This window comes from Dasypus novemcinctus, chromosome 24 (genome assembly GCF_030445035.2).
Source record: "Dasypus novemcinctus isolate mDasNov1 chromosome 24, mDasNov1.1.hap2, whole genome shotgun sequence".
In the NCBI taxonomy this organism is placed as follows: Eukaryota; Metazoa; Chordata; class Mammalia; order Cingulata; family Dasypodidae; genus Dasypus; species Dasypus novemcinctus.
Window position 1 is genome coordinate 44,212,033 of NC_080696.1, and position 70,850 is coordinate 44,282,882.

The 70,850-nt window shown below is 50.8% G+C and overlaps 1 protein-coding gene across 3 annotated transcripts; it reads right to left on the minus strand.

Annotated features, from left to right (window-relative positions):
• Positions 1–14,453: 14,453 nt before the first annotated feature.
• On the minus strand, positions 14,454–37,315 carry MAFB (MAF bZIP transcription factor B). 3 transcript variants are annotated; one of them, XR_009183226.2, is made up of 4 exons: positions 35,980–37,315; positions 33,773–33,804; positions 16,832–17,061; positions 14,454–15,722 (listed from the first exon to the last, which is right to left on the minus strand). XR_009183226.2 is itself a non-coding variant. In XM_004475097.5 (2 exons), exons 1-2 carry the CDS (start codon positions 36,945–36,947, stop codon positions 33,774–33,776), a joined length of 999 nt encoding a protein of 332 aa, XP_004475154.1. In that variant the 5' UTR covers positions 36,948–37,315; the 3' UTR covers positions 33,704–33,773. The 3 variants fall into 3 exon arrangements, 2 of the variants coding, with proteins under 2 accessions (XP_004475154.1, XP_004475152.1); XM_004475097.5 differs by lacking the exons at positions 14,454–15,722; positions 16,832–17,061 and having other exon boundaries at positions 33,704–33,804; XM_004475095.4 differs by lacking the exons at positions 14,454–15,722; positions 16,832–17,061; positions 33,773–33,804 and adding an exon at positions 33,979–34,411.
• Between the last annotated feature and the right edge of the window lie 33,535 nt (positions 37,316–70,850).

The following is a 70,850-nucleotide window of genomic DNA, read 5'->3' on the forward strand; positions in this document are numbered from 1 at the left end:
AGACAGACCTGGGAAGGCTTTTTAAGTCTCTGAATCAAGTGATGTAAGAAACACCGGCTAGTGGTTGTGGAACCCGTAAAACCCATCCATTAAGTCTGGGCCTCACAGCGACCCTGCAAAGTGCATCGTGTCATCCCCATTTTACAGATGGGGAAACTGAAGCTCAGATGTGCCAGAACATTGTCCGTGAGCCACCAGTGATAAGGGGAGGGATCGGGACCCAAATCCAATCTTTCTTGCTCAGAAGCCTCTGTTTTGTTGTGGTTGTGTTTCTCAATCCATGCTGGTTATTGTTTTTTAAATGAGTGTATTTTAAAAGAAGTTGATCCCTTAAAAGGAATTAAAGCTGTGGTTTGAAGGGAACTCAAGGAGGCCCATTGGGTCTGCCCTGCCTGGGAGGTTTTTCTGCCTCGGGAAGGGAACCGAGGACTCAGGAGCTGGTGGGCTCTGCTTGAAAGGTCTGACGTAGCCAGTGGAGCAAACCCATGGGTCCAACCAATTTCAAAAGATAGCCTTCACTTTACAACAATGTGCCCTGACAACCAGAGACAGGCCCCAAAGAAGGAAAACGGGCTGGGGGAGCCCGGTGATGGCGCACCCCTGCCCAGGTTGCCTGTACAGCAGCCTGTTGGGGGGGGGGCTTCGCGGTGGGGCCTTGGTGTCTGCACGCTCCCTTCCCGGCTGGTGTGAGGGTTCCTGTCTGCCAGCGCCCCACCCACCCCCTCCTCCTCCCAGCCCTGTAATTACCCACAGGACTTCGCTTTATGGGCTCCCAGAGAGTTCCTTGAAAGAGACCTGGGGAGCCTTCCCAGCAGCAGGGTCTCTTCCTCCCTCCCTCCCTCCTTTCCTCTATGCTCCGCCTGGAGAGCAGACAGGCCCAGGCGACTCAGGCTGAAGACCCCAGCCCCATGGGGCCTCCCTCGGCTGGCACTTCCCTGCTCCCAGGGCCTGCAAGGCTGTGTGGTGTGAGAGACGTGCGCCTCCCCTCTCACATTTCCTCTGCCAGCCTGGGTGAGCTTCCCACCATCCCCCAACAGCCCCCCTGAGCCTCTTCAAATGCTACTCCCTCCAGCCTCCTTCTCTCTCTGCTCACTGCCCCTTAGCTGGGTGACTCTCCATTTCCCCTTGACATCTCAATATGGATGTCTCCTTCTTTGGGGATATTTTCTGGGCTTCTGCCGGCCTGGGTGTCTCTCTTCTGGACTCACAGAGTCCCCCAGGTTTGCCCCATGTCTTATCATTTGGGTTCCCCCAGAAGCAGACCCTGTGATAAAGATGCAAGGACAGGTTAGTGAGACACAGAGAGGAAAGCAAACAAGAGAGTGCATTTTCAGGCAGGTGACCACTGGGCAACTGGGGGTTAACCTGGCTGGGAACCTCTGGGAGCCAGTGTAGAGCACAGCCTCTGAGTTACCTCCTAGGGGAGAAGCCTCCAGGGTTTCAATCTGCCCAGCTCTGTCAGTCATTGGTTGGTGGCTATTCCAGACATACATAATTCTCTGGCCTGCCATGAGGACAGCCACTGGGGCTCCAGCAGTCAAAGAAGTCAGGGGTCGAGCTCTACAATGGTGAGGCCCAAGGGGTCCTAAGCCGGGCACCAAAGTCCACTTACCCTCTCGCAGCCCATCACACTGCACTGCAGTGACCTTTTTTGTGCTGTTTCCTCACCAACACCATAAGCTTCATGCAAGCAAAGCAGACCTCTCATGTGTTTTGCTTATGGGCCAGGGTCTACACACATTTGGGGAATCAAAACTGTGTCCTGCTTGGGGTAGTCCCCCAGCCTGCTAGCAGTTCAGGGACCCTGCTAATAGTGTCCCCATCTTCCCACCTGGAAAAGCCAGAGAACCAGAAAAGTACAGCCACAAGAAGAAAGCCAGAGCAACTGCTAAGTGTCAGCCAGCAGACTCCAAGGGCCAGTCTTCCCTGCCAGATCCACTGGCGAGGGCAAGAGTGAGCAGAACCAAGGCCTGAGTACAAATCCAGCTCCGCCAGCTACAGACTGTGTGGCCTTGGACAAGGGGATTAACCTCTCTGTTCCTCCATTTACACAACTGGAATAAGTCCCTAAAGTATACACGATTATTAGTCTATTCCAAGGTTCTAATGAAATACTGTATGTAAGATGCCTGGGAATCATTAAGACCATCCTTACCCCCTCAGCCTAAAAGGAGCTGCCTGAATCTGAGCAAATGGTACTTACAGAGCAGCCAGGAGAGCCCTAACCCTGAACTCTGAGGATTCCCTGGTCCCATACGTCCCCACTAGCGCTGGTGGACACTAGCATGGCCCGTGAACATCTATTCAATGCTAGACATCATATAAAAAACCTTATGCATGTCCAACTGCCTGTCCCCTACAGGCCTGTCTTCAACAACATTTCTAACGCACTGCGGTTGAATACCCCCCAGTGACAGGAAGCTCACTACTTCACAGGGGAACCAGCTCATTTTCAGATCTCTTTACCCCACAACAGCCCCTTGAAGATTAGGAGGGAATGAACCTATGACATCAGCTTTCCTTCTTCCAGAGTAAGGAGAGCGTCCCCACAGAGCATGACATTGAGGTCCTATATCTTCAAGGTCTCTCCCTCCCTCCCCTACCAGACTCCAGTTTCTTTGCCTTAAACTGGGAACCACTCCTGGGGGTGGTCTGACCAGCACGGAACAGTGTGCCTCTCGCCCATGCTTGCGACACTTGCTTCTATTAATGCAGGCACGGGCTGCACTAGCATTTTGGCAGCTCTAGTGCTCCGTGTGGCCCTGGGAAAAACTACTTGGCTTCTCTTTCAGCGTCCTTATTTCTAAATGGTGACAATCCGAGTGTCTATCTCATCAGGCTTTTGGGGTGATTAAATGGACGTATGCCTGAGAGCACTTAGCACAGTACTGAATGAGTGTCAGCTAGCAGTAGGAATCAGATAAAAGCCATAGCTGTGCCTTGTTTGCACAAGTTCTAATTAAACGGGGCTTTTCCTATCTTGGGTTATTTTCAGTGTGACTATGACACAACAAGCCCAAAGCTGGGGAGACATTTGTGAGGTCTTTAGTCTTACTCTTACTTGACCTTGAGTATTAATAACAAAAGGCAGCTGTTACTGAGTTCTTACCATGTGCCAGACCCTCCTCTCTTAACTCTCTGGATCCTCATTACAGCATCAGCCCCATGAGGTATTATCACCTCCAATTTTCAGGTGGGGAAACTGAGGTTCAGGTGAGTTAAGAGAATTGCCTGAGACCTCAAAGATACTAAGTGATAAAATTGGGATCTGAACCTAAATCTGTGTAATTATGAAGACTCTTAATCCTCTACCTGGCAGATTTTAGAATGCTTTTCCAATGAGAAAGGTTGAATGAGAGACACATTTGGCAATCCAGTTCACTGTCTGCTCACAGGTCTGCTCCCAGAGATCCACAACACATAAACCATCCATGGCAGTGTTAAAACATGGCCATAATTCTTTGACCTTCCTCCCCTAGAGGTGAGGAGTCCAGGCTCTCTCCCCTTGAACTTGAGGGGCTTCTGGCTGCTTTGATCAGCAGAGTAAGGCAGAAGTGACACTCTGTGGCTTCCTAGGCTTGGTCATAAAATGCCATGCAGCTTCCTCTGAGGCCCCAGTCATCGTGGAGGAGAATAAACATCCCAGCTATGCCCTCTCCTAATTCCTGACACATGGAAGCTGTGAGCCTGATAAAAAAAAGCTGTTGTTTGACACTGCTAAGTTTTGGGGTGGTTTGTTGTACAGCAATAGACCGTCAGAACCCCATCTAATGAGATATGCCTCATTTCTCAATGGAAATACACACTGATTTTCCAAAGTCAGAAGCTCTAGGTGGACCACTTGGAAAGTCATGTCTGGCCCAGATGTTTTGGCTGAGTCAGAGACCAGGCTTGTGGGAGACCTGGACCTCAGCATCCTGAGGATTTGGGCCACTTGTCCATTTATTCCTCATTAGCTACTGATTTGCCACATTGTGCCTGTGCTGGACTGGAGATGAGGAGCAGTGATGAAGAAGACAAGAACGCACCCTCCTCAGGAGTTCACAGGCCAGTGGGGGAGACAGATGTCAGGTAAGTGCTTTTAAGTTAAAAATGGGGACTCAGGATCTTAACCATGCTTGGCAAAGGGATCAGGAAAGACCAAAGAAGGTGACCATCTGCAGGCTGGATGACAGGAAGCAGTGTCCACCTGAGGCCAGGGAGGGAAGGGAGAGAACTGCAGACAGAGGGAACAGCCTGTGAAGGTACATAGGAGTTCAAGGGCAGAGCAGATGGCCTGTGTGTCCAGAGCAAAACACAGTGGCTGGGTGACAAGAGGAGAGCTGGGGAGGGCTGCAGGGGCCAAATGGTGGCATTAATTCAGCGGGTGGTTTCCTCCAGTCCCAAGTCGCCAACTGCTGGACCGATGAACACCCCTTCCTTCTTGGAGCTTCTTGCTTCTACCTCTCAGACTATTCCTTCTCCATTTCCTTGGTGGCCTCCCCTCTCCACAGTTATTTCCACAACATCAGCCTTCCCTCCTCACAATGCACCAGTAGTTCTCAGCTGCCCATGAGCCCCTTTTGAAAGCCCCAAAATATCAGGCCAGATCATGTGAAAAAATTTCAATAGTTCAAATTAATTTTAAGCCCCTTTCCAAGATGTCTTCTACAAAGTCTTAAACAGCAAAGAAAGTCCTGACGTTCCTTATTTTCTGAGGTTTGTAGTGTAAATAGTGTGTGAGGTTTGTAGTTTTAAAATAATTTTCCAAATATACAATAATGTGATATAACAAATAAAATTGTTATATCCCTCTTTTGAATTTCCTCTTGCCCCTCTACCTGCGCCTCCCAAGAGGTTTTTTTTTTTAAGATTTATTTATTTCTCTTTCCTCCCCCCCCCCCCCCCACCCCGGTTGTCTGTTCTCTGTGCCTGTTTGCTGCGAGCACGGGAATCTGTGTTTCTTTTCATTGTGTCATCTTGTTGTGTCAGCTCTCCGTGTGTGCGGCACCATTCCTGGGCAGGCTGCGCTTTCTTTCGCGCTGGGCGGCTCTCCTTACAGGAGGCACTCCTTGCACATGGGGCTCCCCTACGCGGAGGACACCCCTGCGTGGCAGGGCACTCCTTGCGCACATCAGCACTGCGCATGGGCCAGCTCCACACGGGTCAAGGAGGCCCAGGGTTTGAACTGCAGACCTCCCATGTGGTAGACGGACACCCTAACCACTGGTCCAAGTCTGCCGCCCCTCCCAAGATCTTGATCTCCCACCTCCTTGACATGACACCCATTATTCTGTTTTGACCTGAGGGTTCCCCCCACTCTCATCTCTTCAGACTCTACCTCTTTGGGACAGGGCCAGTACCTCCAGAGTTCCCCCAGCGTGTGGGGAGACCCCTAGAAGGAAGTAAGGAACACGGCAGGTAGAGAAGGTTGAAGCTCAGAGTGAAATGACTTGGGAGGTGATTTCAGGATTCCTGAGGCTGACACATGGCAAGAAATGTGTGGAGAATCTAAATCTGAAAGGCCACATGTTCCCACTCCCAAATCAAGAGCGTGATAGAAAAATAAAGGAGCTTAAAAGGGTCTGTGCTTTGCTTCTCCTACCAGCCAGCCAGGCCCCAGCACAGATAGGGAAACGGAGGCCTGGAGGCAAGAAAACCTGGTCATGCACCAGATTTTGCTTTGAGTTTGGGCTTGGGGCTGGACCCCAGGCCTCCAGGTGCCCCATTTGCCCCTGCAGAATGGTGACAGGAGCTCAGAGCAAGCAGCAGGCCGTGGCCAGGCCTGAGGTCGAACGCTGCCCACGTGCACTGCTGTTTACACAAGGGGGCAGGCCCAGGGCATGGCCGGCGCTGGGCAGGAGCAGCTGGACAGGCACAGGATGGTGATGGCTGGGTAATTCTATCCTCCCCCCTGCGTCACTAGCCCCAGAGATTCTGAGAAACGGGTGAACGTGTGCCGAGTCTCAAGCCTTGGTCACAGGGGTCAGCACCCGGGCATGCCTTGCCCCAGGGCAACCCTTCTGCACCCAGACCTGGGAATCCTGGGCTTTTGTGGCATAAAGCTTGTCCTCAGCACTGGCCTGCTCAGAGATGGAGGGTGGTTCTGGACCTTTGAAGAGCCTGTGAAGCCAGACCAGATCTGATTGTGTGTGTGAGAGAGAGAGAGAGGGAGAGGCGCAAATTACAGCTCAGCCAACCTCTGTACCAGCCTACATTTTTTATTGCCTCCCGAGTCCAAGGGAAGAATAAGCGAACATGAACTGTCCCCTGTCCCCAAGAAGGAGCTCAGAGACTAGTGGGGACTCAGCAAAATCTCCTGAGCAGCCACCCTAGGCCAACATCCTCTGCACCTTCTAATTCAACCTGCCGAACAACCACCTGAGGAGGGTGAGAGATGAGGAAACTGGGGCGCAGTGAGGTTGACAGGCATGCCTGCGACAAGTTTCACGAGAAGCAGGTGCCAATCTGCTTTTGTTCACCATTTAATTCCCAGCCACCTAGCTCGTGAGAGGCAGATACCCATGAAATATGTGTTGAACGAATGAGTACGTGAATGGATGGAGTGTCAGAAGTGGGACTGGAACCCAGGTCCGCCTGTTCCAGAGGTCAGGGTGCCCCCTCGGTTTGCAGACATGCATGCAGTGCTCTAAGAGCAGCCAGCACAAAGCAGTGTGGGAGTCAATGCCAGGGTCAGGGAGGCACAAAGAGCAGAGAACATCTGGTTGAGGTCTTGAAGCTTACGTAGGAGTTTTTTAGGCTGAGCATCATTTCCCAAATATTTAATGAGCACCTATGGTGTACCTGGTACTGGTCTGAGAAGTTGGAATATATCAATACAGGAGATAACGATTTCTGCACTAGTAGGATGCATATTTAAGAGGACCTGAGAGAGCAGGAAATCCAGGCAAAGGAAACAGCATAGAGAAGAGGAAGGAGGCACATCTTAGGTAGGCAGAAGATGGAGTTCACTAGGCAGAGTGGCTGGGAAGGAAGAGTTGGGAAAACGAGCTTGGAGAAGTGGGCCAGGGTCCAGAAGGTTCTAAATGCCTGAGAGCAGAAGGGATTGAACACTTTGGATTGAATCATATGCTTTATTAATACATATCAATAAAATCTATTTGTTTTAAAAAGAAGAAGGAATTGAACAAAAGATTTTAGGTTTCGTTGCAAATTGCACAGGGAAGAGAAAAGTCATGCTTCAACTCATTGACTTAGTATCTTTGATTGCATGAGTGGCTATTTTTTTTTGTTCTTAATTTTTCTGTTTTCCTACTATTTTAACCCAGGGGTTCAACCATCAAAAACTTGGGGATCCGGAAACAAGTTTGTAGTGGCATTTAAGAGAAAAGGAATTGTGCTTGCTCGTTATTTGTCTTTCCATAGTCTATATTGATTTTGTATTGAAAAATATTTATTTCCACATTTAAGCTGGAATCTTTAATGTCAGGTATCCAGGCTCCAGCATGGGTGGTTAAGTTGCTTATAAAATATGTGACATGTTTTAATTTCTTTAAATCAATCAATCAATCATTTGTGATGTCTTTGGCAGGATAAGATAGAAAACAGCCTTTTATTTTATTAGGAAGCTGAGGTTGTCAACATTTCAAATAGAAGGTTGCTTGACCCACATTTTTGCAGATTGTTGGGGAAAAGTTAATGTAGACAACTTCAGCACTGAATTTAGATGTGGCTTTTCTGAGGAGGGGGAAGCAGCAGATCTTTTTCCAAAAGGGACCCACCAGTCTTGGGGATGTGGGAGGAGCAGAGGTTAGAAGGGCTCCTCCAGCATAAAGTAGAGGGTCAGGAGATGACAGCTAACCGCTGTTGTGTGAAGGTAGAAGTGGCCTGGCCAGCTCAGGAAAACAATCCCAAGGATCTAGGAGCAAGTAAGGAAATAGAGGTGCAGGAAGGAAAAGGGGCGTAAGCAGGGAGCCATCTGTCATCCAGAATGGGGATGCAGACAATTGGCTGGGAAGCAGGGCGGGCCAAATCATAAGGGTTCCCAGCACTGAGACTGACTGATTGGAGGCACAGAGTAAATATCTATTAAGTGATTGGACTTGAATACCAAGCTGTGTCTTTAGTCTTTTGATGGCTAATACATTGGATGCTTTTTTTTTCCCTAGCTTTTTTTTTAATTGAAGTGTATCATTCACACATGAACATACATAAACAATAAGTGTATAGTAAAAGTATGAACTTACAAAACAAACATATATAACATCACACAGGGGTCCCATACCTCACCCCCACCACCAACACCTTGCACTGTTGGAAACATTTGTTACAAATTATGTAAGAACATCATCGAAATATTACTACCAGCTATTGTCCATATCTTACATTTGGTATATTTTCCCCCCAATCTACCCCATTATTATTTTTACTATACTCTCATTACTAAAGTTGTGCACTTACAACACAATCATGACATGTGCAGAATTCCCATTCATCACCCCTTCACCAACACACCACACCATGGTGGAACATTTGTCATAGGTTATAAGATAATGTCACCAGACTATTACCACCAACCATGGTCCATTTAGTGTACATTTGGCACACTTTTTCCATACTCCCCCATTATCAACACAGTACATCTTTGACATAGACACATGAATATTACAACATTGCTGTTAATCACAGTCTATAGGTCACACCAACTGTATTTTTCCCATGCTTCTCCACATTCCCACCACCTGCAAAAGTGACGTGCATCTGTTCCAGCTCACAGAAGGACACTCTTGCATCTGTACCAACAACCACAATTCTTATCCACCTCTGGGTTCACTGTGTTATTCACTCCCTAGATTATTCTCTAGCTTTCTCTCATTGACATTTACATCCCTAGACTACTCTTTCCAGCCACATTCCCTTTTATAAACCAGCTGCTACTAACTATAATGTGTTACCATCAACTCTATCCATTTGCACACTTTCACAGTCAAGTTAATCAAAATTTCCACATACATTAAGCATTGCTAGTTTTCCTCAGTCCTCCTTTTATCTCCTAATACCTTATACTCTAGGTTTTAACTCCATGCATTTGTTCCTCATATTTAGTTCATATTAATGAGGCCATGCAATATTTGTCCTTTTGTGTCTGGCTTATTTCACTTAGTATAATGTCTCCAAGACTCATCCATGTTATCACATGTGTCCCAATTTCATTTCTTCTTACTGCAGCATAGTATTCCTTTGTATGTATATACCACATTTTGTTTATCCATTCATTGGTTGATGGACACTTGGGGTGTTTCCATCTTTTGGCAATTGTGAATAATGCCGCTATGAACAATGGTGTGCCGACATCTGTTCATGTCACAGTTTTCAGTTCTTCTGGATATATTCCTAGTAGAGGAATTGCTGGATCATATGGCAGTTCTGTATTTAGCTTCCTGAGGAAATGCCAAACTGTCTTCCACAGAGGTTGCACCATTTTACATTCCCACTATCAGTAAAGGAGTGTTCCTATTTCTCCACGTCCTCTCCAGCACTTATTGTTCTGTTTTTTTAATAATGGCCATTCTATGTGGTGTGAGATATCTCATTGTCATTTCGACATGCATTTCTTTAATAGTTAGTGATATGCAATATTTTTTCATGTGCTTTTTGGTCATTTGTGTTTCCTCTTTGAAGAAATGTCTATTTAAATCTTTTGCCTATTTTTTAATTGGATTGCTTGCTCTTTTGTATGATTTCTTTATATAGAATGGAAATCAAACCTATATCAGATATGTGGTTTCCAAATATTTTCTCCCATTGAGTGGGCTGCCTTTTCACCTTCTTGATGAAGTCCTTTGAATCACAAACGTGTTTAAGTTTGAGGAGGCTCAGGAAAGTTAAGTGACTAAATCAGGGTTACAAATCAGGTAAGAATCGGGTCTCCAATCCAGCTCCATGTGAAATGAGAGCCCAGATCCTCTGTCCCTTTGTCCTTTATCAAGGAAGTGCAAAGGCAAAGTCACACGATGACTTTCCAGGACCCCTTGCTCCATTAAATTTTTAAAAAATCTATTCTATGACTACACTGGATAAAAATGAATATAAACCCAGACTGGATTATATTCTTCTGACTTCAAAGAAATTAAAACATTTGCACGGGCCCTAAGAGTACCCTGGGCCCTAAAGATGGTGCCTAGGGCATCTGATGCCAAAGCTGGCCCTGGACTAAGAAGTGTCAAGGACCTGATCTCCGGACCACATAACCAATCAGTCCCTTACCTATTGGAGGTGCAGCCCTGGGGGTGCTTTCCAGTGGGTCAGGGGGTGCTCCTCTGGCACATTCCAGAGACCCCTCCAGGAGGTTGTCCCCCAGGCCACGACACCCCTCCTTGAGACATTTTCACCACTCCAACCAGGCAATCCGTCAGCGAAAAGGCCAGTTTCCCTGAGACTCCGACCAGGCCAGTGTTGTACAGCAGGAAAACGCAGCCTGCCCCAGCACCACGGGGAGAGATGCTCCGGCTGCGCTGTCTGCTCTAGCGTCCTAAATCTGCTCCCAGAATGGAGCAGAGGCCTATGGATGCCCTCTGGCTTCTCTCTCCTCCCCCTCCCACCCTGGCCACTCAGGAGCTCTTGGGCAAGGAGAGTGGGCTCGGTCGAGGTGACTGCCCAGCCCTGCCTGCCTGAGCCTGTCCGAGCCACTCTCACCTGGGCTATGGGAGTCCCCACCCCAGCCCTCTGAGGCCCCAGCATTCCCCTTCTGGAAACCCAAACCACCCCTCCTGGGGATTTCAGGCAAACCACCACCCCAGCCCACCTCACCACCAAACCCCATTCTTAGCTCTCTGCAAGAGAGTATGCACGTTGTGGCAGGTTTGTGCTAAACACTCTACTTGTGTAATCCTCGTAACAGCTCTACAAAGCGGGTATTATTATCGCCTCACCAGGGATCAATACGAGGTGAGAGACTGGCTCCAGGTCACAAGGTCCCGGTCACGCGGAGATTCCAACCCCCCAGCCTGCCTGGCTCCGGAGCCGTGTTCTAAGCCCCAGGCATCCCCGCCTCTCAGGCCCCTGCAGCTCCCCAAATTACATTTTTCAACGCCTCTCTATGCCTCTTGGATCAAACTCAAACTGCTTAGACTGGCTCCCAAAGCCTGTCATAACCTGACCTTTGCCAAACCCTGCAGCTGCCCCCACCCCCACCCCGCTCCCCACCCCACCCCGCTCCCCCACATGGCGCGACGCGCGCTTCAGCGCACTGTGGTTGTCTCATCCTTCCGCGCCTTCACGCAGCCTCTTCTCCTGCCTCGGACCCCCTTCCCGACAGGGGATGCTCTCCAGCCTGGGCACATGGAGTTTGAGTCAGGCTAGCCTGGATCTGAATCCCACCTGTGCGCCTGGGTCACCTGTGTGGCCTTGGGCAAGGCGCCCCATCTCTGTGAGCAACAAGTTCCTCCCCTGCAAAATAGGCGCCTACTTTGTCTGTCTTCAGAATCCACCGAGAAGGGCTCTGTCAAGTGGCAGGCACAGAGCCGGAACTCGGAACTCGGGAGAGAATATTTCTGCTGCCCCTCCCATCACCACCAGCTACCCCGTTTATCCCTCTTGACTTGACTCAAACAGCACCTCCCCCGGGATTTCTTCCGTGAGCCCCCCCAGGCAGGCAGCGTGCTAGCCCCAGGGCAGGGGCTCCAGGACCCCAGCCCAAAGCTCAGCTGGGGCCAGGCTGTGCTGAGAGGCTTGCTGGGAGGAGGGCGGGAGGAAAGAAGGGAGAGGGGAAAAGGGGGGAGGGGGCAGGAGGAGGGAGAGGGAGGAAAGGAAGAAGGGGGAGGGAGGGGAGAGGAGGAAAGGGAAAGAATTAAATGGGCCAGGAGAAGGCAGTGGAGGGGGGGGGGTGTTAGTCAGTGAGTGGAACTGGACAATGGAGAATAATGGTGGATGAAGACTTGGGTCTTAATGAGGTAATTAGGCCCAAAGTGGCCGGGAGCAGGGCGAAGGGCTGGTGACTGGGCTGTGGACACCAGCCACTGATGGCATGACTGGATCTCATATCCCACTTCCCCCTCCCCGCAAGGCACCTCAGACTCAGAGGGCCCAGCATCCCTCAGTGGGCTGGTGGGCAGCCTCAGGCCTCAGAGTTGTGCTTAGCCCCCCACCAAGGGCCTGGGGGCGGGGGTGAGGGAAGGAGAGGGAGATTCACTACTGGTTTTCCCTCATTGTATGCCAGACTAGAGCAGGGAATCAGACTTGGTCTTTCTGGAGATGAGGAGTGGGGGGGTGGGAGGAGGGAAGCTGCGGGCTAACCCTGGAGCAAGCGGAGGCAAAAGCCCACCGGTCCCCCTCCATTCCCAGGCCATCCCCAGCTGCGCGCCCTCCTCACGCCTGCCTCCTGCCCTTCTCCATCTCAGCCCCGCCCCTCCCCGACTGCTCTCCCTCCCAGCCAAGCCTCCCCCCATCCCAGACTACCTCCTCTCCAAATCCCCACCCACCCCTTCCCCCATCCCCGCCCTCCTCCGGGTCTCCACCCCTCCCAGAGCGCCAAGTAATGACAGCCTCCAAACCAGCCCAGCAGGTTCCCGCAGACTCGGCCCAGCCCCCGCCCCAGGCAGGTGGGGAGGTGGAGCGGGATCCCCACGATGGTGGCTGCCTGCAGACACCAATTATCTCTCCAGTCCTCTGGCTGCCCAGCCAGCCCGCCTCCGGGAAGCAGAGGGGCTGAGGCCGGGGGAGCTGCGGGACCCAGGTCCTCATTTCCAGATCCCCAAGCAAGAATGTCCAGTCTTCTGTGAGCCTGAAGAATTCTGCCAAGCGAGACACATTGACTCACGTGTAATTAGGCATAGAATGAACCCTCTGACTGAAATGAGTGAAGGTTCATAAAAGAAGATGTAAAATTCAGGGAAAAAATCAGCAACTTTGTTCTTGATGAATAAATACATTGTTTGAAGTTTTGACATGAACCATTCCTAAAATTCCCTGTGGAGCCCACTTGCCAGCCAGGGTTTCTGGACTCCGTTTGATTCACCCAGTCCCTTCATGCCCCTTAGCCAGAGACAGGGGCAGGGGAAGGGGGGTCTTGGGGACTGGGGAGGAGAGAGTAGAGTCTGAGGAAGGGAGGCTGATAGGAGCAGTGTGTAGCTGTGAGCTATGTGTGAAGTGTGTGTGTGTAAAATTGAGTGTGAAGGTGGAAGGATGTTTGTGGTCTGTAAGTACAAGTGAATAAATCTGAACCCAATTTGAACAGTCTGGGTTCAAATTTCAGTTCCAACTTTTCCTAGCTGTGTGGCCCTGAGCAAGTGATTTAACCTCTCTGTGTCTTGGGTGCCTCACCTATGAAAATAGGTAAAAGAGAGTAACCTGCTTCACAGGGCTGTTGTGAAGATTAAATGAATTAATCAATGTAAAGTGCTTGGCACAGTGCACACGGGGCTCGAGTCCAGGGTTTGCCAGCATCCCTGGGATCGTTCCATGGAGAGGGCTCAGGTCTGGCCCTGGAAGCACCGGCTGTTCACTGGGAGCATTGACTATATATGTGATATGACTGGGGAAGCGTCCTGGGATGAACAAATGGAGCCTCCTGGGTGGAGGCTGAATTCGTTTCCTCTGCTGCCCTAAAAGTTACTATAAGCTTAGTGGCTTAAAAGAACCAAAATGCATTATACGAGTCTGCAGGTTAGAAGTCCGACATGGATCTGACTGGGCTGAAACCAAACTGTCGGCAGGACTGTGTATTCCCTCTGAAGGCTCTAAAAGAGAATCCGTTTCCTCATCCTTTCCCGCTTCCAGAGGCCACCTGCATTCCTTGCCTTGTGGCCCCTTCCTCCACCTTCAAAGCCAGTAAAGCTGACCTCTGACCCCACCGCAATAGTCACCTCTCCCTCTAACCACTGCCGGGAAAGTTTCGCTGCTTTGAAGGCCCTATTGCTTATGTTGGACCCACCCGGATAATCCCAGCTAATCTCCCAGCTCAGCACCTTTTCTTTTAATTGCATCTTCAGAGTCTCTTGCCAGGTAAGATAGCATACTCACAGGTTTTGGAGTGAGGACATGGACATCTCCAATGGGGATGATTCTGCCTGCCACAAATGGCCCAAGGAGAGGACGGGAAAAGACCCTCCTGGCTCTATATTTGTTGCAGTTGTGTCACATCAGTAAACCCCTATCTTCTGCATCCCTCCTGGGACCCTGGGCAACTGGAAGAGGCCAGAGGAAGCCGGACTGAGCTGGACGAGCTACAGTCTCCATGTTTGAGCAGCCCAGCTTCAGGCCCAAGCCCATATCTAGCCAGGCTTTGGGTCACTCCTCCCATATCCCAAAAGGAACACACATGTGACTCAGGCTCTGCCACTGACCCACAGCATCTCTGTGGGGGAGAACTCTCCCTTGCCAAGCCTCAGTTTCCTCATCTGTGAAAGGTTCTGAGGACCACAGGCAAAAATGTGATGCTCTGATGACATAGTTAGGCAAAGAGTAAGGGCACAATACATGCTTCAACATGCTCATCCCAGTGGATCAGGGTTGTTCTGGTCAGGTTTGCATTTATGACAGCACTGGGGTGTATGGCAGGGCAGGCTGTTCCAGCATCAAGAGCTGCATGTGTGTGTGTGTGCGTGCGCGCACAAGGGCGTACATGTGTGCATATGTGAGAGTGAGAATCAGTGGGGGGAGAATGCTTTCCAGCATGGAGAACCCAGCCATATTCTGGACCAGAGCCTCCCACCAAGAGCCTCTGAAGGCTGAGGCCGGCCCCGGGAGACGCCCACACACCTGCGAGGCTGACCACAGCGAGCCGCCCCAAGCAGGACAATTCTTTGAAGTCTCCTGTTTTACCCACTCTACTCCAGAGGGTGCCCACTGATGTTTTATTGTAAAGGTCAGCGCTTCACATTGTAAATCCCTGGAACACCATGCAGCTGTTAAAAAACATGAGGTCAGACTTTGCACAGACAAGATGTGCAAAACATAGTGCTAAGCAATAGGGGGGGGAAAGGGTACATTTCAAACCTCCGGGTATAGGTTGGAGCCATTTTCACTTTTTTAAAAAAGTGTCGCTCTTGCCAAGTTTCCGAATTCAAGGTATAGGTGGCAATTGGATGGATATAAGCCCATATGGAGGAGTTGGACCTGTGTCAAACTAGATAGTATTAGCTACCTGTGAAGACACCTGAATTCCAGTTTTTTACGTGCGAGGTCTCCCTTTGGCCTTTGAAAGGAAGGTAGAAGGATAGATGCATATACAATTCACGTTGGTTTGGAGGCGGGAAAGTAAGGGCCTCTGACCCCTTTATTCTGTGGATATTATACATTTGTTTGGGGTTTTTTCAAACAGCTAGCTTATATGGGGTGTGCCAAAACTCTTGGTGCAGTTTTAAGCTCAAAAACTATTATTTCCCTAATCTTAAAAAATAAAGACAAAAAAAGTACAAGTATTACCTATTTGGACAGAAAGGGTGACGTTTGTCTCAGAGTTTCAAGTACTACCAGGTACACCTGATACTGACTGTGGTCAAGGCCGGCCAGGGACTCCTGCTCTCCCAGCCCCAGGACTCAGCAGGGCTGCAGAGAAGGTCAGCAGCGTCTGCAGCCAAGACATGGGTGTTACCCAACGTCCTGCAACACACGCACACACTCACAGAAGGTTCTGCACACAAATCGCCTTGGGATGTGCATTTCTCTTCTCAGCAGGCATCAGTCTCAGAGGTGACAGGTCTGGCTTCCGTGGCTGACTCTTTCCCCTATCAGCTGAGCAACCTTGGACGTGCCATTTTTACTCTGATCCTTGACATCTCCATCTGCAAAATGAGGGTAAAATTAAAAAGATAAGCATAAAGTACCTAAGCCAGTACTGGATGCAAAGTAGGTGCTCAATAAATAAGGTTTAGAGGAAGGGGAGGCCCACTGCCTCTCCCCAGGCCCTGGGTACCACCCAAGTAGGACTACGATATCAGAGATGTGCTGAGGAGAACAGAGTCCATGGCCATACCAGCCTGCCTCTCTCTGCCCCAGGTAGGGCTGGGCACTGTCCTGTGACCACCTGAACCTGACTTGTTCCAGGACATGTGCCATGGCCTCAGGGCTCAGAGGGACCTTACAGCCCACCTGGGAAGGAAGCAAGATATGCCTACTTTACAGATGGAGAAAATGAGGCTCAGTGAGGTTGTAAAGCTTCTATTCACATATGTTCATTCATTTATTCATTTGTTCACTCGTTCATTTAATATTTAAATGAGAAGCCAATGAGGACCAGGCTCTGCGTTAGGTTGGGGCAAGAGGAAGCAGCAGTAAACCTGACCTAGAAGGGATCAGGACCGGCTCCATGGGCGTGCCACCCGGGCACTGCCACAGGGCCCTATAGCCGGTTTAAGGCTCTGCTGTCACCTTCTTGGAAGTCTTAATAATATTTGTAAAAAGAGGCTCTGTATGTTCATTGTATGTCAGGCCCCATTAATTAACTGATCCTTCCTGAAGCCAAGAGGATCATGAAACCCAGTGAACAGTTACCAGTGAGATGAATGGTGGGAAAGGGAATCCAAGTGAGCGCAGGAGAGGTGGGGGTCAGTGATGTGGGGTGGAGCTGCCTGGCCCAGTCTAGAGTGGCAGACCTGGTCTCCCGAAGGGACTGACCCTTCAGCTGAGGCCTGAAGATTGATTAGAAATTGACCCGGTAAAGAGATCAAAAGATGAGGCGAAACCTCAGCTTCCTTATCTGTGAAATGGGAGTAGTGATTCTGACCCCCTGGGGCTGGTACAAGATTCCATTCAAGTCATTCCTCCATTCCACCAATATATTTCAAGCTCCTGCTATGTAGGAGGCACGCAGAAGGCGTTCCAGACCCACATGCACCCCGTGCCCTCCTGGTGCGTGAGTTCCAGAGAGGAGGTGGAGGCTAAAACGACTTACTGCACAGACAAGGATCCATCTATTCCTGGGATCTGTGTACAGAAGATCTAGAGGGTGCTGAGAGTCTACAGATGGGGCCTGGGCTGGGCCGGCCTGGGCTGGGGCCAGGAGCAGAGGCGCCTGCGGGCACGCGGGTTGGCAGTGGGGTCCGGCGCTGCAGTGCGCTTCAGCCGCTGCTTTCAGGAGGCGACATGGGCTGTGCCCAGCTCCCAAAGGAACCCTAGGAGGACCTGGCTCACGGCAAGGAGAGGGCAAGAGAGTAATAAAAAGCTTAATTAATGGGAATGCAAAATGGTACGGCCACTTTGGAAGACAGTCTGGCTGTTTCTTACAAAGTTAAACATAGGCTTACCACACGATCCAGCAATCGTACTCTCGTACTCCTCGGTGTTTTCCCAAATGAGATGAAAACGGATGTTGACGCAAAATCCTGCCCACAGATAGTTTATACCAGTTTTCTTCATAATTGCCAAAAATTGGAAGCCACCAAGATGCCCTTCCATAGGTGAATGGATAAACAAACTGTGGCACATCCAAATTATGGAGTTTCATTCCATGATAAAAAGAATGAGTTATCAAGCCACAAAATAAAACCATGGAGAAACCTTAAATGCATATTGCTAAGTTAAAGACGCCAGTCTGGAAAGGCTATATACTGTAGGATTCCAACTACATGTCATTATGAAGGAGGCAAAGCTATAGAGACAGTAAAAAGATCAATGGTTCTAGAGGTTTGGGGGGTAGGGGATGAACAAGAAGAGCATAGGGCATTTTTAGGGCATTTTTTACCTGTGTGATAATGTAATCGTGAATTCATGACATTTTGCATTTGTCAAAACCCATAGACCACAGCACAGTGAATCCTAATGTAAACTACAGACTTTAGTTAATAACAATGTGTCAATATTGGTTCATCAATTGTAAAAAACGTGCCACGCTAATAAAAGATGTTGATAATAGAGAAAACTTCGGTGGAGGTGGGGGGACAGGGAGAGGGGGTATGTGGGCACTCTCTGTACTTTCTGCATAAATTTCAGTGAACATGAAGTGGCTCAAAAAATAAAGTCTATTAAAAATTTAAAAAATAAGTTAAGCTTAATTAAAGGGAAGGCTTTCAGAGGGAAGGACGCCAGGAGGTCCTACTGACCAGCCACTGATGCTGTGTCTGATGCGTCCATCAGTTATGTCACCTTCCTAACCCTCAAAGTGCTGTTGTGGTGTAGCACAGGAAACTTGGGCAGGTTGAGCAACTACCCAAGACCACAGAGGAAGTCAGGACCAGAATCCAGTCTCCTAAGTCCCAGAGCAGACTCTGCAGCTTCCACTCACCTCCTCACTAAGCAAAAATCTGCCCAGGTACTTCACAATCCACCAGAAAAATGCCTCTCCAGTCCCAGAACCCTCAGTGCTTGTTCTTCTCCTGAGCAGTGGGTTTGCTTTGCCTTGAGAAGCACTGTGGATCTTAGAGGTGACCTTATGTCCCTCTTCCTGTAGGCCACTAGGAAGCCCAGATTCAAATCGATGGCCCATCTCAGCATGGACTTTATGTCATCATTTCAGTTCTGGCTCCATCTTACTCATCTACCCTGTTTTTATTTTCTGCCTTCTATCTTTCATTCATTTCTGTATGGTTTGGCTCACTCAGTTATAGCCAGTTCATTAAGCATCTTAAACCTCCTCTGCCTTCTCGATTGGCTTCATTCTTCCCACTCTGCCAAGAACCTTTCTCTGGTTCTTCATGCAAAAGGCCCAGCGAGGCTGCCTCAGCTCTCCCTTCTCAGCTCTTCCCCATTTAACCTCCTGCCCCACTCCAACTACACTCCAGAATCCAGAGGCCTATTTCCCAGGCAACATCTTCATTAGTCTGGCTTGGGTCAGGTTGTCCATCCCTGCGTCAGGCAGCTGTGGCCAGGGGCTGGGTCCCACAGCAGAAAGATGGCAGCAGGATTCCATCCCCACAGAGTTATCCCCAAACTCCTGATCCCAGCATTCAAGGCCCCCTAGGACCTGAGTGCCACCACCTTTTTCCAGTCCTAGCTTCCCCAGAGCCTAGTTTCCAGCTAAACAGGACCCCTCACTGTTCTGGGAACTTTCTGCCTTCAGCTCAATCTGCCCAGTTGTCCTCCGATCCTGGTGCTGCCTCCTCCCCCGTGCTTGCTCCCACCACCCCGCCGTGTCTCTTCCTCCTCATGGCTCCTGTTCCAAGCTCTTTACCCACCTGGTCCGTCTTCCTGATCCTGCCCCTCAGAGTCCATAAGGCTTGGTCACCCCCCACAAACTGCCGGGCTCCCAGAAGGCCAGGACCTTGGGGTATGGACCCCTTAGGCCACGGGGTCAGACATCCTAGTTTAAATCCTAGCTGCCAGGTAGCAAGGCTTAGGCGGATCTCCCTACCTTTTCCTTAGCTGTCCCCAGGAGCACTCGCTCACAGCATGTCAGGTCCCTATGCGGAAGGCACAGGAGCCAGTGAGGAGGATGCAAAAGCACTGAGCACAGAGTAGGTGCAGCTGAGTGAATGAGCAGATTCGTGCCTGAAATGAGCACACTCTCCCTGACATACGCACCCACTCCCCACTGCGAGACAGTGGCCTGCTACCTGCTCACGGCCCTCCAGGTTCCTGGGGACTCTGGGAAGTGGGCAGTGGAGCAGCCCCAGACCTCTGGTGCTAAAAACCCATCTCCAGTCGTTAGAGGTAGAGAGTTCGATGGGCCTTGCAGGTGCAAGCAGGTGTGCTCACACCTGAGAGGGGGCAGGCTCACCTGAGCCTGGGCTTAGACCCAGCCCACCTCTGCCCCCTCTCCGTGCTTCCAGAAGGCCCTGCATGGGGAGCCCCCTTGCCCCCTTCATGCCTCTGACCATCTCCTGCCCCTAGGACTCCCATGAGACCAGGAGGGTGCTGGAGGGGAAGGTAGAAAGGGGGCATATTGGGTGGCGAGTGCCCGCTCTGGGCAGGCACTGCACTTGCTGCTTTCTGTGTGTTTTCTCACTCCCTCCTCATCTCTCTTTTACCACCCTGCCAGGTTAATATGATTATAGCAAGTTGCAAGTGAGGAAAGTGAGGCCCAGAAAGATTACAAGGCCTCCCCAGGCCAGCCGGGTCATGGAGCCAGAGTTTCAGCCCAGGACCGTCAGTCTGTAGAGGCCGGGTCTTGCCAATGTGGCAGGATGAGGACCCGGCCCCGCCCCCACCAGGAGCCCCTGCCTCTGTCAGACGAGCAAGGTTGGCCCTGCTCTCCTGAGCGCTGGACTGGAGCCCCTTTCCAGGGAGGCAAGAGTGGACAGCAGCCTGCTGCTCAGGGCCCAGGAGGCTGAGCCAGGCAGGCTCTTGGGTCCTTCCTGGCTGGGGAAGGAGCCCAGTGTCATTACCAGCAGGCAGACTGTGGGGTGGGGGGCTGGTTCCCCACCAACCCCTCAGAGTGCCCAGGGAGGGATAAGTGGTAACTAACCACACTTGGTGAACAGAGAGGCCAAGGCAGGAGGCAACTGGGCAGGATTCAAACTAGGGCCCTATGCTATCTTGAATGACACATGGGACTTCATCAAGTTCTGTCTCAGTTCTGAACTGGACCAAGTGACTTGGAGCCCTCCTCACCAGCAGATTTTCCACTGGAGGAGAAACTGGACCCTAACAATGGCTAGCAAAGTGATGATGTTCGTAGTGAAGATGTCGATGAGGAAGGTGATGATGGTGGTGGTGGTGATGATGATGACAACGATCATGATGCTAATAAGAGCAATTAGCTAACACACAAAGGACTAAGCATCTGCCATGGTTGTAAGCACTTTGTGACATCATTTCCTTTAGTCCCCACACCAACGCAGAGTGGCAGATACAGGTATTATCGTCCCTACTTTACAAATGAAACACTATGTCATGGAGAGATTTAGTAACTTGTCCAAGACCACAGAATTAGAAAATATTGGAGCTGATGGTCTGGTTGCAGAGTCTACTCTCCCATCCATGTGCTTACCTGTGTTATATCTATAATACAGTGAAAACAGCAGTCATTTCTGTTGAGCACTTACTACATATCAGGGCTGGTGCTAAATACTGCATGCATTTTCTCACTTGATTTTCACGATACCTTTAGCATCTTGACATTACTATAGTTCTATTTGGCAGAGGTGAAATCTGAAGCCCTGAGAGGTGAAAACATTTGTCTGAGAGCACAGAGTCAGCACGGGACAGAGGCGGCTGTCTGACCCAGGCACACGCTCCTATGTACATTTGCAAATGTGTGTACCAGGGCACACCCATCCCACACAAACTCACAGAAACATGGCCACAGCCAACAGGCTGAGTTGTCACTAAGTCGGGGACCCAAGTGCTTGGTCTAAACACTCAAGATATTCTCTCCCTGTAGCATTCCAGGGTGGGGGAAAAGTTTACATTGCAGTCATGCAAAGGTTTCTTCCCCGGAAAATACTGGAAAGCCCTGCCAGTCAAGATTCCCTGGGCTCTGAGCATGTGGGGGAAAAGCCTATGGGAGCAAGAATATTCTCACGCAGGGCTGCAACCTCAGACTCTTCCCACGGCAGCAGCAGCAGTACATTCATAACTGCAAATCCCATTTCCTAGGGGTTCCTGCTGAGTTTTGCACAGAACACCTTCCAGGGCCTTCCCTGCCAATCGATTCCAGGGCAAATTGAGTCAGTGATCCCCGAAAGAACCAGTTAGACCTGTTTGAAAGTCTCCCTAGCTGCAGTGCCTAAACTTGGGCTTTCAGCTAAGTCTAAAGTTTAATCCCTCCTGGGTTGCTTCTAGGAGCATTCCCTGGCTCCTTCCTGTTGAGACCTGGCCCTGGGCACTGCAGGGAACCAGTGATGGCTCAGACCTGCCACCAACCAGCCCAGCCATGTCCGGCGGTCATCACAGCAGCCACCACCCATTGCATCTCACCACACACCAGGCATCATTTATCTCAAATGATCCCTCCTGAAACCAGGAGACGTGTTTTAGCAAAGAGGAAATGGAGGCTCAGAGAGGTGAAGTGACTTGCCTAAGTCCCCACAGCCAGTAAGAGGAGGGGCTGGGCTTGAGCCCAGGGCTCTCTTCTCCACAACCTGAGCACGTCCCCACTTCAGCTCCAGAGATTTCAGAGCAAGGAAAGGTATTCAGCTGCTGTGGCCTGGAATGATGGCTGGAGGAGGGGTCCCAAAGAGGGGTGGCACATGGGTGACAGAGAGCCTCACAGGAAAGCACAGGTGAAGGCATAGAGCTGGAGAAACTTAATTGGGCTTGGGTTGAACTGGGACCAGAGCTGAGGGTGCAGGGCCTTGAAAGCCAAGCTAAAGAATTCAGAAGATTCCCTGGAGGCGATGGGGAGCCATCCATGGTTTTTGAGCAGAACTAATTGCCAATATCTCTAAAAAGTTTATTTAAAAGCAATATTCCCAACTGGGCACAAATGGTTTGAAGGTAAGAAAGAAGGGGGCCTTTTTCCCAGAGTCAAGTCACTACCAAGTAAAATCCCAGAAGCATTTTTCAGCACTTAAAAATTCACGTACTCAGAAGAGTATAAAAGTTGAAAACATAGACTCAGTTCAGACTACCTGGGTTTAAAATCCAGCATTGCCATTTAAAAGCTGTGTGTCCTTGGGCAAGTTGCTTTCCCTCTCTGAGATTCTGTTTCCTCAACCAGAAAATGGGGATAATACTATCCCCTACCGAATCATAGACTTGGAATTAAAGGGTTTGGAGGACAGCAAGTTTGGGATATTTATTTCCAGTGGAATTCTATGTGCCTAAGTTAGTGTGGGATGGTTGCATCCCTTCCTGAAATGGTATTTGTGATATTATGACTGGATTTAAGTAATAAAGACTTTTACTTCTAAATAATAATAATAATGTCCCCTACCTCAAAGTGTTAATGCTAGGTGAGGTAATATTTATAAAACACTTAACAGTGCCCGGCACATGGAAAGGATTTGTCAAAGAGGAATCTTCAGTCCACAATCTTCCTGGAAAAGAGGAAAATAGTGGGGTGCGCTTAGTGACCCCATTCTGGGTCCCGAATCACCAAGTGCTTTGCTAACTACAAACTATACCTTTAATAATATGCCCTGGAAGATTCATAAGAACCAACTTCAATCTCAGAGGTCTATAATCTGCAGAAAGAATCTACTACATATATGCAATTTCCTAAGGTCTAAGCTAATATTTGTTCTTTTTGGAAGCAGGACTCTTTGACTCTTTAGTTTTCTGGTGCACTCTCCTTCTTCGTACAAGCCGAGAGAGGAATGCCGGGCACGCATGAGAAGACGGAACCATCCTTTTTAGAGACCTCAAGCCAAAGGAAGCAGGTCTTTTAAATATATGGTGCCCACATCCTGATGATACGTAACTTTCCTACGATGTGAAAGTCTAAAACCCAGGGCAAGGTCACTCCCTGAGGACCTTGAAGGAGACAAAAGCTGGGCAGGCCATCAAACATGGGTGCCCTCGGGAAGTCAGCCAAGGGGCAGGCGTGCTCTTGCCAGGGGCCTCTGCACTTTGCTTCTGCCCTTCCATCTTCCCCAAATTGCCTGAGAGTCTGAACCAGCATCTGGGACTGCCAACGCCACAGTTTAGGCGGAACTGAAATTTGGCACATTGTTCTCTTCTGGGGCAAAGATGGACCAATGACTTTTTTGATTTTGCAAGCAAAGCAGTGACGTGATCAGAGGTGAGTTTTAAATGACAGTCCTGGAGGAGTGGGGGGATGGAGGTCCCGGAAGATGATTTATAAGACCCTGGGGATTGACAAGGAAAGAAGCGGGGACATTCCACACTAAGGTGCGGAGGTGGAGACAGACAGGAGGGGACCACTGAGAGAAGAAAAGGAAGCAAAATCAGACCCAAATCACCTTGTTTCTCCTGAACTGGAACGACTTGGCCTGGTGGTGTTTGCAGAAGTACCGCCCCCCCCCCCCAAGCTCTACTTGGGGACAAGATTCCCTGGATCTATTTCCATAGCTGTTCAATGGATCTAGTGACATTCATGCTGATTCCTTCCTGTAAGCCCCCCCCATGTCTGCAGAAAAGGGTGACGCAAGGGGTGGGGGCGGGGCACAGCTCAAGCCCGAGTTTTGATTTCCCAGCCCTAAATGCCCAGAGAAATGTCCTACTGGAAGGATGTCGGTCTCTCCTCTTATGGGTTCCACTTTTAGAGAGCCTCTTCCTGAGGCAATGAAACAGAAAATAGAAGCTGGGGTGGGGTGGGGGGGTGATTTTGACTTGAGGACACTGAATACAATCTTTTCTGGATGTTTACAAAAGTGTGTTTACCACACAGCCTGCTCTCCGAATCCCAGCAATTGCTTAAAACAAGAGAGCTGTTGATTTGGGAGGTTTTCTTGAAAAAATATATCATTACATATGTTGGATTTAGAGATAGTATTTCTTTTTAAAAATAACTTGTCAACAGGACAAAAGTATTTAAGAGGCTTTCTTCTCACTCAGAAAGCAACAGGGAGGAAGAGGCTTTTTTATTTGTTAGTTTTTTCATATAATCTTAGAAGCTAGAAGAAGGAAAGAAGGGTACATTGGGAGAGGGGAGGGAGGCGGGAAAGCAGATGGATGCTGGAGAGCGCCATGTCCTCAGAATCCCCAGGAGACCTTCTCTAACGCCCCTGGCCCCAGGCCTCACCCCCAGCCTACTTCTCCTCAAAGACCCACTAATTCTTTCTAGGGGAAGACAGTAGGATTGAGCTCTGCTCTCCCTTCCCCCAACTTCACCCCTTCCCCACCCAGTACTCATCTCCTTGCCTCTTACATCAGATGTCAGCCTCTCACTCCCCACAGACACCAAAATACATCCTGAAGTACAGTGCCTGTACCACTGATGGCACACAGGAGTTTCCCGGATGGTACACAGACCATCTCTTTTTTCATTTTAGTGGTTATGTAATTTTATGGATGCTCAAAAAATATAGGCAAGTAGATAATAGAAGATAGATGAGATTTATATCAACCTAGATCATAGACAAGATTAATTTTGATAGTGACAGGTAATATTAATATGTAGATAGGTGATTACTAGATAAGGTTAATATATAGATAGATGCTATAGATAGATAAATATAAAAGAAGGGGAAAAGAGAAAGCGAGGGGGAGGGAGGGAAGGAGGGAAGGAGGGAGGAAGAAAGGAGGGAGAGAGGGGGAGGGAGGAAGCAAGAGAGGGCGAGCCAGGAGCTCAAACCCATAATTTCACTGATATTGCTGCTTTCCTCTTTACATTTTGCTCCACACACATTCATTCAACAAAATCGTGGCTGACTGAGGACTTACTAGAGCCAGGCACCACACATAGTGCTTAGGGACACGCGTGAACAAAGCAGTCCTTGGATACTGACCTCACAGAGCTTGTGTGCTGATGGGAAGGGGAAGTAAATGAGAAATACTTGAAATAAATAATCCAAAGTTCTAAGGTGATAGGTACTATGGAGAAAAAGGAGCCAGGAGAACAAGGTGAGCCAGCCATGCCAGGGAAGAAAAGGGACAGGCCGCCACCTTAACTAGGTGGTCAGGATAAACCCCATCTGGGAGGTAAGATTTCAGCAAAGATTTGAAGGAGATGAGGGGTAAACAGGGAGATACGTGGGCCAAGCAGAAGAAAAAGTTCCAGCAAATGACCCCAGCAAGGACAATATGCTGGAAAGCAAGGTGGCCAGTGTAGCCAGAAGAGAGTGGGACAGGAGAGAAAATAGAGAGAAAATCAAAGCAGTGACACTCTTAGAGGCTAGGGGGTGGCGAGAGAGGAAGAAGTGGCCTTCCAAGCCACTGCCACCTGCCCCTACATAGTGCATAGCTCTGCTTTCATCTACTTTGTATATCAGGCTTCTGCATAAAATTTCATGTAGAGATCTGCCACTGAATGAAGGGTTTACAAGCTACTGCTCTTGCCAAACGGAGGCTCACTTTTTCCCAACCCAGGCCCCTTCCATTTACTTCACCTGAAGGACCTTTGCCCCTCCTCTGCCTGTCCAAATCCCCTTTCAAGCCCAGCTAAGATGATATCTCTTCCGGGAAGCCTCTCCTAACCTCTGGATGGAAGCCTTATGTGCATCTCCTGGCCTCTCATGGCCCAGGATCTGACATTGCAAATCACTTTTCTCTTGCCTGGTCTCTAGTAGAGGATGACTGGCCAAGTACACTGTGGTTTGTGGTGATGGCACAGGCTAGGATGTAATGACAAACAACCCTAGAATTTCAGTGGTTTAACATAACAAATTTCTTGCTTCTGCTGCATATCCAACTTGGGTCAGTGGGTGAGAGCTCTGCTCCTCACAGTCACTCAGGGACCCAGGCAGAGGGAGGTCAAACCGTCTTAGAGATGAACCTTCTGGAACATATGGTTTCTGTGGTCGCCATGGCAGGGAAGGGAGTGCTTGAAGGTCTCGCAAGAGCAATTAAATATCTCAACCTGGAAGTGAACCAAGTTACTTCCACCCACAGCCCACTGGAAAGAACGAGTCACATGGCCTCACCTAACTGCAAGGGGGCAGGAGAGTGTAATCTTTGCCTTTGCCCAGAAACAAAGGACAACCAGATGCCAGTGTGCTCTAGAAGTGCCTACAGAAGGCTCCACCACATCCACCCTTTACCCAAACTACCGTGGAGCTCTGGTGGGAGGGAGGGCAGGAGGAGGTTAGCCCAACCAGTTCTCTCTCCTCTCTCCTCTCTCGCTCTCGCTCTGTAAGTCCCAAGTATTCTAGGGAGACACCCAAAACTGTGGGGCCAAATTCCAATATCAGCAAAGAAGGATCCAAGCCAAGAAACCATTTGATCTGACCTAAGGTTTATAATTTTTGAATCGTAAATCTCATTATGCCACGTGCAATCTCAGCTGGAAACCTTTCAAAGTTTTCCTATAGCTCTGTAGGGCAGTCTCCAGGCTCTACACCATCCAACTCCTGCTCATGGCTCCAGTCTCACTTGGGCCCCTTCTCCCCTCACTCACTGCCTTCCGGCTTCCCTCTCAGTTCCTGCAGTGTGCCAGACTTCCTCCTGCCACAGGCCTTCGTACATGCTGATCCTTCAGCCTAGACTTGCACTATAGCAGCCACTAGCCATATGTGGCTATTCAAATTTTCATTAATTAAACTAAAGGATACTTAAAATCTGCTTTCTTTGCTGCATGAACCATGTTTCAAGGGCTCAGTGGTCACATGTGGCTAGTGGTTACCTTTTTGAATAGTGCAGATAGGCATGTTTCTATCGTTATATAAAGTTTTATTCAACAATGCTGGTCTCATATTTTTCCTTACCTGATTGAGTTAGATAACTCATATTCAGGCTTCAAATCTCAGCTCAAACATCAGTCCAACTGGGAAGCCCTTGCTGACTCCTCACCCTCCAGTCTAGGTCAGTTTTGTTGTCACATGCTCTTAGAGGGCCATGTAACTTTCCTCCATGACAGTTATCTCTTTTCAAGACTGTATGCCCATTAGTACAATATTTAGCTGATACCACCCTCTCTTGTTAGGTTATAAACTCGATCAGGGCAGGGATTATTTCTAGTTTTGCTCATTGTATTGCTAGCACCTTGCACAGCATTTGACACATAGGAAAAGACACAACAAACATTCATTCAATGAGCGGATGAATGGTTTTAGGATGGCCCAGCTGCTGGAAGCAAAATATTCACAAGCCTGGGGTTAGAGCTACTGTGGAGAGCTGCCACTCAGCAGGCTCCTGGGTGAGCAGTAGCAGCTTCAGAGGCAACAAACCCGACCTCAACCCAGGACCCCCAGCCGACTCCTGCATCCAACTCCTCACCAAGGCCCCCACATGCTCTCCCTCCAGGGTAAGTTCTGTCTTCACTGCATAAGCCAAGCCCCAGGTATTCAAAAACGGCCTCTCCTCCACTTCCAGCCCTGCTTTTGCTCGCAGAAGAGCCCTAGGAATTGGACTGACCTTGGCACATTTGCTGGGAAGCCTGGCTAGGCATGGAGGAGAGTGCCGTGGGCTCTAGCACACATGTGGCCAACCTCGTGGACAAAGTCGTGAATTGCTCGGTGCTGAATCTGACAGGTAACATGCAGCAACTGCATGATTTACCGGGGTTTGTGGGGAGAGGTTTCCTCTCCCACTTTGAGAGCTTGAGTGCTTCCTATAAATATTTATGGCAGTCTGGGCCTCCATTAACCCCATCAGTGCCACACATCACTTGTTGCATGGTGCTTGTATGTCAATGAATGGGCAGGTCAGTGAGCAATACACGTATGTATGTGAATGTGAGTATGTGGAGATGTACACGGGTATGCCTGCGTTTTACAAGAATGTGTATGTGTCATCAGGTGTGTTTCAGTGTGAGGATAAATCGATACAGGTACGTGCACCACTGTGAACACTGTATTTTACTGTGTGAGTGCATGTGCATAGGCACTGGGACACACATATGTGCTTTTAGGCATGGATATATGCATGTGAGTACACTTCTCTGCCCATACATATAATATATGTGGCATATATATATCCAGGAGCATGAGTGTGTATATAGCAAATAAGCACATGTGAGTTCTGTGTTTGAACATGAGTGTCCACACGGGCTTGCCTCTGCATATGTGAGCGTGGGTGTGTGCATATGTATATCTATGCTTGAACCTGCCCTGAGTGTGTCCAAAGCTTCAGAATCACCCAAAAAATAGCTTCCATTAAGCTGTGTTTGATTACATCAAATTGCCTCACCTAGAAGCAGCTTCTCCTCTAAACACTTGCTCTGGTAATTATGATACATGAACTGAAAAGTTCAATTGAGAACAGATGAAGGTGAGAGGACTGTTGATTAACTGCAAGCAACATGAACATCTTGGGCCAATGATGCCCAAACTGGACACACACACACACACACACACACACACACACACACACACTGCCCCATGATAGCCTGCTTGTTATTCTGTCAGTGACTGAAATGAGTGGCAGGGCTGTATTTTCCCCTTGACACCTTCTGTTTGTCCTGCTGTACCTCCAAGTCCCCACCACCCATCTCCCTGGCGAACAGGGGTCTTGTGGCTCCAGAGCAGAAAGTGCACCCCCCAAGAAAGTGACCTCTCTGCAAAGGAAATTAGAAGGAAACTGTCCCCAAACTGCCCTTTGAAACTCTCTAAGCTCCCAAGGGTTTAGAAATGAGACAAAGAACTTGTAGTAGAGTTTGGGGGCAAAAATGGAAATTTTGGCATCAGATGGTTGGGATCTCAATTTCTGGATCCTCCACTGGGTGACCTGGGCCAAGAGATGGCCTTGTTGACCCACCTCTGGCATGTGGTCAGTGGTAAGCCACACTGCACAGAGCCAAGCCAAGTGCTACAGTGCAAGTAGCCCCGTGGCTTGGCCTCGCCTCTTCTGTGGCCTGCCGTGTCCACGGAAAGGGACACGAGCACCAGTCTCAGGTTCCTGGGACACAAAGCAGGGCAGATGCCAAGCCCTGCATAGGGCAGTGCAGCTCTTCTCTGCCCACTCCAGCCAGGCAGAGCTGAGTCACCAGGGCAGTCCAGGCCCACGGCCCCTCCCCCGTGGAGTCTCAGGGCACCGTAACCATGGCGGGCTCAGGGGAGGAAGGAGGCAGATCAGGAAAAGAAGCACTTGAGAGTGATCTCTGCCAGCCTGCACTCTCGGTTCCCTGGGATCCTGATTCCCAATGGACAAGGGCACACTCCAGCTTCCTACTCAGCTTCCTACTCAACTCCTGGAAGGAGTCCAAGCCCTGGTAAGATGCATAGAGCTCCCGAAAGGAAAACACAAAAATATAAATATTGGATTTGTGAAGTCCACCACCCTCTCACTCTGAAACTGGCTCCTTCCAGAAGTACCAGGTCTCTTTCCACTGCCTCTGTGGCAGCCCCTCCAGCCCAAGGGCAGCTTCTATTTTACATGAAAATAACTTCACATTCAAAGAATGCAGATAGGCACCTAAAACTGAGCTTCCCTTCAGAAGGAACTCTTATTAATTTAGGCACTTTTCCGTACAGGAGCAGCAACTTATTCATATATTTCATTTCTTCCAAGTGAGGACAGTGAGTTCCAATTTTCTTATCTAGCTGTGTCTTTTAAGATAACACGTGTTAAAACATGGAGAAGACACATAGGGCTTTAAGAATGGGTGTTGAGCCCTGGAAAACCTGAGTAGGGCATGGGGGAGGCATGGAGGGCATGGAGAAGATGTCGGGGCTTGAAGCGTATGTGCGCTCCGGCTAAAAGGGATGCCTGCCAGAGTCTGGACACCTGCTCCCAGAGGCAGGGACTGTAGAATGAATGAGATTCCAGCAGCAGTTGCTGCTTCTTCAAAGGGAGCCTAGGCCTCTGAGCCAGGAAAGTCCCACTCCGGGAGCCACGTGGTGGCTGCTTCCGCAGGCCAGTTACACCTGGGACACAGGACTCTCCCTTCACGGGAGCTAGCATGGCTCCTGAGAGTGCTACACTGGATTCAGGGCTGGCGGTGCTGCTTCGAATCAAATCAGAGGGACTTCTTTGAGGAGGGCAGCTGCTGGAAAAGATGCTGCCTATAGGATGTGCCATTCAAGGACTTTTATTTTGGTGGGGGGAGGAGGGGCAAAGCAAACCTCTAATCTTCCCTTTCTTACATAACAAATCCAAACACAACTATCTCTGGGATGAGGGGCCAGGCTGCGATCAGACTGCCGCCTGCAGAGGAGAGGGTTACGCAAGAAGCCAGTTCAGGGTTTTCCGTTCTGAAAACAGAAAGACCCAGAATGCAAGTTTTACATCTAAAAGCCTGAAAGGGAATAACTAGAATCTCTAAATCCAGCTGTTTCCAGGATCCTGAGAGAAAGAGCTTGGAAGTGCAAGTGCAGATGGGGGAGGGGGATGGAGAGAAGGGGACAGGCCTGCTGTGGCAGAAGCCAGAGCTCCGGGCCACAAAGAAAAGCCAAGCAACTGGCCTGGTGTCTTTGGGAGGGCTACGTGCAGCTCCCACTATGAACGCGTGTCCAGCGACCCTGGGCAGGCACAGGCTGGAGTGGGTGGGTGGGAGTTCGGGGCCTCTGGCAGAATGGGGGGTTGCCCCACCACAAAAGTGTCCAAAGACCGCTGGCTGAGGGAGGCCCCTCTGTGCCTGAAAGAGGACCCCCTGAGTCTCAGGGCCCTGCCACAGCCTTCCCAGAGGACCCTTTCCACGAAAGCTGAGATTCGGCCCCTCTCCAGCCAGCAGGACCTTGCAGGCAGGCGGTCCCCAGCCAGCCCCTGCCCCGGACGGAAGGCTGGAAGGGAAAGGCTGGGAAGCTGCAGCGGCCACGGCCCCTCGCCTGCTTCTGCAGGCTCTGTGCCCTGGCAGTAGCCAGACCTCCACGTCCATCCCTCCACTCCTCCGGAAGGCACACGGGACACCGCAGGATGGCTCCCGCAGCCCTTCCCTCCAGCCAGCACCGGGACAAAAGGCAGGAAAGAAAAGGGAGCAAGTTTTCTGAAATGACACAGGCTATGGAAGGGCTGAAGGAATTGGAAAGGGCAAAAAAAAAAAGAATGTGAGGGCCCCGGGGCGCCCAGAAAGGGACCCGCATGGCTCCAGAGGCCAAGGGGCCCACCCCTGCGGGGCGTCTGGAGACCCGAGGCTCCGGGGAAGCGCCCTCCACGACTCTCCTCGCTAAGGGTGGCGGCGGCAGATCCCGCCCGCACAGCCCCCGCAGACCCGAGACATCCGAGGATCGCGAGAAGGGGGGCTTCGCACGGGACCCAGCCCCAGCGACCCCGGCCAGGGACGCGGCTTCTACCGGAGCCACCGTCCCGGGGCCTGCGGGTGCCGCCGGCGCTCGTTCCAGTGTCCGCGTGAGTCTGTCTCCGCGTGCGGCGCGAGTGCCAGCCAGCGCCGGCCTGTCTACACGGGAACCAGGGCCGGGTCGGAGAACTCCTGGCGCAGGGACGGTTTTCCCCGGGGGCTGGGAGGACCACCAGGAACCCGCGAGCCTAGGGGGAAAAGTGGGGTTAGAAAATGGGGTGAGGGTTGCGGGGCGCCGCCGGGGTGGCTCTCTGACTCGCCTCGGAAGTTGGTTCGCTTTTCCGGAGCTTGTGGGCTCGGATCCGCGGCACCTCGGCGGGTCGGACCGCAGGGTGCGGGCAGGGACGCGGCCGGGCCGGGGGCTGCGAGGGCCGGCGCGCTCCCTCGACCCCGCTTTTCTGCGTGCCGCCGGGGCCTGTTGGTGCTCAAAGGGTGGGCTGGCGCAGGCACTGGCAGTGCCTGTGTGGGCACCAATGAGGACGCAGAGTGTGCGGGTCTGTGCACCAGTTTGCAGGTCAGTGTGTGACTGGGGCCGGCGGGGGACTGTCAGCTTCTGCGCTCTGAACCCGCCTGGGCCACTGTGTCTTTCTGGATGAGGCGTGATGGTGTCACTCCCTGGGAAGGTGTCTACATCTCTGTGCCACGGGTAAGAAAGACCCCTGCTTCGGAGTTTGCCTCCCTTCCCAGCTTGCAGGTTTTGCCTACATGGGTTGACGTGGTTCGGAGAGGCAAGAGGAGGCCAGTCGGTCTCAGATGATTCCAAAGGGAGTCTGGCCACCTTGTTTAGGGCCTCAGCCCTCCCACCCCTCGGCCTCTGGAGCCACGCAGCAAGGTTTCTCCCAGCCATGGGGACAGCCGGGCCACCTGGATGAGGCCCCTTTTGCCCCAAAGGGGATACTCTTGTACATGCAGATATGCTCCTGTCACATTCTGTGCACTCACACTTGCACGTGCAAGTACCCAGCAAATCATATTCTTTGGTCCTTCACCTAGTCACACATAAACACAGTTTACCCCCTGCCGGACTCAGGGGCCCTCCTCCTTTCGGATCACAAAGAAACCCTTTCGCACCAGACACCACTTTGGTTTGGGGAAAGGAACTGGGACTTGGAATTAAATTTGAGCTAGAACCCCAGACTTCCACTAAACAACACCAAAGCACTCGATAAATGTAAATTACTGCTAAAAATTTGCATGCTTCGTTTTTGTTTTTGATGCTTTTCTCCTGGTCTTCTCAGCCTGCCCACCCCCAGCCCTCCATGGATCCCAGTGAGTTTCAACTTCCCCTTCTTCTCCCAGACTCTTCTCCCAGACGGAGGCTCTACTCCAGGGTTTTCACTACACCTCCCCATTGGAATCCTGAAACTCCATGCTAAGAATGCCCAGCCAGAGACCCCCAGGGCTGGAAGGCTGTGCCTGCCTTCCACGGATATGAGGTCTGAGGACCCTGGAGACCTCTCGGGGACTGAAGTAGCCAAAGGAACACAGAGGTTTTTCTGGGTTTTGACGGGGGAGGGGGATCTGAGGAGGACTCTGACCAGGACTCCAATGAGGACAGGAGGGGTTTGGGGACACCTAGGCAGGTACAACTCTTTGAAGCATCCGCTAAGGGCTCAGAAAAGGAAAGTTTCTGCTGCCACCTTCCCAGTGGGGATATTCAGAATGTGACACAGGTATTGGCTGAGCCAAAACGATGCCCCAAACTCCCTCCCCAAACCAGAAGCAGCGAGTCACTGAAATCCACGGCCAGCAACCCAGTACCCTACTGCGGGGCTCGGAGGATCCAGGCCTGAGCTGCCCACGTGCCCTGGGCACACCGCCCCAGGAAATAGGTCCAGGGAGGGACCTCCTGACTAAAGAGTTCTGGGGCCCCAGGACCTGGCCGCTGGGCTCCACCTGCTCCCACAAGCCCTTGGGGAAGGGGGACAGGCCTCCTGTGAGAGCAGGACTTCTGTTTCTGGGCAGAACAGGAGAAACAAGCGGGAACAGGAGAAAGGAGAGGCGGGGGAGCAGAGGCTGGGGGCTGGCTGGGACTGGACGCCGGAAGGACCCTGCTTCCCCATCAGGGCTGCAGCTCCTAGAGGCTTCCCTGGCTCTGCCGGCCTCGACCTTGAAGCCAGCAGACTAGCCGGCTGGTCCCGATGCCCAGCCTGAGAGCCCCACAAAGGTGTTGTCTGCCTCACGGCCAGAGTCTCCAAGGCCTTTGGACCAGCGCCCTCTCACCTCACAAGCCAGCTCCCGACCAGCATCTGTACCTAGGGTGAGAAGCAGAGAACACGGTTGAGGCGCACATACACACATGCTCACTCACTCAAGGGACAGATTTGTCCGGACATCTTTTCCATTGGCCAAGATGACGAGAAGACCCCAGAGTTGGTGCGACTCTTGAAGGTGCCAGACGACAAAGTCAAAGTCATGCAAACGCAGAGTCCTCTAAATAAACACCATTTCCATGGTTTTAATAAGCAAAATAGGAAACCATTTTAATAACCAAAAAACAGAAACCAGTCTGAATAAAACTACAATAGACTAGGTTTTAATATTTTCATATCATAAGCAGGGTTTGAAATTGATCCCTTATTTTACATGAAATAAAAACAATTTCCATTGCGGCAACTTTGATTTCAACACAGTTGAATCCGTAAAAACCGAAGCTCGTTTCTGATGCAGGACGAATATCCACAATATTTAAAACTGCAAGCACCATGCGGTTCATACAATCTTGTTATTACTGTTAATTTATCAACTAATACAAACTCAAAAATGCATCTGGCCAGCAGCGCCAGCAATTTCAAATGGGAACTAAAAAATATGCTTTCATTTTGGTATTTTTGTCAGTGCAACTTAAATCCTTTTACTGACCTGCAGGAAAAAAAAAATAAAAGAAAAAATAAACACCCAGATCTTCCCTATAACTACTATACAATCAAAGGAAGGGGGTGGGGGGATACCACCAATAACTCATCCGCTATCTCAAAAGCAAGTAAAGAAACACATAATGTGTTGGTCTAAAGAACGCACTTGAAAGTTGCAAAATTACTTGCCAATGTTTAGGTACATCCTGAGTGAGGCGGGTGGTTCAACACAAGCTCAAGACATGATCCGCAAGGGTCTCGAGAGAAGGCTCACCCTAGGATCCTGCAGTCCCTGCAGTTAGTGCGGGGCCAGGGGGGGGATTGCAAAGGGCCCGGGGATGGTTCTGGATACATGGAAAAGCTAACAAGAAGACAGTTTGCTTTCCTTTTTTGTTCGGGGTGTCAATTTGGCTTGCAGACAGGGTGGGAAGCAAGCACACCCTGAGGTCTCTAGGGTGGGGAACTTCGCAGCTGCCGTGCCCCAGTCCTGAGAGGTTGGGACCCCCATCCTCTCTTCTCTTTCAACACCAACAAAATAGAAAACTAAAGCAGTAGGGAAAAGAGGACTGACTGGGGGCAGTGAAGGTGGCGAGAAAATGCAACTTTCAAGGATGGCCCAAGACAAGGTTGTTTTCTGGTGCCGATGCAAAATGCCCAAAACTTTTAATTCTCTACGTACAAAAAAAAAATGTCATAATGATAAGCCCAAACAAAGACACTCAGCTTGCGGCCACTTTCTTTATGCAGTTTGCCGGGCGGGTATTTACAAGCCGACAGCCGGGACTGAAACTTGCACGGGCGCCCTTAGCCGCCGGAGTTTCGGAACTGTTATCCCTTCTCACCCAAAGAAACAAGGGGATTATGATCCATGATCAACAACATGCTAAAGTTAAACAAGAAAATGGTACAAAATAGAAATTATTACCATACATGTCCAGCATGCAGGATTAATATTTTTAATGCAGATTTTCGTATTTTTTTCTATATAATCGAGCAGGCAATAAAACTGATGAGATCTGCGCGCCGAACGTCCTAACTGAGGCCAGCATCTCGAGACTTAGGGCCAGTGTTCTCTGGACCCTGGAAAGACAGGTCCATTTGTCCTTCCTCCGCTTAGCCTCGCCTCGCACCTGCCGGGACGCCCGGGGCCCCTCCTCTCTCCTCGCTGCTCTCTTCCTGGGGCGGACTGCGCACCGGGCAGTAAAGCGGAGGCCCGGGTTTAACGCGCAAAGTTCAGAAAGCCCGGAGTCTCCGGAGGGCCTTGGCAACTCCTCAGGACTGGACTTCACCGCCCTCCAGCCTGGGAGAAAAGTTGCTCCGAGACCTCCCACCCCCTCGTCTCTCTCTGTCTCTGCTCGAGTCTAGAAGACGGCGCTGGCGCGCGCTGCTTTTCGCCTTGGCCAAAGTCCCCTGCCTGCCCGCCCGCCCGCGCGCCCTTCCTCCCTCTCCCACAAGTCAAACAGGTCAAGGCTGGGGCCGTGGCAGGGACAGGGGCCGGGAAGGTCCGGGGCTGGGGACACGGGACAGGGAGTCCGGGCTGGGGCAAGGGCGGGGGCGGGACCCGCCACGACTCACAGAAAGAACTCGGGAGAGGAGGGGCTGTCGCTGGTGGAGCCCGCCTCCCTGAAGCCGGAGTTGGCGAGTTTCTCACACTTGACCTTGTAGGCGTCTCTCTCGCGGGCCAGCCGGGACACCTCCTGCTTAAGCTGCTCCACCTGCTGAATGAGCTGCGTCTTCTCATTCTCCAGGTGGTGTTTCTGCTGGACGCGTTTATACCTGCACGACTGGGCGTAGCCCCGGTTCTTCAGGGTCCGCCGCTTCTGCTTCAGGCGGATCACCTCGTCCTTGGTGAAGCCCCGGAGGTGGCGGTTCAGCTCACGCACCGACATAGACACGAGCTGATCGTCGGAGAAGCGGTCCTCCACGCTGCCGCTGCCTCCTGCCGCCGTCGCTGCGGCCACCGCGTGCGGCCCCGGCCCGGGGTGGCTGGTGGGCAGCTGCTGCGTGGGGCTGGCCGCGCTGGACGGCGGCGGCGACGCTTGGTGATGGTGGTGATGGTGCGGGTGTGCATGCGGGCCCAGTTCGTCGTGGGCCACGCCGGCTGCCGGGTACGCGTGGTGCGGGTGTGGGTGGTGGTGATGGTGGTGGTGGTGCGCGCCGCGGAAGCCGTCAAAGCTCTGCAGCGGTTGTGGCACTGGGTGCGAGCCGATGAGCGCCTCCACGGCGTCCTCCGGCGTCAGGTTGAGCGCCTCGGGGTTCATCTGCTGGTAGTTGCTCGCCATCCAGTACAGGTCCTCGAGGTGGGTCTTCTGCTCGGTCGGGCTGAAGCTGGGCGACGAGGGCACAGAGCTACACGGCGTGCTGAGCGGCGTGGACGACACCGAGCCGGTCGGCTGCAGGCGCGTGCAGGGCCGGCCTGGGCGCTCTGCGCGCCCCAGCGGCTCTTTCTTCACGTCGAACTTGAGCAGGTCGAAGTCGTTGACGTACTCCATGGCCAGCGGGCTGGTGGGCAGTTCGGGCCCCATGCTCAGCTCCGCGGCCATCGCTGATGCGGGGCGCAGTCGCCGCCGCCGCCCGGGAAACTTTGCAGCGGGCCGGGGCGCGCCGAGCCGAGCGCGCGGGCGAAGAGCGGCGAGCCGGGGAGGCGGGGAGCCGAGGGCGCAGCGGGCCGGGGCCGCCGGCCAAGCCTTTGTCTGGGGACGCAGCGGCGCGCCAGAGAATCCCGAGGCTGCCCGCTCTACCCGAGAGCTTGGGGCTGTGGCCGGGTCGGGCCGGGCGGAGCCGGGCGGGTGGAGAGGCGAGCGGGGCGCGCTGCTAGGAGGAGGGGAGGTGCTGGGCGAGCGCCCGCCGCTCGCTCTCTAGCTCTTTTGCTCTTGGGCTCTCTGGCTCACAGCCGCTCGCAGCCCGGCGGTGCAGCTGTGCTGGATCCGGAGCCGCCGCCGCCTTTTATCGCCTTCCTGATGTCACAGGGGCGCGGGGGCCCAGGCGGCCGGGAGCGCTGGCCAATGGCTGCACGGCCCCCGCGGCCCGGCGGCGCAGGGCGGGGCGCGCCTGACAGCTCCTCCGCCCCCCGCGTCAGCTGACTCGCGGCCGGAGCTGCCCCGGAGCTGCTGAGGCCTGGCGGAGGGCTGGAGAGGAGGAGTAGGACGGCCCGCCGGGGCCCAGCCCCCCGCACCCTCCCGGTCCCAGCCCCCGTGCGCTCGTCTCCGGTGCGCCCCTCTCCCCACCCCGGGGCGCCACTTCCACCTCCTCACGCGCTTTCCTCCCTCTTGGCCCTTTGAGCATTCCCACCCCACCCCCAGCTCGTGTCACCCCCAAGGAGGTTCACAAGGAGCGCCAGAACAGCGCCTCCCGGGCCCTTTGTTCCCAAGCGTCCCCCACCCGGTGGGGATCGCTCCGTGTGTCCGCGCTGCCGCGGGCCGTGTGCAGTACAAGCTTATGTTTCTGGAGGTCTGCGCGTATTGAGGGGTGTATGCGTGCGTGCGCGCGCGCGCGCGCCAAGGTTGGGACTCAACTCTTGGACTCAGGAGACCCTACTCGGGCCTAGGGTGTCCGTTCCCTTCCCGGTGGGTGCGGGGCCCTAGCCCTGAGATGCGACTTCGTTGGCTCAGCCGCTCCCCTCCGCTCACCCCACCCCCAAATGCACACGAGGAAAGGAATGAGTACTGAATCGGCCAAAAGGCTCTGAACCCCTTTCCTTCGTCGGACACGCAGGGCCCTAAGCGCTCTGAGGCTCCTGGCCAAGGCCAACCCCGGACGGTGCTCCCGGAGGCTCTCGGCATCCGGGGAGCGAGCCCTGTTTTTGTTTGAACGTTTTGTAACGATTAAGCAGATCCCAGCATCAGCCCGCCGCGGAGAGGCTCAAACAGGCATAAAGTGCGACCCCAAGTGGCCACTATGCGCAAAGGCGCGAAGAACCGCCCGGCCCGCCGCGGGAGGCTCGGAACGCGCTTCGGACCCGGGGGGGGGGGGGGGGGGGGGTCTCCCGACCTGACCCAACTCAAGCAGCCCAGAACGCAGGCTCTATGCGCACCGAGGACCAGGACAGGTTCCCCTCTGGCTACGTACAGATGTTTCTGTCCCGTCCCTGGTCTCCGCTGCAAGCCCCGCGCTGGCGTTTCCCTCCCACCCACCAAGAAATTCTGTGCCCCAACCCTCGGGGGATGCTGTTTCTCGCGCGCGAAGGTCCTGGGCTGAGCAGGGCCGGTGGCCGAAAGCGAAAACGCTAAGGCGAGGGAGCCCAGGGTTGTCCAGCCAATTCTCCGGAGGGCAGACGGAGAGCCCGGAGCGCTCCGCACTGGGCACCCAGAAAAGGCTCGTGCGCCGAGCACCCTCCCTACCCCGGTCGGGGATGGCCAGAAATAAGGGGTTCTTTCCGATACCCCGGCCCAGGCGCCGAAACCGGATAAATCGCGAATTCGCCGAATCGGGAGACCCGACCCGCTTCACGCGTCGCCTTTCGGTTCTCCAGCTTGGGGCGCGCGCAGCGAGAGGCCGGAGGAGGTGCCAGGTAAGTGCGTCCCGGCCGCGGCCTGCGCGGGACCAGCACCACCGACGCCCGCGTAGGGGGCAAAGGGGTCACACCACCGCGGACTCGGCCACGTTGTGTGTGTGTGTGTTAGAAGGTAAGATATTTGCCTCCAACTAATCTGAAAACCCGCTCTATTCTCTTGCGCCCTTGGGGAGACTGGGGTGGGGCATGGACTTAGGCCGCCTATTTTTAGTAAAATGGATATATTTTAACCAAAACTTGGACTGAAAGATTTGAATCAACCACTGTAATGCTGAGAAAGCCCGTCTTCAACCGTCTCCCGGAGCGTGCTGCCCGCAGAAACAATTCTGCTGCCTCTCCAGGGAGCCTGGGCCGTGCCGCCGCGCCGCCTCCGCCCAGAGCTGTCCGGGTCGCGCGCGGGGAGCTCACACTTGGGCCGCAGTTCGGCGGCGAACGTTTCGAGGCCGCCCCGGGCCGACTGCCTCTGGTCTGTGCGGACTATGGCTCCGGCTTCAGGCGGTCAGGGCCGGACCATCACGCCGGGACCTCTCAGAGCCCCGTCCCGCACCACCCCACCCCGAACTCCGGCCGGGAGCACCCACCTCCCCGGGCAGTAAGAGACCCGGGGCTCCAAGAGTGCGTCTGACACCGTGGCCTTCTGCGGGCGTGCCCGCCGCGTGTCCCCTCGGATCTGTCTGAACCGCGCCATCGAGGACCACGACCCGTGTCCCAAGAATGTGGACCGCTGAGACCCTGGTGATCTTGCGGCCCCAGCGCTGCCGCTCTAAATCTCCCGCTCTCTCGCAGTCGCCCCGCCGCGGTCTCGGGGTCTCTCAGATGGAGTTTTGTCTGGGCAGGCGCCTTCCTCCTTGTCCCTGTGCCTGTCTATACTGCGGTCACTCCCTTCTCCGGGGATCTGACTGGATTATCCCTGTCCGTCTTTCGGTTCCCGCTGCAAACCTCTTCCACTGCTGTCCTCCTAGCTAGGCACTCCCTTCTTCTTTCAATCCCCTCCTCCCCCCCCCAACGATCCCACCAAATAATGTTGGACACGGCCTCCACGCCCGTTTGCGGGTGAGTGACGGAGACACCCTGATTGCTCCGGGGTAGAGGCCGCTGTAGGACAATCGACCCCATCTCAGGGCCTCCCCGAGCCCTAGCTCCTGCTGCGCTCTACTGGATGGCGGTGCCCCACGCCCGACAGCCACCGCGGACGTCGCCTCTCTGCGCCCGGGGGCTCGGTTAGACAGCCCTCCCTGGGGGTTGTACACCATCCCCAAAAGACTGGTGGGGTCGGGACAGAGGGAATTAAAAGAGAAGGGATGGAAGACGAAGTTGGAGAGTTGAGGAGGAAAAGCGAAAAGAGCTAAAGGGAGGCCAGTAAAAAAAGGAGCAGAGCGTGGTGTTCCCAATCCTCCCTTGAAGGGAAGCCGAATCTCCTCTACGGAACAAAGTTTGCTGTCTCTAGTTCTGAAACCTCACTTCGAGATTTTTATCCAAAAGTAACCTCCTCTCCCCACCCACCCCGGGCTGGTCCAGAGGCAACGCGACTTGGACGCACCACCTCGGGGTTCTTTAGCTACACACGGTGTTGGAGGAACCGCCGCGGAACCTAGGGCCACCGGGGAGAGAAAGAGTAGCTAACTCCTTAAGGGAGAGCCCGACCCACGCCCGAAATTCGCGGTGTAGCTCCCGCCCCCTGGATAACTCGAGAACGGCCCGCGGCGCGCGCTCCGGTGCGCCTGCAGCCCAGCGCCGCGCGCCCAGCGGCCGCGTTTATCCCCAAGCTCCGCCGCAGACCGGTCGCTTCTCTGAGGGCTGCGGAGTTCAGTGCGCGAATGGGCGTCTCCCGTGCGCGTGGTTATAGGGGGTGGAAGGCGTGCGGGACGTGGCTGTGTGTGCGTGTGTGTGTGTGTGTGTGTGTGTTGGATGGAGAGGCTCAGCCTGCGGGATGCACTGAATCGCTGAGCCCGCAACTCCCAGCCTCAAAGTCAGCACAGGGTTGTGCCATCCCGGGTCACTATGCAAAGGTCGCGAATTTACCAGGAAGGGGCCAGAATCTGACGACTGCCAGGTGCTTCACGTCACCCAGATGTAGAGCCACTTTTCTCCTCCAAGGCGCCTGAGGTCTCTGCCACCGTAGCCACCGTGGAGGTGTTATGATGCTCCCACCCCTTCAGGCGCCTGCCAGGGTCTGTGGCTGCAGAGGACGAGGCAAGCCCTGTTGCCCCCCCCTTCCTCTTTTTCCTTCCCAAAGACAGCTGGCCCTTCCTGCCCCTGCCCGCACAATGGCCACCAGTTTCCATCCTCGGGCTTCCGAGGAGATGTTCTTGGAGTTTGGAGTCCTCCGTGGGCTGTAGGGAGCCAAAGTCCTCAGTGGGTCCCAGCAGGCAGCCAGAGTTGCCCTGACTCCTCAAAGTCCTTATCCTGCCCCACCTGGCAGTGGGAATTTATTATGAAAACTTATTTCACCTGCTTTTTTTTACTTTGTGATAATGTCACTATTAAACAATTGAAAATGATGCATGGGCCTCACATCCTAGTCCTATTGGCCAGCAGTGCACTAGACAATCACTGGGCAGTACTGCCTCCAGTGTAGATGGGCTATTTGAGAGTAATATCCCCTCCCATTTGCACAGGGGCATGCAAAGCCTTTTGTCGTTTGTGTTCTCATGCAATCCCCATGACTGTGAGGAAGCAGGTATTTCCGTCCCTGTTTTAGAGGGAGGAGGGTACAGCATGCTAAGCACTTTACGCATCTCCACTTATTCAGTGCTCACAACTGCCCTGTGAATTGGGGAGGATTATTCCCTTTTTACACAAAGGAGAACAAAATCCCAGAGTTTCAGTTGTTTCTTCAAAGTTATCCATCAGTGATGAAATGGATTTTCTCGCCCGAAGTCCAGTGCTCTGAATGCTATGAAGGTCATGGTCTTGACCTCGACTGGGGTGGCATCCCAGGGACCCAGGTGTCAGCACGACTTTTTTCCAATTGCTCCCTGGGTCCACAGGATCAGTGATTCTTGGTAGAGGCTAAGCCTCTACCAAGTCCTTCATGAGGCTCGATTCTAAGACCAGTGTTTAATGTATCTCCTTGTTGATGGTGTTCACACACCCTTCCGCTCTTTCTCTTTCTCTGCCCCTTCTCTAGAGGTGACTGCGTGGGGCTGGGGAGTGGGAGAGAAACCAAGGCGGGATGCAAGCCAAAGGAGAGACAATTTGCATTGGCCTCTATCCGTCCCTTACCCTTGGCCTCAGCTTGACCTTTGGTTCTGGTCCTTGACCCTGCCTCCACCCTGAGGTTGGCCTGGCCACCAACCCCCATTCATCCATCTCTTAAATATTTGGAGAGGGAGATGGCTTGGGTAGATGAGAAGCTCATTGTTGCTCAAAGGCACCGTTGAGGGAGGGATGACAGTGTCTGCCCTCCCTGTGAGCCCAGAGGCAGCATCTGAGATTCTGGCACATCATCATTGTTCCTGAGGGCTGATACCCTCAGACCCGCAACCCAGCCATCACCTGCCTGCCTGACCCTCCACCTCAAGATCTCTCTGGTTCTCTGTCCCATGCCAAGCCACCATCAAATTTTGCTTGGGTGACTGCAGAGTCCTTGGCCCCAGACCTTCTGCTTCTGCATGGGGCAGTGGAGTCAGTTTTCATGTTATGCGAACCTGATCCTTCCACCTTTATCCTCCCTCCTAACCCCGGCGACTTAAATGCAGATTCTTTTGACACTAGGAAAAAGAACCAAACTCTGTAGCATGGCCTTCAAAGCCCTGAATGATTTGGCTGCTGCCAAGTTCTCCCACTTCATTTGTCACTGCCTCCTCTGCCCCCCTTTACAATGCTTCAGTCTCACTGACTTCTTTAAGTTCCTCATCAGCCCAAACTGTGTCCTGCCACAGGGCCTTTGCACATACCATTCTCCCTGCTTAGAATGAGTCAGTCTTTTTTATCTGGAGGATCTACACAGGAAAAGTCTTTGGTCTGTGAGTCTTCCCTGGCCTCAGAGGGACTTGGAGGTAAGTGGGCATGAGGGTGGGGAGGAGAACCTACTGGCAAAACCTACTGGCAGAACCTGCTGGTCACATAGGGGTCATATGCCAAGGCTCATACCTCTATCCCTTTCTTCTCCTAGCTGGTTCAGATTTGGAGGAGGCTGTAGGAAGTAGCACAGGGAAGCTCAAGGAAATGGTTTGTTTGACTAGTCTAAATATTTTTCACTTGAACAAATTGTTACAAATACAGATTCCCATGCCAGTCTGATTTTTTTAAAGATTTATTTTATTTATTTCTCTCCCCTCCCCTCATTCCCCCCATTGTCTGCTCTCTGTGTCCATTCACTGTGTGTTCCTCTGTGTCTGCTTGTATTCTCATTAGGCGGCTCCAGGAACCGATCCTGGCACCTTCCAGAGTGGGAGAGAGGCGATTGCTCTCTCGCGCCACCTCAGCTCTGTCCTACTATGTCTTCTTATTTTTCTTTCTTCTGTGTCTCATTGCGTCATCTTGCTGCACCAGTACTTGGCATCGGCCGGCACTCCTGTTCGGGGCGGCTTTCCCACACTGAGCGACATTCCCACGCAGGGGGGCACTCCTACATGGGGCGGCATTCCAGCATGGGCCAGTTTCCTCTATCAGGAAGCCCTGGGCATCAAACCCTGAACCTCCTATATGGTAGACAGGAGCCCAATTGGTTGAGCCACATCCATTTCCCTACAGTCTGATTTTATAGGTCTGAGTGGAGCCCAGGGATTTGCATTTTAGTAAGTTTCCTAGGAAACTCTGGTGCATGGGGTCCAAAAGACACACTTGGATCGAGAGCTTCTGGAGGAAGAGCTGTGTTGGAGTTATCTCAGTATTCCCAGTGGCCTGTGCTGTGCCCATACATCAATTACAGTTGTGGAATGAATGAATGAATGAGTGAACAAATGAAGTAGACATCCACAGATGCCTCTTTGCGGTATGATGTCTCAGTGCCAGCAGGCCTTTCCTGCACAGTCCCCCAGCCCCTTCCTCCCCTTAGTTAGTGCTCAGTCCTGAACCAGCCCTTATTCTTTCCTCCTCAGCCCCAGGAGCAACTCAGAAGAAGCCCAGATGGTCAGAGTGGCCCCACACCACTGGCTTCCTCACTTTCCTCCTGGTTTCTCTGGATGCTCTTCTGGGGTGCAGGGATGCAGCCTCCCCACCACATGGTCACCACAGTTTGAAGCTTCTGGGCACAGAGGAGGTAGGCAGCACCTGTCCACAACTCCAAGGTCAGCCGCCAGGCCCCCGGGGCCCGTGGAGGGAATAATGCCAATTGACTCTGCCAGAGACCTGGCTCTTCACAGCCAGAAGCTGCTGTGGCCACTCAATCTTTCCCTTTCTTCTTTTAAAAGGAATTATACAAGATATACCAGACTACTTCCTTATTGTTAAAAAAAAAAAAAAAAGTAACAATGTAGTTTTAACATCTATGTCTGCAGCTGCATCTTTGTTTTTTAAAAATTTTTACTCAGCATCAATCTTTGCCAGGACCTCAAGATCTACTTCTTTCCTTTCAACTAATATATAGTATTCCATCCAATGGACGCTCTGTAGTTTTTTACCCAGTCCTGTGTCGATGGATATGTAAGCTATTTTCTGTCTTTCACTATTGCAAACAATGCTGCAATGAACAGCTTTTTACATGCTACTTTTTGCATGTATGCAAGCAATTCTCTAGAATAGATAGCAAGAAATGAAATTACCAGGTTGAAAGATACACACATTTTCAATGCTAATACTGCCAAATCAGTCTATAACAAGGTTGTACCTATTAATTTCCTATCAGCAATACATAAATTAACCTGTTTCCCCACAGCAACATCTAGGATGGATTTTAGCAAGAGTTTTCATTTTTGTATCTATTTTACTGATGTCAATTCTTTGACCATTACTGGGCTCAAGAATGGCTGTGGCCTCTCTCCTCCCTTCGGGGACCCTCGCATTGCAGCAGGAGAGATGTTGTGATGGCAGTGCATCCACAGTGTTGGGAGATCCCAAGCAAATGAGCCCTGAGTTCCTTTAGGGGCAGGGTGAGGGTTTAGAAGAGAAGGCTGTAGAGACATAGTGACACTTGAATAAGGTTTGTAGACTGGGCAGAAACTTGCCCAACAGAAAAATTGTCGCAAGATCTGATGATGGGACCAGCTCAAACAAAGGCACCTGGCCTCAGGCACTTGGTGGAGGGACATGCAATTTCAAGAAACGCTGGAGAAAAAGCTGGAGGCTTCTGCAGAAGCCAACATCTGGCAGGCCTTGAATGCCTTACCAAAGAGTCAGAGCTCCGACCTGTGGGCTAGAAACTCATCAAAATTCACTGCCAGACAGACACATAGTAGGTATTGCATAAATGTGAAAATGAGAAGGAAAGTCCCAAAGGTGTTTAAGAAACATGCTTAATTCTCTTCTCTCTCATGAAGACAGGTTCACTCAGTGCCAGGGACTGTGAGCCAGGCTACATTCCAGGCTCTGGAAGTCCCCTCTCCTGAGTTTCAGCCCCTCATCCAGCCTCATGCCAGGTCCCTTTCACCTCTGCCCATTAGAGATTGCTTTTGGTTTCTATGTTGACAAGCCCCGTTCCTGTGTTTGGAGCGGCTGTTCAGTGCCATTTCCTGATTTAATATCAGGGCAGCACAGAGCAAGGATGCACAGTTAGCAGTTTTTGCTCCAAGTATTTTTCAAGTTCTCTTTTGATGTAAGGGTTGGGTTTGCAGCTTCCCTGATCTTGCCGAGCAGGGAGGGAGGGATGGGAGAAAGAGCTGGGAGCTGGAGGCAGTACCTGGAGAAGAGTCACCCAGGCCAGCTGAGCGGAGAGACTCCAGGCTCCTTTCTAGAAAGAGGATGGCAGAGGGCTCATTAGCAGCCTGGAGACAGGTTAAAGGGTCTGATGGCAGGTGCAGCCCCCATGAAGCAGGACTGCTGCCACCCTTCTGTGTGAGTGTGAAGGTGTGCACATGTATCTATGTGTCTAATTCTCTGTCCCCAAAACAAAGGACTGAAAAGCTTAAATAAGCTAAAATGATGCAATTCCAAACACCAGAGCATGAAAACAAAATAAGAACAAAATTCGTTTAAAGAAAACCCGAAGGTAGATACAGATGCCTGTGGTGCTTGGTTTCTCATTGTCTGTTTAACTGAGCCTCTGCTAGGCACGAGGCTTTCTGCAAGGCTGGGTGCTGGGAACACAAAGACTGAGGAGCTCATCTTCTTCTGATGGGAACAGATCTTCTCAGCACACCATGGTCAATGCAGTGAAAGAGGCATGCACAGGGGGCTGTGCACACAGGAGCACACGCACGCACAAGGACAGGGCGGAGGGAGAGACTTCCCCAGAGTCCTCAGATGCTCTGCCCGCCCCCCCCCCCCACCCCCAGACAATTGTGCACCCTGCTGCTGGGCCTCATTTCTGCCTCTACTACCACCCACCCCTGGGTCCTCTGAGAAGTAGATGCCAAACCCGATTAGAGGTGCGGGAGGAGATTGGGGAAACCCCATGAGGAATGATGGAGGAGGAGGTGGGAGGAGGCAGAGGGTGCCTTCAGATCCCGTGAGAGGAGAAGGAAAGGGGCCCGGATGGGGTCCTCTTAGGCTACAGCACTGTTCTCGGAGAACTTCAGATGGGCTGATGGGGGATCCCAGAGTCAAAGCTGCCTGTGGGAGGAGCCCCAGCTCCTGAGGGAAGGGGCCAGCACGAGCGCCACCCTCCTGCCCCTTGCCTGGTCACTAGCTGGAGAGAGCAGGGAGCAAGCCCAGGCTCAGCTCAAACTCACTGGCCAGAGGTGCGGAGACCCGGCTGCAGCCACGCTGCTGCTTCTGGCAATTTCCCTTGAAGACACCTGAGGAGTGCATCTCCACGGCTGCCGCCACACCCTCCCTTCTTCCCCAGGTAACGACGTTAACCACGCCGTCACTTACTTAGTGGTCCCAGTGGGGGAGACTGGTGATGCGCAGCTTGCATCATCTCAGCCCTCCACAACAACCACACGAGACAGTACCACATCATTATATGCCCTCTTTATAGACGATGAAACGGAGCTTCAAACGAAATCAGAGGCCACAGCGAGCCAGGGGCAGAGGGGGATTTGAAGTCTGTTTGACTCTGACCACTGCACCAGCCTGCTTTGGCCGGGAGAAGGCAGGGGAAGGGTACATTGGACCCTCGTTTTTCCTTTCCCACCCATCGCTCCTGCCACTGAGCCCCTGTGATGTGTGGACGGCACAGCCCCCAGGAAGTGTCCCCTTCCCCTCCAGGTCTCATCAGGGCTGATGCCAGCCCGTTTCTGGCCAACAGCCTGACGTTCAGCTCCAGACAAAAGACCCAGAATGTTCACCTGAAGAAGACAGTCTCCAGCAGCCACACATCTGTCCTTTTCCTGAGGGTGTCACCTCCTCCAAGGAGCCCTCCTGGCTGGCCCTTGTTTCCATAGCCCGTTGATGGACCTCCACCCCTGCATTTCTCACACTGTGCCCAAAAGTGCCTCTCATTTCTGGGCCTTTCCACTGGATGATACCAGGGCCCCCAGCAGCCAGTACAAAGACACCTGCTCCTGGAAGCGTGGCAGCACCTGGAAGGGGAGCAGGACGAAGGAAGGCTGTGGGGCAGAAAGAAGACTCCCTCGCAGGGCCTGGCAGGGCAGCCTGCTCTGCCCGACCTGGCCGCCAGGGGCCTCATCAGCCCTAGGCACGGTTAACAGGAGGCGTGGTTTTTCTCACTAAGTCAAAGGTGCCTTACCGGCACCCCGACTTCCCTGCGGCGGTCAGGCCCAGGTTTTCCAAAACCTCAGCATCTGCTTGGCCGCCAGTGGCCCAGCGGATAGCCCCAGCCAAGGACGAGAGTTATTTTTATTTATTTCTTCTTAATCATGAACTTAATTTAGCTGCTAATCAGGTTACCATGGTGACTTACAATGGATTTATAGCAGTTTCCTAAAGCGCCTTTTTCACACTCTGCGTAAACGAATAAAACTTGGGTGATGTGCAAAGCACATACATATTGGGTGTCCTAGGAAGATGTCGGCGGCATCTGTTTCGTATTTGCCTCTCACCCTGCCTAATGTGCTTAAGAAAGAGCGCAACTCTGAGCAAGCCTGGGTTCCCGTCTTCTGCTCTGCCTTTAGAACTCTCAGTGTGTCCCTACTGCCAACCAGGGAAAGTCTGAGATGGCTGCAGTGCTTTCCAGGCCCCTGCCTACCACTCCTTCCTCACCCTCCCTGAAGGCCCCTGACATAGTCTCTCCTTTCCAGGTCCCCTGTGCTGTCCCCTTCACACTTGTGCTCCTGTGCCTAGGGCCTAGAAAGCACTTCCCAGACAGTGAGGGCAGGGGACTGGGGGCTCAGTGATGTCCAAAAGGGTGACTTGCCTCTGTCCTGGGCCTGGCTTGTCTTGGGGTCACACTCCATCCAGTTTGGTATTTTGGGACACCATCGAGCGCTCTTACTGGTTCCTTCCCCTCTGCCAACGGTGGGACAAAGAGAGCAGGGCAGGGAGGCAGCAGGGAGATGTCATGCGGAATCAGCGTTTGACACCTTTCTTCACTGTCTCGGAGGCCCACCCACCATCCATCGTGGGGTTTGGGGTTCACAGTTCATCTCCCTGCTGCGTCTCGGCCTGCGGGCTCAGAGGCACTCCTATCTTGGGCCAACTGGAGGCCCCCCATGCTCCCCAAGGGAGCAGTGTCTCCAGGCCGGAGACCACAACTTCCAGCTTTCCCCCGAGGACCTTGGGGCCGGCTGCCAATCAGTCCCGGGATCAGCCACCGTCCATTAGTGAGTGCCCAGGGCTCCAGGCGCCAACCGAGCCACCAGGCGTCGGCACCAGATCCTGCTCAGGGAACCCAAAGCCACCTTCAATTATTGTCTTAGCCTTTGTAATCCGAGGACCTGGACCCACAGCCCGTGGGCTGGCTCATGAGGCTCCGAAACCCCAGCCACTAACCAGGGCGCCCTGAGCTCACGCGGCACCCTCCTGGTCTGGATAGAGGTGGGGCTAACAGGAGACTGTTCTGGAGCCCCCAGGATGAAGGAGGAAGAGCCAGGGCCCCTTGCAGCAACTCTGCCCGTAGGTGGGGCCGTTAAGGTACCGCCTCTCTCTGAGCCTCACTTCCTGCTTCTGGAAAGTAGGGCAGTCGTCGCGGCTGCTGCCTGGAAATGCCAGCCCCTGCTGCAGTAGGCATCAAGAATCACGGGCTTCCTTTCACATCTGGCCCTTCTAAGTTTGGAACCAGAAGAACTGGGTTCAGATCTTGACCCTGCACCTTTATTGGCATTTTGCTTCCAGACTGGGCCCAGGGAAGAGGAAAGGTGAGTTCCCAAAATACCTTTGGGAGGGTGAGATTAGCAGGCCTAGGAATGTGTCCAGTGACCGTGAGGTGACCGTGAAAGCTGCAGCGACTTTGCAGGCTCATTTGTCTGTTTACACCCCCAGAGGAGTTCTTGCTAAAATGGAGCTGTGTCATGGGGGTCCGTGTGCAGGGAGGGTGCCTGTGTCACATTCAGCCATCCTGGGCCTGGAAGCGTCCAGGGATCTAGACACAAGAGCCCAAGGCCTGTTGGGGTTCTAATCCCAGCTCAGTGGAAATCTTACTGCGTCATCTTGGGCAAGTTATTTAACCTCTCTGGGCTTCAGAGGAGTTTTTCTGGGGAGGCCAAATCCCACCCAAATGAGGGTGGGTACTTAAGTCTCCAGCCCCCTCTCCAGATGTGAGCTTGTCAAGCTGATTCTGGCCCACCTCCCAGCAGTTTCACAGAAGGGGAGAAATTATGATTTTGTAAAAGTCCAAACAGCAAAGCACAGAAACCCCTCAAGGCCACTGGGAGCTCTTACTCCACCGCTGTGCATACCTTAGAGTAGGACCAACAGGTGCTCGTCCCCTGAAATGGCTCAAAAAGTATTCAGCGTGGAGGAAAGCATGGGAGTGCCCGTTTACTTGGTGTCTATCATATGGCATTGTGTTTAAGAGCAAAGGTTCTGGAGACTGCCTGGCTTCAAGTCCCAGCCCTGCTACTTAGTAGCTGGTTGACCTTGGGCACATTATCTAACCTCTCTGTGCCTCCTCTTCCCCATCTGTAAAACAGGGCTAACAGTAGTGTTCAGGGCTGTCAGGAAGATTGAGTTAATACATGTTATTATACCTGCTTTGCACTAACCATTATGTGCCAAACATATTCCCAATGTGTTCGTTCTAAAGGCAACTATTATTAGCCCCATATTACAGTCAAAGAAACAGAGACAGAGAAATTCGACCTCTTACCTGGACTGGGTACTCTAAATCTGTGCATTTGCCATCAGACCTTGCTGCTCCTTCATCTGCTCAATGTGATCAGTGTTCTCAGCTGACTTGTTTTGTAAAGTCATAGCACAGTGGAAGAGAGAAGGGAGTAGGGCGTTAATTTAGAAGGGCAGGGTGAGCCACTGATCAGTCTTAACATCATTAAAGGAGACACAGCCAGACATTGGACTATGATGCACCAGAGAATACATAGCACCAACTACAAAAGCGTCTAGGCAAAAATTGAATGTGACTCTCAGCATGCTTCTGGATCTAACTATCAGATTCCAGAAAATGCAGGGGATGGTAGAACATGTTAAACAACACCACAAGGAGGAAGTCAGCCAAACCCCAGAATGTGAGGCAGTTTGCAGGATCAAAGACCCAGATTTATCAAGAAATAAAAGCATTAAAAAGAAGAAGATTTTTTGTCCTGAATGATATTGCAAAGAGAGATGCAGGATATTACATATCCTGCCATAACCCACTGAATGGACTGGGAGAGAGTGTCAACTACAATGTAAACTATAAACCATGTGGTGCAGCAGTGTTCCAAAATGTATTCATCAAATGCAATGAATGTACCATACTAATGAAAGAAGTTGATGGTTTGGGAGGGGTGGGGGTGTGGGGAATGGGGTCCATGGGAACCTCTTATATTTTTTAATGTAACATTTTGTGTGAACTATGTATCTTTAAAAAAAAGAGGGAAACGGACTTGGCCCAGTGGTTAGGGCGTCCATCTACCACATGGGAGGTCCGCGGTTCAAACCCCAGGCCTCCTTGACCCGTGTGGAGCTGGCCCATGCGCAGTGCTGATGCGTGCAAGGAGTGCCCCCCCCCCACTCAGGGGTGTCCCCCCCGCGTAGGGGAGCCCCGCCCGTAAGGAGAGCCGCCCAGCGCGAAAGAACGTGCAGCCTGCCCAGGAATGGCGCCGCCCACACTTCCTGTGCGGCTGACAACAACAGAAGCAGACAAAGAAACAAGACGCAACAAATAGACACAGAGAACAGACAACCGCGGGAGGGGGAGAAATTAAATAAATAAATAAATCTTTAAAAAAAGAAAAGAAAAGAAAAAAATGATTAAAAAATAAAATTAAAAAAAAAAATAATCTAGGAGGAAAGGGAGAGAAATGGTATAGATGAAAAGAAACTTAAAAGACTTACCAACCAAATGTATTGTTTGTAGCCTGATATGAACAAATCAAAAGAAAGAAATTTTTGAGACAACTGTGGATATTTGAACATCAACCTATTATTAGCTATTAAAGGAAATTGTGGCTTTTATTTCATTGTACGTGATAATAATGTTGTAGTTACGTCAAAAAAATTTAAGTCCTTATCTATCAGCAATACCACCTAAAGCAGGGATTCTTAACAAGGGGTCCATGAGCTTGAATTTAAGTTCAAAGAAACATTATTCTTGTGTGAACATATTGGTGCAGGTATGAATATTTGTTAAGTAATACACAGTGTCGTGTGGACTTAGTAAGGGGTCCATGGTTTTCACCTGACTGACAAAGGGGTCCATGGAAAAAAAAGGTTAAGAACCTACCCTAGGGAAGCGGATTTGGCTCAACTCATAGAGCACCCGCCTACCACATGGGAAATCCAGGGTTCAAACCCAGGGCCTCCTGACTGGTGTGATGAGCTGGCCCACACGCAGTGCTGATGCACATAAGGAGTGCCATGTCACGCAGGGGTGTCCCCCGTGTAGGGGAGCCCCACACGCAAGGAATACACCCCATAAGGAGAGCTGCCCCGTGAGAAAAAAACACAGCCTGCCCAGGAGTGGCGCCACACACATGGAGAGTTGACACAGCAAGATGACGCAACAAAAGAGACACAGATTCTTGGTGCTGCTGATAAAAAATACAAGTGGACACAGGAACACACAGCGAATGGACACAGAGAGCAGACAACTGGGGGGGGGGCAGGGAATAAATAAATAAATAAATCTTTAAGAAAAAAAGAACCCCTGCCCTAAAGCATGTATGTATGAAATTAGATGATATCTGGGATTTGTTTTAAATACTCCAGCAAAGGGATGGGGTATGAGGTACATGACGGTTTATTGTAACTCCCTCTACTTTAGCGTAAATTTGAAATTTTTCACAGTGAAAAGTTTAAAAGAAAAAGGACAGGGTAGGCAAGCAGATCTGCATCACAAATGCAGGTTCCAGAAGTATTGACAGTTAGCTTTGGCTGCCTGGAGTTGGGAAGGACAAGGAAAGCTGCTCAGCCCCATAGCCATCAAAGAAGTGACTTGTCCCTCACCTGTTTTCAGGCCACTCAGGGGAAAACATACTTTGTGCACCACCCTGGAACGCATTCGTTCATTTGTTCAGTCAACGTAACTATTTACCAAGAGCCTACGACTTGGCCCACACTGGGGATATAAAGTGATCGCCTCTGTCCTTGCAGCGCAAGCCTGAGGAAGGCTATGGTCGGCATGCCACCAAGGAGTTTAACATGGTGGGGGGCGGAAGGGGGGTGCGACTTGGTCTGGGGTGAGGGATGCTAGGGAAAGCCTCTCTGAAGTTGTAACACACTGGGACTTGACCAATAAGAAGGAGATGGCCATGTCTCGAGCCTAGGGAAGGGCCTTCAGGGAAGAGAACAACAGGATCTAATGTCCTGGGGCAGGAAGTTGCCCAACACTTTCAGGAATAAGTCCAGGAGGGTGGCTGGACCAGAGTGAAGGAGCGGGGAGACTTATATGAGACAATGACCTTTGAAGCTGGGGGATTTCTGGGGCTATTGACAGCTGATCTGGGCCAAGGAAAATTTCACCCCCATAAACAGAACATGTCTTATAGAGGCACAGGCCTTGAGCCAACCTGAAAAACTCCTCTGCAAGGTTTTAAGACAGATATGGAAAAGCTTGTGGACAAGTAGTCTAGTGAAATAGCTGGGCTTACTTAAAGAATTTTAACTTAGGAGCAAGGAAGAAGGGAGGGAGGCTGTCCTGGGGCAGAGAAGAGACCACTACAGTGGGAACCACTGGAATTGCTGAGTAAGACCGCAGTTAGAGATTTTAAAACCAATGGGTGAAAAGCAGGTCTGCGCCCAGCTCAGCTTTCCCTCCTTCCACCAGCCCCAGCCCGGGAAAGGAAGTCCTAGCCAACCAGGGCCAGAGCAACCCAGTGATTTATGGCCCAAGACAAAAGCTCCCAAGGAAAGGCCCCACGGACCTTAGACATGTTGTTGGAACAATTAGAGCCCATCCATCTCCTCAAGTCAGCCCAGCATCTGGAAAATGGGCCTGAGACAAGGGTTCCCAAGGGCCGAGTGCCAGCTCTTTGCCTGGGATGTTCCACATGGTGAATGGGCACAAAAACCCAGTACAAGGGATGGAAGGGAGGGAATTGGTAAAACCCTACTTTTCAGATGTTGAAGATGAAGTGCAGAAAGGTGATTTGCTCAAGGTCACCAGCAAGGAGAGTCAAAATCAGGTCCATTTGAGCCCAAAGGCCACACTTTTCAATCATAGCTTACCACCACCTCCATGGCAGTTTCTTATGGGCTACAGAGCTTTTTCTCCAGTTTTCCAGGATTGGACTGTTGTTGCCCGTGCAGGAGAGTTAGGCTCTCAGCTCCCATATCACCCTTAAAAAACAGCCTGGGTTGTCCAAAGCCAATGGCAGTCTCCTCTCCTGCAGAAACAGACTCTTTCTTCTTTAGAAATAAGACTCACCAGGAGCCTTAGAGGGGTCGTGGGTGAGAGTCCCTGCTTCCAAACCATCTCCTGTGTTCTGGGCCATCGTGAGATGGCTGCAGAGAAGCACCCCACATGGCATGCACACAGCTCAGGGAGCCAGTGGCCAGCACTCAAGGTCAGGAGCACTGAGGCTGATTCAGCTCTGTGATCCCAGCACAGTGCCTCATCCAGAGAAGGCACACAGCAAATGTGTCCTGAATAAAAGAATGGACCTTTGGCACTGGAGACATCACAACCCAATCCAACTTTAGAAAAGAAAGATGAGTGGCTTATTAGTGATGAAAAGATGGAGAATTGCAACGTGTAATGTTTGCTTTAAAAATCAGAATATCAAGACATATAATAAAAAACCCACACAAATCCAGCATGATTTTATTGTGTAAAATAGCATGCATATATTTGCGTGTAGAAGAAATCCTGGATGAAAATTTAAATCAAAAACTACTAGCAGTCATATCTCTGTGCAGTTGCTTTATACATGGTTTTGTCTTTAATTTTTTTTCCCAGATGGGTGAAAGGAGGATGTGCAATTTCTTAAATAAGAAAGAAAGCCATAACTATTATTTTTAATAATATGGTTGTAAAGCCTTCTGGGCTATGGCCTCAAGCCGGGGCATCACCTGCCTCTCTGAACCCCCAGCCAGCTGAAGGTGCCAGTCGAAGCACCAATATTTAGTGAGCTTGAAGGGCTCTCCCCCGATCCCAGAATCCCCAGGGCCCTCGGGACTCAGCAGCTGCTGTAAGCCACAAGCATGGGCCACACCGTGATACATGGAGCTGCCAGTCCCTGCCCAGGCTCTGAGCGTGGGAAGAGTGGGCACCAGCCCAAACAGCCCGTCTGCCAAATTCTCACCACCACCAAGTACATTTCCCCGACTCCTTTCTCCATCAGCAAGTGAGTAAATCAAAGCACATCTCGTACACAAGGTGGGCCCTTTCTGGTAAAGAAAAAGAAAAAAAACTTAATCTTTGGTCCAGAAGCAGTAGATTGCGGCGGCAAGTCGGCAGCCAAAACCATTAATCTTTGCCGCGTTCCCCAACTGGCCCGAGCAGTAAAGAAGATAATACCCCAGCAGAATCAGTGACCCACTACAAATTGGTCCTGAAAGGTCCACCAGCATAAATAGACTTTTGCTGATCCAACACTTGTTAGGAACCCCAACAAAGAGACCATTGGTTCATCTGATGAGCCGCTTGCAATGGGCCCTTGCAATGGCTGGTGATGGATGACCATCCTCCCTTGGAGGGGAAGATGCAGCTCCTGGTATGGGGCCCTTTCTCATCTTAAATTTGTCCTCAATAAATCACAGGTGCAGAGGAGCCGGCATCAGTTTCATTACACCTACATGCTCCAGTATCAATCACGCCGCCATGGCTGCCTGTCTGGGCGCAGTTCATTTCAAGTAGCTTTTTCCGTCCTGATTCAGTTTCCTCCACCGCGCACGCCTTCCAGGAGCTGGGGCGCAGAGGGTGGGAGGAGAGGCTGCTTTCTCGCTGAAGGCCTATGTTTCCTGGGCACCTATTCCCTTCTCTGGTAACTATCTCGCAAGTAGGTGGCCATGCTGAGCTCTGCACCCAGGCCCGTGCAAAGGACTGAAGGCTTTGAACCAGAAAGGCACTGTTTCAGATATTGGCTCTGACATCGACTGACTTGGGGGAAAGTCACCATACTTTGCTGAGGTTCAGTTTCCTCATCTGGAAAATGGAGATGATGATCCCTACCTGCTGAATCAAAGGCAGTGATAGGAGTTAAGAAGCCTAGCGCAGGGCCAAGTACAAAGTAGACCCTCAATTGATGTAAGCTCTCTAGCTCCTGCTCATTCCTGGCTGGGATCCTGGTTAAAGAGAAAAGACTTCAGGACTGGCTGGCTTTGCTTTCCCTATAGGAGCCAGGCCCATGAGCTCTTCTTCCCCAGTCTGCCCTGGCTGGACCGTTCCTGGGGCCAGCAAAGGTGTGTCAGTTACAATTCAGAATTTATGACAATGCTGCCACAGCTCGTTTTTTGTCTTGTTCATTTCATTGTAGGCAGTTAAAATACACTTAAAACTAAGGACACCAGAGAGCTCTCAGACCTCTTTTTAATGCACATAATCAAATACTTTAATGTCATTAAACGCATGTATAAGGCTCATCATAAAAACTGTGGACTTCTTTTTTAAAGTGTCGTAAATGGGAATAGATGGTTTCTTTTTGGGCGGGCCCTAAGCCTGTGGCCCTCCAGGCCTGCCATTTGCGGCCTCCAGTGGGCCCAGACCCGGCTGCCCCTGCTCCAGGATGCAGCCCTGTAAATCGTTAACCAAATGAGCAGCTCTTTGAGCAGAGGAGAGGGGAGCCCAAAGACCCTGCTCCGGAGTCGGTCAGGAATGTCAGACAGAACAAGCTTTTCAAAAAGACACTTCCATTCACTTTAAACCTACAAGAGAGCTAGAGTGACAGGGCCATTTATTTGCAGAAGAGTTGGGGAGGGATGGAAAGGGAAGGCAGGGAGGAGGGGGAGGGGAAAAATGGGAGGGAGAGGGAAGGGGTTCAGAAGACAGGTAGAGCCAGGGAGACAGAAAGGGCGATGGGGCAGCACACAGCCTTTCATCGGCACTGCATTTTAGCTCAGAATCTGGAGGCAGATTCCACGGAGCCATTTGCATACGCAATACACTTGGGAGAAGAGGGTATTATCATCATCACGATGATAATATTGAGCACTAACTGCGTGTCCAGGCAGGTGCCTAAGTCCATTACAAGCATGACCTCATTTAATTCTCCAAACAACCCTAGAAGGTAGAAACTACATTTCATCAATTCTAAGACATACACTTTCTTTTTCCCATTTTAACATCTCTGAAATTGAGATGCATTTTGCAGTCACCGTCTGCCTGGCAGCAGTCTTGATGCCATTGTCCTATCTGCTCATGCACATCACAACTTGCAGAATGGGTATCTGTGGCTTGGAAGAAAATCCCGGGGACAAGAAATGCTACACCACAATACTTGTGATGTTACAGAAGATGATATTGCATAGAAAAGCAAGATCATCAACCATAGTGAGTCAATCCCTGAAAATGAAGAAGTTTTAGAAACACCTTAAACAATTTATTTTCTTTATTTTTTCATTTTTGTGTACGTGCAAAGGTCATATAAGATAAAAATCTATATATAAATAAATCCGAGAGTTCTTTTCTTAGGTACAAAATTAAAATTCTAAGTGATAAGATAGTACTATACTATAGTTTAATTGACAATGATTTGGCTTTTCTTAGCATTATATAAAAAAATAATGGAATAAATGCTAGGTGTTGGTGGGGGGTAGTATATGGGAATCCTGTATTTTATTCATGATTATTCTGTAAATTCACAACCTCTCCAATAAAGAAAAAAATAGTGGAACATTCAATCATAGGTTTCTTGGACTCACTGAGATATGGTACTGTCCCCATCTTACAGATAAGTAAACTGAGGCTTAGAGACCTTTATTATTTACCCAAAGCCACACAGAATGCCAAAACCCTAGATCTTTCTGATTACAGAGCTTAGGTTCTCACCCATTATTGCCATGCTCCCCTGACATCTCAGGAATGAGAAAGGCACAGGCTTAAGTTCCTGCTTGGCCACCTACTGGGTTTATGACCCAGGGAAGTGACTTCTAGTGTCTGAGCCAAAAGGTAAGGATGCTAATGAAACCTGCCTCTCAAAGTTGTGGAGGATCAAATCCCCGTGTGAAAAGGCACAGCACGGTGCCCAGTCCCAGGAAGGTGCCCAGGACATGGGAGTCAAATGAGGATCTGCACACAGGTCCCTGGGACATCTGAAGAGCACACCCTTTGCCTCTCTGCAGCCAGTGGTCTAAAGACTGGGGCAGCAGCAGGAGCCCAGATCTAGAACTGATGTCTCTGAGCATCGATAAAAGCTGCTTATAGCCCTAGCTCCCGTCAAGCTGGTCTATACACACTTCCCAGTGCCTGCTGGATGCTCAGTCCTTCCTTCCCACTAGCAAAACCAAGCCACAGGCCAACGTAATAGGCGTGTTGTTGTTATTTACATTTACTGAGTGCCCACACTGTGCCAGCACTCTCCGAAGGATTTTACACATATTTTATTCTCACAATAATTCCATGAGGGGATGCATCGTAGGTGCTGGAGAAGACTCAAGAGTTGATGACCACATAGTGCTGCTTTCGGGGTTCCCAGAACTTTGCAGGGAGCAACATACCCAGTGTCTTAGGTTAATTTGGTGCCTTGGGGTCCAGTGATCTGTCCCCATTAGGTCTGAGATTTCAGCTAAGAAGTTGGCTTGTAGAAATCATAATAAAAGATTTCTGTCCCCCAGATTATAAGTAGAACATATTTACTGTGGAATATTTGGAAAATATTTTGTAACAAAAAGACCTGCTATAATATATATAATAGTATATATTGTATATATTATATATAATATATAAATGGGTCTCATTTTATATTTCCTTCCATTCTTATTTCTATCCATATTTTATAGAATTGACATTCTACATGCAATTTTATATCCTGCTTCTTCTTCAGTTAGCATAAACATTCCCGCATGTTAATAGAAATCTTTTACCAACATCATTTTAAATGTCACATAATATTTCATCAAATGGGTGGGCTATTATCTACCTAACCTTCCCTAACTTTGGACATTTAGCCATTTTCCAATACTGTGGTACAAATCTGTGTGCTTAAAGATTTGTCAACATTTTTATTTGCTTGGGATAAATTATTTACAATAGGATTAATGAGTCAAATGACAGGTACATTTTTAAGACTCATAATAGAGATTGACAAGTTGCAATTTATATTTGACTGTTTCAACCCATCCTTGCCAGCATTGAGTATTAACATTTTTAAAAGTTCTGTCTTAATTTGATAAATGAAATTTTAGTCCACTTTAAATTAATATATCTTTGCTTCCTAATAAATATGAACTTTTTTCCAACTTTATTACATGATTGTATCTGTAAATTTGCGGAGTTACACTGGAGCAATTAAGAAAGCATGCTAAATCAAGCTGCCCAGTTTTAAGTCCTGGCTCTCCACTTACTGTCTGATCTTGGGATGATTATTCAACTTATCATGCTTTTACTTTTCCTCATCTCTTAATGGCGATGATAATCCCACTTACCTCGTTAGGTCTTTGTAAAGAATGAATGAGCAATTCCATGTAAGTTACATCTAGCAAAGATAAGAGTTGAACAGATATTAACTACTTAAATTTCTTCTTCTGTAGATTGTTTAAATATCCTTTCCTCATTTTTATCTTTGTATCTTAATGTCTTTCTTATCACTATGAAGGAGCTCTTTTTATATAACGGATATTAGTCCTTTGTCACATTTATTGTGAGTATCTTTTAATTGGCTTTTAAAGCTACATCTTTCTGCAGTGATGGTCTCCATGAAATTATTTGAGGACTGTACACATCCAGTAAGTCTTCAGAGGAGTCATTTTTATTATGTAAGTGCTTAGAAAGAGGGAAAGGGCTTAATCTCCCATACTGCACCTCAGAAAACATGGCTTCAACTCAAAATGCTGCCTTTCCAATAGACTAGGTAGGAACAGATGAGGTTTATTGTGCCCACGAGACAGTGCCTGGCTGGGACGGCTCTGTGGTGCAGAGAACGTTGCCACGGCTCCAATATGTTGATGCCTAGGCATTCCCCGTGGCACTCCAGGTCAGAGAAGGAAATAACAGCTCTTTCTGCAGATCAAGTTCCCTGGAGCCCAGTCTTGCCCAGTTCCAACACTTGGTCTAACATTTGTAATAGTTTGAACTTTTCCAGGATCTCCGTTTGTACACAGCCTCTTCCATGCACTCAGTACTTTTCTGTCAATGAGGGTTCCAAGGAATGAGAAAGCTTCTGTTTTTGTTTCCATTTTTTATGTCTATTAAAAATAAACATGCTGAGAAGCTGCCTTTTAGTCTCTTTATCAAGTCCCAAACGACGCGTATCCCTTGTCAGCTCGGCATTGACGAAAGCAACCAGCGTGATTTGTACGGCATCAGGAGCAAACATAGTTAAGGGCAGGCTTCCCCTCCATTGATCAAAACGGGGTTCAGCAGAGTGATGGGCAGCTGGTCCCTCCGTTCCCCTAAGGCGGACGGGCAGGCAGCACACTGTCCTCAGCCCACCCACCCAGGGACCAGCTCACACCCGGGAAGCCGAGGGGCACACGTCCTCGTGGGCCAGCACCAGTGGGACGGGTTTCATGCCGAGTCAATTTAATCAATACTTTCCTTGCTTTAGAAACGCAGGGCATTTAAAGGGAGCGAAGCCATGGTACCACGGTAAAGCAGCTTTAAATTCTAATGAGCCTCTCTGTGCTAATTAGTGACTTCGCTAACTGGAAGCTTTCTTTGTTAGAAAACACAGCCTTGCCTTGGAGTGACGCAAAATACCAGCTTTTCCTTTCTTGAATATATCATCCGTAGTCTTTTATTATCAAATCAGAAAGGGAAGTACTTTGCTCATCTCACCCTGTTAACGGATTTCTGTTATTTTTTTCTTACTTTCTTCACTGATTACCAATGCATTTGCCTTGTAAAAACCAGAAAGTGCAAGAGATCAATTTCTCTTGAATCCCACTTGTCACCTACCTGGCAGGAAAGAGTCAGAAGAGCTGTGGAGTGTAAATAGTTCTCCCAGCCACTTCTGGAAGAGACACAACAGCATTCCACACCCCCTCAAGTCCCCTCCCACTTCAAGGTGAAATTTGGTCATTTGCAAATTGAGCAGCCATCATTATTTTCCAAGGAGCAAGCCAGGTCTCCACTCCTCGCTGGGAGAATATGACCCAATCATTTGTCTGGCAATGCACAAATTCTAGAGCTCTTGAGAATTCTCAGCCATAAAGCTGATTACTAACACAGGAATGGTTGTAAAGAAAAATCTTTTTAATATGGGAAGAGGAGAGGGAGAACCCAGGCCAAGGAGGAATGCCATGTAGAGCTCACTACTGCAGCTAGCAGCTCAAACCAGAGCTCTTCACGGATCAGAATGAGAACTTGATGCAGGAGTGGAATCTCTCCCTCTCACTTTTCTGCCTTGTTTCCGCCGCAGTCAGTCTGGGTCTCTCTGTACTATCTCCATCGCTGCTCCTCCTTCCTTTCTGAGTACCTGATGAAGACACCCTGCCTGGAAATAATTGCATTCGGACCTCTGAGTCCCACTTAAAAGTCTTTGGTACTGATCAAGATAAAACCCATCAGGCTTTTGTTTCCACTTAAAAGTGCCCCCACCATTTATTAGACGAATTAAAGTATCAATTTCTGTTTAAACATTAACAGGGTGATGCCAAATATTAGTCAGTTCCTAATAATTTTGAGGGATTAAAAAGATAATAAAAGTAATAGTCCATTACATTACCTACTTCAGCAAGATTGTAATGAATGTAATAAATTCTGGATCAGGGTTATAACAACTTCCATCTATTTAAAATGAATTTGTAGGGTTACTTTCATTAACTATGTATATGGGGAAAATGATCTGACATATTACTTTAAAAGAGCTGTAAAACCGATTAGGAGAAAATATGCTTCCCAGACAGGGATCGGGCTACTGGGGACAATTGTTTCCATGGGAAGAGGGAACGGGCTGTGGAGATAGCCCCGATTTCCTGATCTCATCCTTCGTTCAGCAGCTTGGAAGAAATGACGACAGCATCAGCGCTAGTGAACGAGGGTGAAAGAACCTTCTTCTTCCCTTTCTCATTTTTTTTTTCTCCCCCACCCCAGGTATATTCCTGCTAATGAAGCAGGACTCGCTCTGGGAACCCTTCGAGGAAATCAACCCTGGGCCTGCAGCTGCCCTGGCCTTCGGGCCCCCAGGGGAAGGCTGCCGTATTACAGGGGCCCATGCCCTCATCGCTGGAGGAGACAGGGGAGCGAGCACTTGACTGCACCGCAGAAATTACTGCTGTACCTCGAATGCCCGCTTCATTTATCAATTTCATAGCAGAAAAACCCATATGACTGCCTTGTTCAGTCGCACGCTAAATCTAGTCACAGAAAGCTTCCCACCGCCAGTCAAGTGTGGGACGCGCGGGCCCGGATAAAGTAACTTGAAATACCACTAATGATTTATACTTAATTGAACCTCTAAGTGATTAAAGTGGCAGTAATGAATGAAGAACACCCTCCTCGTTCCCTCGCCCGCTCGGCCCGCGTCTCCAGGCGGAGAGAGCCGCCCCGGAAAGCCGGCAGGACGGCCCTGCTTTCGCCACCCCCTCTCAGCTCCCCTCGGCCGTTCTTCTGGGTCCTGGCTCAATTGCTCTCACTCGCAGTAAATGACTCCATAAGCACCGTATCAGACCATTGATCCTTTTTATTAGATTACCCAATTGTAAGGTTAATGCATTTGCATTTGGCAAACGGAGTCAGCCTGAATCCCGGGAGGGACCGGCGTTTAAATGGACACGCGGGGAGGGCCGCTCTGTCAACACATTGATTTGTCTGGAACAGTAGCCGGATGTTGATGCCCTTCTCCCCCAAGGAAGTTACCATGAGAATACTTCTTCAGGGCAGTGTCTTCCTTAGCAGGCGCTCCCCTGACAACCAGAAATCCAAAACCACCGTCCATCCCCCAAATACTTCTTTTTCTAGGAGGAAGAAGGACCCTGCAAAGGTTTTCAGTCACCTCCGACAGGGACGAGGATGGATGGGTCACCTCGGACCAGGAAACTTGTTGCTTTCTCTAAGTGAGGGAGAGCCAGTACTTCAGTCAGCAACGAGGGCACAGGCTTCAGAGACCAAAATTTCTTCTTTTCTGATGGTCAGACTCAGAGTGGGGCAGCCATTTATTTCTAAGCTTCTACACCCAAAGAAAATCTATTTTAGAATTCTCTACATGCATTGATCAGTAGCCCACCTTTGCTAGAATATTCTAGGCAGTAAATTTACCAGTTGGAAAAACATATTTTGTTAGTTTAACATGAGTTCTGCATCAGAGAATACAGCCGTGGCTTGAAGGGACTGGAAGCTACCCAGAGAAATCACCCCAGACAACCATGTCCTCTTATAGATGGGGAAACTGAGGTCCAGAGAGAGAATGTTGTACAACCAAACTCCCCAGTGAATTCACGGGAAAACTCCCCAGTCTTCTGCCTTCCAGATCAGCCTCATGTTTCAGGCAGCACTCCCATAGGAGGTAGCTTTAAGGCTGTGAGAGTAAAGAATAGTCTTTTTATTCAAATGTCCTGCGAAATGAGCCATATTTCATATTCAGCAGCATAAACTAGGTCTTTGTCTAAATTGTCCTGTGGAGTGAGATTTGCTGTAAGTACTGCTTACAGGATGGATTCGTTCAGCATCTTGCCTCAGAGGACAAGGAGGCCAGTTTCCTCACTTCAATTCAGTTCACTTTCCTACGGTTCCTTTTCCAAAGGTGGCCCAGGGCAGGAAGCAGCCCACAGTGTGAAGTCAGAAACCAAGGGGAAGCGTTCAATTCCCAGCGCGGTCATGAGGGGCCATGTTATCTTTCTGAGCCTCAGCTTCCACAGTTGCAATAACTCCTCCTTCGCTGGATTGTTTTGAAATTAAACGCGTACAAATGACCAGCCCAGCAGTGTCTCATGGAGGGCTCCTTACCTGAGAGCTCCCACACCCCTGTTTCATAGGAAAGGGGTGATCCCGTCGGAACCTTCCAGGCAATAACTGGCTCCTAACAGGCAGCCTAGGACAGCCCACACCAGGGAGGGGAATGCCCCCCCACCCCCCCAGACCAGCTCTCCCCTGCCTCTGCCAGGTGAGGCCCCAGGCCTTTGTCCTCTGCTGGAGGCTCTACCTGAGCCTTCCTTGAGTCTCCACTCAGTCCCCACCTGAGTCTCAGAAGGACCAAAGGGCCATTTGGACGGGGGGTGGTGGGTAGTGGGAGGGTTGGGGGAGTAGACTTTACAACAATCATCTTATTTGCTAACATTTTTAGAGCACTCTATTGTTTATCAAGTGCTTTTCACACACATTTAACCTTATATAATCCTCCCAACAACTCTGTAAGGTTCAAATGGTTATGCCCTCTTGACAGAAGCAGAAACTGAGGCTTGCAGAGGTCAAGTGACTGCCCAAAGTGACAGAGCTGGGAAGGGGCAGAGCTGGGGTTTAAGCCCAAGCTGTCCAGGCTCCAAGATGTGTGTCCTGCCGCTGCGCCACCCTTCCCAGGACTCGCGGTATCTTTGTGGCAAGGGACAAACCAGGATTCAGCAGAGACCCTGGCCACTCCTTCCCCGGCTAGCCAGTGGCTCCATTCAGGGCCAGGCAAGGGGTAGAAAGGTATTTGTCTAGTGAGAAAGCAGAGTTCAGATGTGAAGAGGGAAAAATCACTGAGTGAGCAACAGTTGACCTTCGTGGGTGACGGAGGAAGTGCTGAGCTGGGCAGGGCGCGGTGACAGGGCCCGGAGGCCCGCAGGAAGACCTATCTGATTGGGAGTGGAATGCGGGCAGATGCTACCTGGAGATAGTTGCAGCTGGGCTGTCTTGTGAAACAAGCAAAGAGAGGCCCCAGCTGGAAAAGCCTATCTGTTCAGAGTTTGCAAGGTTAGACCTTGGCACTAGACAACCTTCAGACCTGGGGAGACCAAATTCCCAATCCCCACGGGCCAGCCAGTCAGCCATGGCCCCTGGCTTGGGCAGGGGAGGTGGACGTCCTGGAAGAAGTGGCCAGTATGTTTGTAGGCATAGAAGCACGGCTCTCAGGGGGTCTAGGAGCGCCATATCTGCACGTGTGTGTGTGTGTGCAGCCGAGTGTGATGTGTGGGGTAGTGTTTCTCTGTGTGACATGTCTCTGTGAGGATGAGGGTGAGTGGGTGTGTTTTAGTGAGTGTGGCTGGGTGTGTTGAAGTCCACGTGCCTGTGCACCTGTGCACATGTGAAGGTGTGATGCCTCTGTGTGGGTTAAACTGAGGTGAGGGATGGTGGCGGAACAGCCAGTCCTGTCGGGAGGAAGATGGCCATTCCAGGAAGTTTGTGTGGAGAGCCAAGGAGGGTGGGTCTGCTCTGTCTCAGGCAGTCAGGGAACACTTCCTGGAGGAGGGGACATTTGCTAAACTGGACTTTCCTCCTGAGTCTCTAGTGGGATGGACCTGAACCAGAATTTGTGTTTTGACCAATCAGAGTCATATTTGGTGTCTACTGTCCCCAGAGCAAACTGAGAGGAGGACACCACCCAAACCAAACAGCATGATGAGCTAAGTTAACCAGCCTTCTCTCCAAATATAGGAACGTCTGCTCCTGCCCAGTCCCATGTGCATATAGGAAACAGGAGTGGCCAGGTGCCCTTCTAGTGGGTATTTTCCATCCAGTACTGACCTGGAGTTTCATGCATAACCCAGAGGCCAAGACCCATGTCCAAAGTTGGGCACAATGACCCAGGGCTGGTGTGAACAGGAGAACCCAGTAAGGCCCAGAAGAGCCCAGCTCTGTGTCTGGCTTGGGTGCCAAGTGCCTGGTTTCCACTTCTAGCTCCACCACTCTAAGCTGTGTGATTTGAGACAAGCCCTTTCAGCAGCATGAGCCTCAGTTTCCTCATCTATCAAAGAGGACTCTTCCCATACCTGAGTCATGCTCGTGGCCCTTTAGGAGCTGTATGTCCCCAGAGCAAATCACCAAACCCGCTGAGGTTCATTCGATCTGATCATCTGTAAAACAACGGTAAAAACGGCAAATTAGCTAATGTAGAGGGAAATGCTTTAAAATGAAAAAAATAAAATCAGCATTTGAGAAAAGGCACCTGTGAGAAGGGAAGGCTCTGCTGGATTCTCCGTGGGCCCCGTCTACTATCCCTGCTGGACATTTCTCAGAGGACCTGGGCCTCTGGGTCTTGCTGCCAGGGGACAAGGAGCCACGGTCTGGGCTCCAGAACCCCGGGGGCAGGAAGGCCGGGAGACGGAATCTGCCGGTCAGGAGGCACTGGCCCGTGGCTCCCTGGAGCCGTGCGGCAATGATTCAGGAAAAGGCTGACAAGGATATTAGCAGTGTGGGTTTTTTTTTTTTTTAAATCCTGAGCCCAGAGAAAATGCACGGTCAGGAATAAAGGCGCCCAAGAGAGCAAGGAGAAGGAGAAATTAATCAGAATTAGCCAGCGGGCGGGCAGCGGGAGCAGGGGCAATGCAGCCCCATAGAGGGCTAACTCGAAGCCGCTCCCGGACCCCAGGCTGGGGAGGTGGCCCCGGAGCAGGCAGGCCTGGCCAGGGGATGAGGGGTGCCCGCCGACCCGGCCAGGACTTGAGATGACTGGAGCCCAGGGAGCTGGCAGACTGGAAGACAAAGAAGCCGCCGCAAGGTGAGCCCAGCCCCCCCTGGGGGCTGTCACGTGCCCCCGGTGTCCCCTCCAGCCACAAGGCCAAGGGCTTGAGCTCTAGGCTCCCCATTGTTCACGGAGCTCTGGATGTGGGAGCAACCGAGAGCTGTTCGGGTCCTGCAGGAGCCTTCACACCCTCCACCCCCCCACCCTCAAGGCTGCAAGAGACAAAGATGACAGAGACCATGGCCCAAGAAGCCCTCTGGGGCTCTTTCCCTGGCAGGGGAAGGGATGTCAAGGCGTTCTGGCAAGGTGGCCCCGGGCCTGCTTTAAGAGCAGAAAGGAATGGATTCTGGAGAGCCTGGGCACAGGAATGCATTTACGTGAGCGATGGAACTGATGTCCTTCCTAATTGAAACCTGCTTTTCACTATCAAATTACTTAAGAAAAAATCCTGTTCGGTGTGTGCACGCACGCGTGTGCGTGGGGGGGATGAGGGCAGAATTAATGCATCAGCCCTTGATTCTACTGCAGATTCCAAATTAATGGAGTATAAATTAATGACAAACGTGTGTGGTGTCTGGAAGTCAGACGCTTCTCCTGGCGCCACTCCACACTCGCTGTCCTCCGGCAAGGTAATTCCTGTCCGTGAGCTGCTTTTCCACAATCATAATACCGAGGATGGGACTGCATGTCCCCAAGCCATTCTCACCAGGGTGGGGGCTCAGGCCCATTCGGCCCAGCCCTTAGACTCAGGAGGAGCCTCACATTAAGGCTTTTGACACTGTCTGTAATAATAGCACAATTATACAGCATTAAATTCCATGCATGTTAAAAGCATTCATTTCATTTGTTAAATGTAAGCATTTACGACACCACAATTTTGGTAAGTGCAGTTTGGTTCCCGCACACACACACCAGTATTTTAATATACAAGGAGACTCCATAAATAGAAGCTTCAGGGTTTCTTACCCTCTGAGCTCTGAACCCATCCCCAGCTCCTATAAGCTAGGTTCCTTGCACCCTCCATTTGAGGTAGATTGGCCTCTTAGGAGTCAAGTGACTTTTAGAAGAGGAAGAGTGTGTGTATCCCTTGAGCCTTCCTGATTTTCCAAACCTCTCTGTGAAAAGCTCCAAATTACACTTACAGCCAGAGAGAGCCCTAGTTCCCAAGAACCATGGAAAGCTCTTGGTGTTACTGTCTCCCATCACAGACACACTCTCTTGGGATCACAAGATTGAGCAAACACCCTCTTGCTTCAGTGGTCCTCTCTGCGATCCCAGATCAAGGAAGGGATCCCCTGGATCTCTCACCTCCCCAGCCCACTCTCTATGGGTCACCTATGTAAACATCAAATCCAAATAACAACCCCCAAAATTTAATTTATTTTTACCTAAACAAGTTCTTTTATCATAAAGCAATAAATTTGTCTTGGTGCTAGCAATTTGTTGCGGGTGACATAACATTGCAAATTGATTAATCGCTACTGTACACGGCAAAATGAGAAAAGCAAGGAATTATTATGAATAGCGTCCGTCTTTTACGGGAGGGATTCATTATTCAAAAGTGCTAGCTGGTGCTTACATGTGCCCTCGGTGCAGATTACATCCATTTGCAGACTTCCCACATCATGCTTACACAAATCAACAAACGTGCATTTATTAAGACATAGAATGAAAGCTATTTAAAAGTGAAAAATGGTCTTTTGCATTACTTTTCTTAAAGGAAAGGCAAATCTGGGTGGGATGTTCCCGGGAAGCATCCACACAGTTGTCATGTGACTGTCCTCAGGTGCTGTGCATGCTGGCTCTTGCAGATGCTACCAAGTCTCCCTGCCATTGGCAGTCCCGGGATCAGAAACCCCCGTCCCCAGCAGTGCTCCAGAAGCCTTGCTCTCCTCAAGACACTTTAGCAATAGGTTGTCACTGGTTGTTGGGGAGTGCAGCAGATGGGAGTGCTCAGAAAGCAGTCTCATTCTCTGGAAACTAGCCTCCTTACAGTCCTCTGGGAAGGAGAATGAAATGGATAATAATTGAGCACCTACTGTGTTCCACACCTTATCCTGGATGCTTTACTTGCAGTAATAAGGCAAGTCCCTCTACCTTCCTGAACCTCATAAGGTTGTTGGAAAGACCAACTGATATAATGCATGCACATAAAGCACATAGCGAGTGCCCAGTAAGTCTTAGTTATTATTATCACTAGAATCTCATTTAACTAAATCTCAAGATAAGTATTATCCTCATTTTACAAATGAGGAAATTGAGACTTAGAGAACTTGCAAGACTTGGCCAAATTACATGGTGAATGATTCAATTGAAGCAGGGCTGAGCTTCAATTTAGGGCTTGACTCCAAAAGCACATGCCTTTCCACGTAACCATGCCCACAGCCTGCCTTTGCAGTCCAAAGCAGCAGTGTTTCCTCCAGAGCAGACCATGCACCATCCAGATTTCAGTCGTACACCCTTTGCTTTCAGGTGTCAGGTGGGACATCTCAGAGGGTCTGGCCATTTCATGACCTTCCCCATCTCTTCCTCTAACTGCTCTGCACACCAGGAGAGCCCCATCTGTAACTGTGGCTCCCTCCTTCTCCATTCAGTTGTCCCATTATAGAGGACTCCTCCTAAAGGAGGCTTGTTGCCTGTCCCTGTGAGAGCTGCCGGGCAGCTCACAGCTCCAGTATTGATTATTCCTGCTCAACTCGTGCATTGTTTAAAAATAGCCCAAGATCTCAACTTTCATATTCTAATTAGATTTCAAAGCGACTTTATAAAATGAGAAAGGCTTCGTTATTTCTCTGTTGCTTGTAGTGCCATTAACCATTCCTTAGCCAAGCTTCAGACTCTTTTAGTCCTTGCTGTCACCCATCAGATAAGAGTAGTAGTTACTGACTTCCTTCTGAGAAACCTACATAGAACCACAAACTCGTCTCCAGGGCTGGTCAGCCCATAAGCCTGGGCATGTGGCTTGAGCTGAGAGTTGGCCCCTGTGAGTACAACAGTGTTTATTAAATAGCGACCCTCAAACTACTTGCACTGAGACCACCCATAGGTGGTAAGATGAAAATTCTAGGTCTCTCCCAAGACCTGCCACAGACTCACCTGGAAGTGCGGCTTGGGAGTCTGAATGTTTAATAGGATGTTTTGATGTTTTTACACACACACTAAAATTTGTGAGCTACTGTTCCAAATACTGCTCAACCTCCCTGCCCAGTTTTTAATGCAACTGGATCGAATCACTGACTGCTGTAAATTCTGGTTGACTCACTGACATTCCTCGCTTAATGAAATGGAGACAACCTAAGGTGTTTGTTCACTGTCTCGCTTGTCAACTGCCCCATCCAGGTTCCAGGTCCCCCAGGGCATCCTTCAGCTGCCAAAAAGACAGGTGTCCCAGGCTGAACAAGGCCCTGAGCAACTTGCTGAGTACGTCATAGAACCGCCCAGTCTGGGGACAAGGAGAGACCAGACTCCCAGACAAGATGGGGAGCGGGCATCTCTAGGCTCTCCTGAGATGCATAGTCCCTGGTTGTTATCGTCACAACTTGTGACCATTTCATGTGCCCTGGAGAATGTGGTTCTCAAAGCCTGCATCGGAATCACCTGGAGGGCTTGCTAAACTACAGACGGCTGGGCCCCACTCTCAGAATTTCTGAATCAATAGGTCTGGATGGTCAGGGGGGTGTAGCTGAGAATTTGCCTTTCTAACAGGGATTAGACTTTGAGACTCTAGGTTCGCGCCTAGGAGGTCAGAAGGCTAAACGGGCAGTGGAATCGCCCATTCCCGACTCCATGAAAGCAGTGGTGACTCTTCCCACCTCAGAACTCTGCCCAGTTGCTTCCTAGCTGGGTGACCTCGGGCTTGGCTTTCAGACTGTAAGGGGCCTCAGTTCCCTCCCCTGTGCAGCCGGGCATGGATAATTATCTCCAGGGCAGGGTGAGGACTTAACGAGGCTGTACGTGAGACGAGCCAGCCCCAACAGTGCCTGGCATGTTGGGAGCGGGGGGGTGGGGTGGGGAGAGGGACTCAGGCACATTTGGGGTGCTTGGTGGGTATCTGTTCCCTTATTTAATCCTCACAATGCCCAACCCCTATGAAATGAGTCCTGGAAATGTTTCAGGGTCTAACGAATTCCCTCATTTCAGCTGAACCACCCGTGATCCCGGTTTTGTGGTGATGAACGATGGAACATGACAAATTAGTGTTTTAAGCAGAAGCTTCATTCAAATACCCATTTCCCTGTCAAGTTAATTTTGTTTCGGTGTATTTTCTGGTGGGTTTTGACTGGGAGTGGAGAGCATACGTAAACAGGAGAACATTATGTCTTTCGCCCGTTCTCTGTCTTCGGCTGGGGCAGGGAAGATCTCGGCTTTGTCGTGGACCAGAAGCCCCAGGCAGGCCCTGGTTGGTGACCCAGCTCCGAGCGTTAATGTTGAACAGTTGTGTTGGTCCGCAGGGCACAGCAGCCCCTCCTCTCCCATCAAAATGACTGAGTTCTTCCCAGCACGGTATAGATCCTGGAACACCGAAACAGCAGCTTCCTGTCCAGCTTCCAGTTATGCCTGAAATCGTGTGCCCCCTACCACAAGGTTTCATTCCCCTTAACCCCTAAAGCCTGCAGGATGTATTTCCTAAGAATAAGGACATTCACTTACGTAACCACACTATGATCATCAAGATCAGGAAATTAACATCGATGCAG

What these genes read in the sequence shown, in the direction of transcription:
- MAFB (XM_004475097.5), bottom strand. Translation starts at nt 36,947, where the DNA reads ATGGCCGCGGAGCTGAGCATGGGGCCCGAACTGCCCACCAGCCCGCTG. An exon ending in TCCTCTCCCGAGTTCTTTCT is followed by an intron (nt 33,805 to 35,979) that starts GTGAGTCGTGGC and finishes TTCTCACCCTAG; the next exon opens with GTACAGATGCTGGTCGGGAG.